Source organism: Cucurbita pepo, chromosome 18, assembly GCF_057944985.1.
Source record: "Cucurbita pepo subsp. pepo isolate OVF chromosome 18, ASM5794498v1, whole genome shotgun sequence".
NCBI lineage: Eukaryota > Viridiplantae > Streptophyta > Magnoliopsida > Cucurbitales > Cucurbitaceae > Cucurbita > Cucurbita pepo.
In genome coordinates this window covers 5,655,920-5,728,008 of record NC_141815.1, presented here as the reverse complement: position 1 = coordinate 5,728,008, position 72,089 = coordinate 5,655,920, and the positions used below count along the sequence as shown (strand labels likewise).

Genomic DNA, 72,089 nt, shown 5'->3' with positions numbered 1-72,089 from the left:
GATAAGTTAGGGAACGATATGACCATGAAGTGTTTACGATATGACATGTTTATGATACGATATATTGTAATGTGAGGGGTTATGTTTAGATTGTTTTGTGTGACCATGGAAGTAATTGTTGAATGAATTGCACGTTATGAAATGACATGTTAAAAGCATGGAGCGTTATGTTATGTTTTCTAAATTGTATGTATACAACATGTTATGAAGGACATGATATCATGATAAATGAAATGAAATGTAACCCCGTTAGGATTATATTATACGTAGAGTGAAAAATGAGAAATGAGATGTTAAGCGTGGAAGATAATAGCGGGGTTATATTCATTAATGACAAAAGAAGAAATGTTGGGGACCTCATGAATTATGTGTGCTCATGCATTTAGGGGGATACCCCTATTCAATCACGAGGGTACGGACGCATACATCCAATGGCAGGACAACGATCGTTATGTTTTGCATAAAGCTGCCATGACAGTTACTAGTTCTAACGGGTGTTCGGCTTAAGGAGCTCCTAGAGTATGCTCGCCCGACAAGGAAAGTGGCCCAATGGTGTGCGAACTGACTAGTGAGCCCATACTCACATGTATGGCTGTGTGTAGAGTATATGGCACACGTTCAAATTACTCGTTAGGTCAGTACCGTAGGAAAATAGATTGAAAGGATAGGTCCCGTCATTGCATTCGCATGTTCTTGCATTTAACCCCCAATAGTGGAGTCACTTGCTGAGTATTTCTTTAAATACTCAAGCCATGTGCTACTACATTTTTCAGGTTAAGGCAAGACATTCCTGTATGGCCGACGACGACATCGCAACTTGAGACCATGGCACATGCATAGGATAGTGGTATTTATTTTCTTAGACTTAGGCTAGAATAGGATGTTTTTAACTTAAACGCTTATTATTTTCTTTAGTCTTTTGTTGTGTCATTTTAAAGATGTTTTCGAAACAAGTAAGTCTATGGCTGTGTTTTAAGATAAAAGTTATGTTTTATTGAATTTAAATGAAGTCTTCCTCATTCAATGTTTATGGTACGTATACAGTAGCGACCTTAAATTAAATAGAAAATTTTGGATCGTTACATATATGGTTAGGATATGGGTAGAAAAGGATAGGTTTGTGATAGATCGATAGAATGATAGTGTTGAGATACGTTCCAGTGATGATATGACTAAGGTACGTTCACGTAACAATATAACTGTGATAGGTATAAGAACGTTAAGGCTATGATAAGTTAGGGAATGATATGACCACAAAGTGTTTACTATATGACATGTTTATGATATGATATATTGTGATGTGATATGTTATGTTTAGATGGTTTTGTGTGACCATTAAGGTAATTATTGTATGAATGGTACGTTATGAAAAGACATGTTAAAAGCATGGAGCATTAGTTATGTTTTCTAAATTGTATGTATACAACATGTTATGAATGACATATATCACGATAAATGAAATGAAATGTAACCCCGTTAGAATTATGTATGATACGTAGAATGAAAAATGAGAAATGACATGTTAAGCATGAAAGATGATAGCGGGGTTATATTCATTACTGATAAGAGTAGAAATGTTGGGGACCTCATGCATTATGTGTGCTCATGCATTTAGGGGATACCCCTATTCCATCACGAGGGTACAGTCGCGTACATCAAATGGCAAGACAATGATCATTATGTTTTGCATAGCGCTGTCGTGACGGTTACTAGTTCTAACAGGTGTCCGGCCTAAGGAGCTCCCAGAGTATACTCACCCAACAAGGAAAGTGGCCTAGCAGTGTGCGAACTGACTGGTGAGCCCATACTCGCACGTATGGGCTATGTGTAGAGTATATGGTACACATCCAAATTACCCGTTAGGACAGCACCGTAGGAAAATAGATTGAAAGGATAGGTCCCATCATCTCATTTGCATGTGATTGTTGCATTTAACCTCAATAGTGGGGTCACTTACTAAGTATTTCTTTAAATACTCAAGCCATGTGTACTACATTTTTCAGGTTAAGGCAAGACATTCATGTACGGCTGATGACGATATCACAACTTGAGACCATGGTAGATGCATCGGATAGTATTTATTTTCTTTAAGTTTAGTCTTTTGTTGTGTCATTTTAAAGATGTTTTCGAAACACGTAAGTCCATGGCTGTGTTTTAAGATAAAGGATGTGTTTTATAGAATTTAAATGAAGTCTTCCGCATTCAATGATTAGGATATGTGTACAATAGCGACTTTAAATTAAGTAGAAAATTTCGGGTCGTTACAAAAAGTCGTTTTATATAGAAAGAGAAGGGTTGAATATAGGAATATAAAGAGTCTTATAACATTTCCATTGAAGGTGTAATAACTTCCTTGTCGGAAATTGCGCACCTTTTCCGGCGAGAATAAATTCATAGCATAATATCTCTTCATTTTTTGCACCAAAAATAAAATCTCAACATAAAATCTAAAAAAAATAAAATTCCAATCCTTAAACATACACAAATGAATAGAAGCTCGAAATTTATGTATATAATACAATATGATATAAATATATAATAGTTTAGTTTTGTATCTCAGCGATCAACGATGACATGTTATGTAACGATCCTAAATTTTCTACTTAATTTAAGGTCGCTACTGTATACGTACCTAAACATTGAATGCGGAAGACTTCATTAAAATTCCATAAAACATACTTTATCTTAAAACACAGCCATGGACTTACGTGTTTTGAAAACATCTTTAAAACGACACAACAAAAGACCAAATAAAATAAATAAGCGTAAGTTAAAAACATCCTATTCTAGCCTAAGTCTAAGAAAATAAATAACTATCCGATGCATGTGTGTTTAGGGATTAACCTAGACTAAATAAAAGTAAATGGATCATATATACCCTCAATTCCTAATTAGAGGCGTGGATTAACCTAGTCTGATTACTAAGAATGAAAAAAAGAAAGAAAGAATAGGAGAAGAGAGATAAAAGAAGATGAGCGTTTAGGGATTATAAGAGAGAGATAAAACAAGAATTGTTTGGTGGTCTTGGAAGAACTATTCTTGTCTTTTTAATCACTCAATTTCGTCAAGAATCAAGGAAGAACGAAATGTATGATTTTTGGGTTCTTCATTTAAACTTTCCTTCAAATTCGAGAGCTTTCCTTGGAATTAAGTTTTGAATTTTTAGTATGGTTATATTGGAGGAATTTTGCATAAGTTTCATGAAGGAAGTTGGAGTTGATTCAGACCCGAAGGTGGCATTCTCATAAACATCTAGTGGCTGAAAATATTTGTCAATTTTTTGTTTTTGATGATGTTCGAACTCGATTATTTGTTGTTGTGATTGACAAAAAATTATACCTTTGTAACGATCAATTAAAAGTTTACGATTTTCGTGAAGAAACTAAGTTGATTTGAATTGTGGAGAGAAAGTTATAAAATTAAAGAAAATATATATAAAAAAAAAGAATAAAAAACTGGTTTGGAAGTTTAGGAATTTTGACGAAGGAGTTGAATGCATAGGTTATTGTATGTGAGAGAAAGATTCCAGGAATTTTGGAGCTCCTAACATGCGAAGAAGCTTGCTCGGGAAGACACACGTCATCCAAGTAAGTAACCACGAGAACTTTAGGCAAATAGTACTTGTAGGTATCGCTAGGACGTGTTAACACACAAACATTCCTTACCTTAGGTGGTTAGATAATGCATGTTAAAGACTAAAGGTTGTTTTTGGGTGAGTGTATACTTATGTATGTTAGAAAATTATCGTTATGCCCCTAGGTTGAGATTTGTGAGAACCATGCTATTTTATGTATTATGCAATGCTAGAAAGAAAATATGCATGACTAGAATATGAGTTGAGAAATATGGATGAGTGTGGTGGTATGCATGATGAAAAAAATTATAAAAATTTTCCTATGATAAGATTTGTGATGAGTGATGTTTTATATGTTTAATGTTATGTCAGAAAAGAGGATGGGTTAACGTTGTCTGTGTTTTAGGTAATTAATGAATGTTATCTCTCCGACGAGCTTGTTTTGCTTGTATGTGTGCATGATATAATATGTGTTAGCTTCAGGTGTTTGACTATTTGTTCTCCCAGTGGAGTGTGTTTATCTGCAAAGAAGCAGGGTGTTAAAGTTAGGTTGGCTAGACAATGACTTAGGTCAGGACACCTCTAGTAAACTGAGCACCTAAAGATCGTGAGTGACGGTCAGAGGGTCTAGACCCTGATTCTCCTAAACTAAGAAAGACTCGAAAACTAAAAATAAAAAAGCCTAAAGTCAAAAGTCCGCGTTAAGTCATCTAGCCGCCTTAGGAACCCAAAGAACCTCCTCAGCTCCTAGGTATGACCAAGATGAAGTTTAAATTATGGATTATGTGCTTAGGTAATTGATAGGTATATCTCCCTAGAAAAGGAAGCATGAAATAACTCAATTAAGATTAGGTTGCTACAACTAGTGCGGTTTACTCGTTGACTTAGGTCAAAACGTTTACAGTACACCCTGCACCCCAAGATCAAAGGATGAGATTTGAGTGCACAGAGACTTGGATTTGCCTTGTGGAGCTAATCTTGAGCACCCTGGAAATGAGAGATGAGATTTAAACTTCCTAGAAGTCCTTAAGAACGTAGCAGACCTCCACGATAACCAAGGACAACCAAAGTACTTCTCCAGGCTGATAACAGTGTAACGGTGTCTACAGATCCGCCACTACCCATTCGAATCTGGTGGCGAACTAAGCACATGCCAACTATGATAATGTGAGCTTCAGCTTTGTGGAATGGCCCGTGGTCTCCTGAACAGGGCCACTATGTTGTAAACCTCTTCCTGAGAGGGGAGTATAGGTCCACGTCGGATAACCTATTAGCTAACCAGGACACGGGGATCATATCCCTCAAGCTTAGGTGACTCTATGGTCTTGAGGGATGGGCTAGCCAACCTCCATCACCCTACTTGTCACTCTCGTTCTACAACAATGCAATTACCTGAAACTATTTTTAACACTGGGTGAGTATTAAAAATATTCAATAAGATTGTAACGACCCTAAAGTTCCACGTAAGTCGCCACTAACGTCTCATGCCCATCTATAATGCAAAAATATAACTCTTACATGAAGACCATTTGTAATGTAAACTTCATCCCATAATTTTTAGTCCTTTTCCTGATCTTAATGAGCTTCATCCCATAATTTTTTTCAGTTTACACGATTGTTTGATTAACCGTGTGACTAGGTTTGATTGGTTCTGGCGGGGCTCGAACCCGCGACTTTCGGCTCATAAGACCAACGCTCTAACCAACTGAACTACAGAACCTTGGATGCTTTTCTTAAATAAATGTTTGAATGAAAATAATATTCCTCGAACTCTTTTTTTTTCTCCAACTTTAATTGATAAGCTAATACATTGTAGAACTCAAAAGGGTTTTTCTACCCTCTTTTATAAAAGAATACCTATTCAAATAACCATCATGCATGACCTTCCTATCAAATTGCGAATGTCGGCCTAGCAATATGCCTCCAGCAAGTATGGGTAGCACATCACAAAGAACTTTATCTTTATGTTTCCCCAAAGTAAAAGATATTAAACTTGAGAAACTACCTTTATTGTTCCACTATCATTGAGACATTGAAGCTTGTAAGGTTTAGGATGGTGTTGAGTTGGAATTTGCAACCTTTTGATCAACATGGTACTTAATACATTGGTGCAACTTTCACTATCAATAACAAGACTACAAGGAGTCCCCTTGACTAAACACCTTGTGTGAAATAGGTTGTCTCTTTGATCATCAACATTATTCTCCGTAACTTGAGTTTTAAGAAGTCTTCTCAACAAGTGTCAAATGACTCCCATCTTCCAATTCTTCATCATTCTCTTGGTTTTCTTCTTCAACTAGCTCATCCTAGTCACTTTCCTCAGTATCTGTGACAGCTTGTCCATTCTTGATGGTCATGACTCTCTTGTTAGGATCATCACCACTAATATGACCAATTTCTTGACATTTCCAAGATTTTATGTCTCTATTTCTTTCTCGAACCTCCTTGTATTCCTCAACTTTCTCTTTACCCTTTGAGGTCTCAACTTTGTTCTTTTTGTCAAGCTCATACTTTCCTTTAACCTTAAAATCTATCTTTTCAATATTTGCATCCTTTTTCCAAGGGTTGAAAGTTGTAGACTTAGGAATAACATACCTCTTGGAGTTCTTCTCCCAAGCTAGTTGCCCTTCGATTTTGACAGCAAGGTGTAACAATTCTTGCATATCAAAGTATGCTTGCCTATCCACTTGATGAGCAAGTTGTGTGTTTAACCCACCAAGGAATCTGGCCATTATATCATCGTTGTCTTCATCAATGCATGCTCTCTTCATAAAGACCTCCATTTCTTTGTAATATTCTTCAACACTCTTGGATCCATATTGCATTGTATACAATTTTTCCTTGAGTACTCGAGAATAATGCTTAGGAATGTACATTTTTCTCATTAATAACTTCAATTCCTCCCACATTTCAATTGGTTCTTCATAATTTCTCCTCCACTCTGATATCAAAGATGTCCAACATAATTACGTAATCACAAAATTCAGTTATAGAAAGCTTCAACTTTATTTCTTCACTGAAATTGTTGCAATAAAAAACATACTCAATTTTGCTCTCATATTGCAAATACTCTTCTAGATCAGATCTCCCATAGAAAGTTGGAAGCTTTACTCCCTTGACTCCTCCTTCTTCTCCTCTCTTATATTGAAACTCTCTCTCTTCTTTTTTGTGCTAAAATTTCTCTACCCCTTGTTCTACCTCTTCCTCTCCCTCAACCGACATCTCCATCTTCCCCTAGGACTATGTCCCGCTAAAAGGGTGAAAGAACAATATCAACACAATGGTTCCAAATTTAGATGATTTAGAAAAAAATGTCAATTGGAGTTTATTTGATATTCAAATAAACATGCAAATTGTCTAATGACAAGGATTTATAACCACAATATTAAGAACAATATGATTGGATTTTTTTTTTTTTTTTTTAAGATCTAAATATGATCTACAGTAATAAAATGAGAATAAAGTGAGAAGATTACAAAGAAGGGTTGAACTCGCAGCAACAGAATAAATGGACAGATTTGAAGAAAAGAAAAACAATAGCATAAACGAAAAATAAAATGAATTCTAGAGTAGGCCACTAAGATGCAACCTAGGCTATGATATCAAATTGATAAGGCAACCCTAATCCCAACAATTCATGTTTTTGTGGGAGCAAAAACGGTTGAATCAATAAAATTAACACCTCCTTGTACAAAATTCGGATAAACCAAGATATAATGCTAGAATTAGATTACTTCTTAAGATCAAAGATCTAGAGCTCAGATGCAATCTACTACAAGAATTGCAGTAAACTTAGAAATGACAAAGATGATGCTCGAATTTCGAAAGGTGAAAGTCTCAATCTGAGATCTCAAATTCTTTCATTCACAATCTCTTTTTTATGTAATAATTTGTGCGTATTTATAGTTACCCACAAAAGAAATTTTCAATTTTTCAAATGTCCACTAAAGAAGTTAGCGACCAAAATTTAATCCCGATCCCTTAAATCTCCAAAAAAAAAAAAAGTCAATTTGACCAATGACTTCCACCCTTTTGCCCATACAATAATTATGAAATTAAAAGTAATAAATAAAGTTTTCTAACAACTTATCAATCAAGTGCAAGCAACTTCATCCCTTTCTTCAACCATGCAAATATTCACTTCTGAAGCTTCAAATGGTCCTTCCTCAATCAAATTAGTTTGTAACACATGAAATAATGGTTGAATCAAGCCTATCCAATTTTGTAGATGAAGAATGAATGCTTGTTGAATCATCTTGGCCTTAGATCGTGTAATAGGTCCAGTTGAAACATTTGGAACACCGTGATCCTTATCAAACTCATTGTATAGAATACCCCCACTTACATGTCTCTACATGAACGATTTGGATCAAATCATTTGTAATGATTATAAAGTGGGTCGTGTTAGTTTACTTAGTCAAAATAAAGTCTCAGTTTGTGTAGAACTCTGTACTTTATAATAGGACTTTTACTTTTAGAAGTCAGTTAGAGTAGACTCCTTATTTATCATTTCTTTTGTTTTGTTATATATGACTATTTAAAAGCCTTGTATTTTCCCATTCAATAATAGAGCATTTTTCCTTCCAAAACTTACTTTTCTCTGCTATTATTTCTTTAATTTCATCATTTGGTATTAGAGCCATAGTAAGGGATTTGATTAAAATTTGAAGTAGCAATCTTCAAGATGTCTACCGAAAGCTCTTTTGTGCAGCCAGTCATCCAAAGTTTAAGGGGCATTATGATCACTTGGCAATGCTCATGGAAAACTTTTCGCGATCAAAGGAGTATTGGGATTTAGTAGAAAATGAAATTTCTGCAGTAGCAGGAGGATCTACATATGCACAACAGAAGAGCATTGATGATCAGAAGCTGAAAGATTTGAAGGCCAAGTATTATCTTTTCCAAGCATTAGATCGTTCAATTATAGAAACGATTCTAAACAAGGATACAACGAAGGACATATGGGACTCTATGAAGAAAGAAATATCAAGGAACAACTAGGGTCAAGCTTGCACAACTGCAAACACTCAGAGTGGAATTTGAAATTCTTCAAATGAAGACAGGAGAATTTTTAAATGAATATTTTGCTCGAACACTTGCAATAACAAATAAAACGAAAGAAAATGGTGAAAGAAAGGGAGACGTGGCTGTTTGGGAAAAGATTTTGAGATCTATGACTTTCAAACTTGATTATGTGGTTTGTTCCATTGAGGAATCTAAAGATATAGATACTTTAACCATTGATGAATTGCAAAGCAGCCTACTTGTTCATGAACAACGCATGCGTTCTCACATCAATGAGGAACATGCCTTGAAAGTGACAAATGGAGATCAGTCAGGAGGAAGGGGTCGAGGTCGTGGAAGTTTCAGAGGAGGGGGATGTGGAAGAGGTAGGTAAAACTTCGAGAAAGCCATAGTAGAATGCTACAATTGTCCCAAATTTGGGCATTTTCAATGACAATGTGCAAGTAAGAATGAAGTGAAAAGACAAAAAAAGAGATTTTACTGATGGCTTGCACGGGTGCGAAAAAGGAGGAAGATGGCTAATAAGATTGTTGGTATAATATGGGTGGAGTAAAGCAATATTTTTAAGATTTAAATGAAAAATTCAAAGATTCAGTAAAACTCAGCAACAACACAAGCTTGGTTGTACTAGGAAAGGGCAACATAAGGCTGCAAGTGAATGGAACAACGCATATTATTACAGAAGTGTTCTATGTTATAGAATTGACAAACAACTTGTTGAGCATTGGACAATTGCAAAAACGGGGAGTCGCTGTTACATTTCAATATGGAAGGTGCAAGGCGTTCCATCATGAGAATGTTTTAATCATAAATACAAAGATGTCTGAGAATCGAATGTTCATGCTTCAAGCAACATTTCAACCTCTACCATCAATGTGCTTCAACTCAATCACGGAGGACAAAGTGCAGCTTTGGCATTGTAGATATAGGCACCTAATAACTCTCTAAAAGTAGAGTCATATCTAGTCTTTTTGTAGTTAATATTGCACTTTTATTCACCATTTTCTCATTTATTACCTCATTGATTCTACTTAGTGAGCATGAAATCGTTTATTGCGGTCCAACATGAAAAAAATATGATTTGACATAAATTGATCTTAATTGTACTTTTAATTGAGTTATGTGGTAAAATTTCAGACATTTATGCTGAATCATGAGGGAGTAGCAAATTTGGAAACAAACGGGGGATGACATGGAAATTTTAAATTCACATCCGCCGTCCAAGTGGGTCATTGACTACCCAATGAGGAACATCCTACGTGGACAACTTATTCATTTTCAGCCTAAAGGGGAACCCATGCTCAATATAAAAGGAAAAAGAAGACCAAGAGGAGGGTGACACACTTTGGGAGAAAAAAATCGGATTAGACAATAGTACCTCTGCTGCTGTGAACTGCTGTGAAACCAGAGAAGAAGAAGAAAAACCCTAATTCAGCAACGGTTGACAACAGAAGGAAGAGAAGACCAAGAAGGATAGATTAGGACAATGAGGTGGACGTGAGAGCTCAAGAGAAGGGAACTTCCATTGAAGAACGGCAACAAAGCTGGATAAGTCTCTATTTTCTTATTCTCTTTTCTTATTCTATCAATTTTATATGATTAAGATGTGGGTTCCTCTGTTTAATTCAGTTTGTATGGAGAGCTAAACTTTATAGGGGAGGCGAGAGAGTTTTATATAGTTTAAGTATGTTGATGGTATGATTTTAGTTTATTAAAGAGTTGTTGTTAATGATTTACATGTGTGTTTAATTAGCTACTTTACATACATAGTTGTTCTCTTATTCGGGAGAAGAGAGGGAGCAATGAAATCCTCTTTAATACTCTAGTTCCATAGCAATGAGACTTGAAGGGTAACAGAAGGGTTAAGAATAATACTTCTCTTAGAGCCTTGTTAGAAATCACAACGATTATGGAAATAATCACCATTCATGACCCTCGGAAGTGGGCTTGGAAATCTATTAAAAGGAACTAAAATGTACCACAAAACTCAACAACTTATCTATTTAACCTCTCTTAGCCGAACCTTCCTTCTTATAGTTGACTTTCTCATCATTTTCTGTTTTTCAATAGCAGTGGCACTCTGTTTTAGTTTTGTTTAAGTAGTTAAAATCACCAACACCCATTTGAATGTTACCTAAAAACTCACTTAATTTTCAATGATAAAATTAACCAAAAGGATAGGTTCCCTATGGAATCGATAATTTACTTATTACTTTCTACTTGTGATAGTGTATACTTGCACTTATTCGTGTGAATTTTACATCATTTTATTATATACATCCACAAGCGACCAGCACTTGACCTTTGATGGTTTGAAACCACTGAAAAAGAAAGAAGGTGAATGGATTACCTGAACTTAATTCTCCTTCAAGGCTTTGCAAGGACTGCTTAACAAGAAAACAACAAAGAGGATCTTTTCCCAAGCAAAGCACGTGGAGAGCTTCACAAGTGCTTCAACCAATACATGTTGATATATGTGGACCAATAAAACCCATCTCCAACGGTAAGAAAAGGTACTTTGTAACGCCCCTAATTTTCTTAACCTAATTAGTGACGTCATACGTACATGCATAAATCTTTAAACGAAAAATTCAACATAAATAGTCTTGGAAACAACATCAGTCTTACATAAAGGTTCAAAATCCGAACTAAAGATAACTCCGAAACGAAAACATTCAATAACTGAATTAGGAAATTTAAATAAAATGAACGTTCAATGATCTAACTTAAAAACCCAAATAAAAACATAAATGGGTAACTATACCCTCTCTTTAGTCTTCCATGGTAACCTCAGCTCCATCGTCAGCCATACATCGGCACCTTGCCTTTACCTGAAAAATGAAGGTAGCACGTGGCTTGAGTATTTTATGAAATACTCAATAAGTCACCCCACTATTCGGGTTAGAGATGCAAACACATGCAACATATGAGTGGGACCTAACTTTTGTAAACTTGCCTTGGGTGCTTTTCTATTCTGGGTAGGGTTGGATGTGTGATATTTCCCCACACGAGACCCATGTACACGCACAGAAAAGTCCCGCATGATATCATGGCGAACATAAATATCGACTTTCGTTCTTTCATGACATAAAGAGGAAGTATCCCAATGCAAATGACATACAAACATGCATGAGGTCTCATAACTTACCTTACATGGCATATTACTTAATATGAAAATACGTTCCAATTCCATAAGCATGTCATGACATAATTCAGTTATACTACGTGCATACAGTCAACAATCATCACTTTCATGGCATATAGTACTAACATATCAATCATAAATTTTCATAACATTACCGGTCAATATAATTCATGTGTCACATAGTCATATCACATATAATATGGTGCATGCAGGGGCCACAGAGCACGCATCATCATACAACACATAATAAACTAATTCCAATAGTAAAGTCACTTACCTCGATGGCCTTGGCCAAAGTCACTCACAACAAGCTAATTCCAACGGTTAATTACGTCCTATAAGAACCACATAACATATTTAGAAACCATTCATAACATATCCTAGCTAAACCTCATGTTAGTTATCAAGGTAAACACCTAACATAATTTAAGTTGACTATTAAGAGTCATACTAACCTTAGAATGCAAAAACAAGAGCAGAAACGTCTTTGGAAGGGCCGTAAGCCTAGAAATCGGTATATTGTGGGTATACCGAACTGACAAGCCAAGCTACCGTCAAGCCGAGGAAGTCTGATGGAGGAGTCGAGCCATGTATATACGTGCGAAGCCGAGAAAACGCGCTACAGGCGTGCGTCTATGTTGAGCCAAAATGAATGCAGATCCTGTTTGGGTCGAAAGCAACTACAGCTCGTGTCTTCATACGACCTGAGGGCTGGAAGCAGGAGTTGTGTCCGCGGGTATCCGACTCGATTCGGTGCTCCTCTTCCAAACCCGCAACACCCTAAAACCCTAATCGACGATGCGCAGACAACAACTTCTCGTTCCCATGTAGCCTCCTCCATTGGTTGGTTTCTCCACCATACCTTGACAAATGCAATGTCTTTTACCTTGCAAGCCAAAATTCCCAATGGTTTTTCCTCATAGCTTAAGTCTTCTACTACTTCTAGAGCCTCATAATCTATCACATGTGTTGGATTGGCCATATACTTACGAAGTACAGATACATGAAATATTTGTGTACAGTTGAGAGCGATGGTGGTAGGGCTAACATATACGCAACGGGTCCGATCCTCTCCAAAATTTCAAAAGTTTCTATAAATCGAGGACTCAGCTTTCCTTTGCGTCTAAACCTTAGGACTCCTTTCATCAGGGCCACTTTCAAGAATACCATGTCACCCACTTCAAACTCTAGATTCCTCCGTCTTGAGTTCGCATAGCTTTTCTGTCTACTCTGAGTAGTGCACATCCTTTCTTTGATCTTTTGCATCGCCTCATTCGTAACTTGGACCAATTTGGACCCACCAACTCACGTTCCCCTACCTCATCCCAACATAATGGTGTTCTGCATCGTTTTCCACATAATGCCTTGTATGGCACCATGCCAATTGTCGCCTGATAACAATTATTATAGGAAAATTCCATGAGATGCAGCTTCGAATCTCAACTACCAACGAATTCAAGCAGACAGGCACGTAACATATCCTCTAAACTTTGATTTAAACGTTCTGTTTGTCTGTCTGTTTGTCAATGAAACGTTGTACTGATATCCAAGCGAGTGCCCAACGATTTCTAGAGTCCTCGCCAAAAGCTGAAGTAAAACGTGGGTCACGATTTGATACAATTGATACTGTTCCATGCAATCTGACAATTTCATTCATGTACAACAGTGCGCAATTGTCTACTGTGTAGGTGGCCTGACCATGTAGCCCTTTAATGTTCTTGGTAATCCTACCATGAAATCCATGGGAATATTCTCCCATTTCCATGGTATACTGAGAGGCTACAATAATCATGTTGGTCTCTGTCTTGGTGTCTTGACCTGATGGCAAACCAAACATCTACTTACAAACTCTACGATATCCGTCTTCATTCCATGCCACCAAAAGTGTGGCTTTATATCTTGATACATCTTGGTACCTCCAGGATGCATGATGAATGGAGAATTATGCGCCTCCTTTAATATTCTATTCCTCTATTATTCTACCATTGGTACACACAACCGACCTTGATACAGTAGTCCTCCATCAGATGCCTTGGTGCATTCGTCAGCTGGTTTTGCCTCCATCCATCTTATTAAGTATCTTTTCCAACTAAGAGTCTCTTATCTGAGCATCAACAATTCTCTGATGGAGGGTGGGTTGTATAGTCAGTCAAGCTAGTTGTGCTTTAATACCTTCCACTGCCACCGTTATTCCAGCTTGCTCAAAAACTGCCTATACCCTGGGTTTTCTTGTAAATAATGCTGATGAATGAGCTGTCTTTCTACTTAGGGCGTCTATAACCACATTGCCCTTCCTGGGGTGATATATAATGTCAATGCCATAATCTTTGACCAACTCCAACCACCTCCGTTGTCTTATATTCAGCTCCTTCTGAGAAAAGAAATACTTCAAACTTTTGTGGTCAGTGTAAATTAGAGTCTTCTCCATAAAGGTAGTGTTGCCATATCTTTAATGAGAAAACCACCGCTGCTAGTTCCAGATCATGCGTTGGGTATTTCTTTGTATAGTCCTTCAACTGGCTGGATGCGTAGGCAATAACCTTCTCATGTTGCATCAACACACAACCCAAGCCTTTCTTGGAAGCATCACTGTAAATGACATAGTTCCTTGTGCCGTCGGGCATCGAAAGTACTGGCGTAGTCACCAGCCTATCCTTTAGATCTTGAAACTTGTTTCGTACTCTTCGAACCATAAAAGCAGTCTTTCGAGTTAATTGCGTAAAATGTGCAGCTATTTTGGAAAAATCCTTTATGAAGTGTTGGTAATAACCTGCTAAGCCTAGAAAGCTTCGTACCTCAGTAACAGTGGTTGGACAATTCCATTTAGTGACCGCTTCCACCTTGGCAGGATCTACTGGCACACCTTTCTCAGATATCACGTACCCTAGAAAAGCGACTTCACGTAACACAAAATTCACACTTCAAGAATTGACTCTCAGTATTGTCAGAGCCTTTCTTAGATGTAACTGATGTTCTTGATCTGTCTTTGAGTACACCAAGATATCGTCTATGAACACTATGACAAAAGTATCCAAACATTACTTGATCACGCGATTCATCAGTTCCATTAACACTGCAGGGGCATTAGTAAGTCCAAATGACATAACCACAAACTCATAATGTCATACCTTGTTCTGAAAGCTGTCTTCGATATATCCTCATTTTTAATCTTGATCTGGTGGTAACTGGACCGAAGGTTAATTTTTGAAAACACTGTTGCCTCCCTGAGCTGATCAAATAAGTCCTCAATGCACGGAAGGGGATACTTGTTCTTCACTATTCTCTTATTCAACTCCTTATAAGCAATGCACAAGCGCATAGACCCGTCCTTTTTCTTGCCAAATAGCACAGGCACACACCAAGGAGAAATGTTGGGTCTAATAAATCCCTTATCTAACAACTTTTGTAGTTGCGTCTTGAGTTCTTTCAGCTCAGCTGGTGCCATACGATACGGGGTCTTAGATATTGGACTGGTACCTGATTCCAGCTCTATTGCAAAATCAACATCTCATGTCGGAGGAATTCTTGGCAAGTCCTCTAGGAATACATTTGGGAATTCATTCACAACTGACAATGTTTCTAGGGAAACCTTCTCTTTCTTGGTATCCACAACGCTGGCTAGTATTGCCCACGCTCCGTCCTGGGCTAACTTATTTGCTTTCATCATTGATATCACCTTTGGCACAGTACCAAGACTCGTGACCTTGAATTTGAATTTGGTCTCGGACAGTGGTGTAAACACCACTTCTTTCTTGTAACAGTTTATACTAGCATAATGTTTTGCTAATCAATTCATTCCCAAAATTACATCATACAAGTCATATCAAATACTATTTAGTCTACCACTATTTAACTCCTGATATTAATACATGACTATCTTTTACTCTATAAGCAGCAATCATATTCACCCCTGCTGGGGTGCCTACTGAGAATCCATGCAATAAAGGTTCTAATACAAACTTTGCTTGACTAATAAAAACCATAGAAATAAAAGAATGTGTAGATCCTGAGTCAAAAATGTCAAAGCAAGGTGCCCAAGAACAAATAGTGTACTTGTCACCGCTACATCAGGGTTTCCAGTATCCTTGCTGGTAGAGGCATAAGTTCTTGTTGGAAGACGGTTCTGAGTGGGGTTATTCGCGATGCGTAATGGCCTTTGCTGAATTCTGGTATCAGTGTACGGCCTCCAAGACAGTCCTTAGACAAATGCCCTTCCTTTCCACATCGAATACAGGCTCCAGATCAAGCCAAACACTAACCCCAATGATTCTTACCGCACACCTTACACTTGGGCCTATTTTCTGACCTGTTCTCACAGCTTTGCTACTCACACCTAAAATCACGGTGCTGTCTATCGGATCGTTTCTGTGTATGTGAAAAAGACAATTCATTTCGGTCAGTCTGGTCGCGGCGTCGCTTCTATCCCACTGGTGATGAAGGGGGTTCACGCGAACTATCAGGTCCTTCCATAGACGTAGCACACTCCACCCTGTGGGCCTCAGGGTAGTTGGTCGACTCAAATACTGACTCAATGGACCTCAACCACATCTGTGCCACCGTTGGAATGTCAGATGCCCCCTTAAAAGTTCGAGGGTCACCCCTCTTGGAATCCCGCAGGTATCTAGCCTCCATGGTTGATGTAGAAGCATTTTCTTGTTGGTTGACATTCAAATTTTGTATTACAGTTTGCAATCATCTACTAGGGCAGTTGTAGGGTATGTGCGGCTTGAGGTGTCGTTGGTGGCAGAAGAGGCTACTCTACAAAATCCTCCCACCCCCAATTACGTCCCCTTTCTCTTCCTCAACCCCTAAGCGGGGGTCATCCCCTAAGACCTCCTCCTCGAGTTCTAGTTGACATCTAAACAGTGCACGTAACTACTAAGTCACATAGTTATCTAATAGATTCAATAAACGTTCGTAGTTATGCAAGTCACTCATGCATACAACTATACATTAACATAATCATCCGATAGTACATGACATATCATAAATCATGCAAGCATATAACACATGTACATCATATCATTCATTACAAAATACAGATTCACTACTGCATGCATCATTTAATTAAGAATTTTTAATTCTTAAAAAGGCATACCTGACGGTTGCTGGAGGATCATGAAAGTACGTTAGGCCTACATCGTACGCCAGTCTACAAAACCTATAACCTAGAGCTCTGATACCAACTGTAGCACCCCTAATTTTCTTAACCTAATTAGTAAAGTTTGTATGTTGATGATCTCATTTTTACTGGAAATGATAATGTTCTGGTTTCTAAATTTAAGAAGTCCATGAAGCATGAATTTGATATGACTGATCTTGGCAAAATGAGGTATTTTTTGGGTCTTGAATGTTTATTAATCAAAAGAAATATGCATGGGAGGTACTGCAAAGGTTTGAATGGAGAAAAGCAATCGGGCTCACAATCCAATTGTTCTAGGCTACAAACTAATGAATGATGAAGGAGGTGTTAAAGTAGACTCGACTCATTTTGAACAAATTGTTGGGAGTCTTATGTATCTCACAGCCACTCGACCAGATGTGATGTTTGTAGGAGGACATACAAGCAATAAATGGAAAATCCTACTTAGCTTCATCTACAAGCAACAAAAAGAGTGCTAAGATATTTAAAAGGCACTCTTGATTTTGGAATTTTCTACAAGGGAGGAAATAGTGATCTTATCTCTTACTGTCACGACCCGATTCTCGAGGCTTCGAAGCTCAGACCATGACCCAAAAGACAAAATCAAAAATAAACAAAAAGAGAACAAAATAGAAAGAATAGTAAAATAAAAAGATGAAAATCCAATAAAATTAAAATAGAAGAAAGCTGGGTGTAATTTTCAAATATTTCAAAAGATGATTTAAATTTACAAAAAGGAAATACAATACAAATATAAAAGAAATTTGCAAAAGACTCCAAAAGACCGAAAAGGGACTGACGCTCCGGAACGACCTCCTCTATGACCGCACACTCTCAAACGCTCCTCCACCTCGACCGGCACCTGAAAAAAGGGTAGAAAGGAATGAGTATAAAAATCATACTCAGTAAGCCACCTACTTGTAGGCTCTCTTCGCATTCTAACTTAATAGGTTCCCACGGTCTCTTAATTCGGTTCTAGTACATCTGGTTCTAATTTTAGTCCCTTGGAGCTTGCCCCTTGGGTTTCACCGGTTCATCGTCCTTTCATTAGACACCTAGAGGTTCCTTACGACAAGTTGATATGCTCGGTATCTCTCTATGAGGTGCTACCTCTACATGGATATCTGGGACTACATGGTATCTAGCCTAGGGGTGTGCTGAATACCCCTAAGCCCATATGTCCCCCTATGGGGGGCGCGACCCAACCCGTTCCCATGCAGCTAATGGGTTGTACAACGTGGGGACACATTTCCCATGCGAAATGGCTAAGAGTAGTAAGGACTGGTCAGGAACCCTTGGTCCTCCCACGAAGCTATAGATACCGTTCTCACACTAGCAATCTATAAACACTCCTGAGGTACCTTGTTGCCGTGGTAATCCGCTAAGTTCTTAGGGGAAGGTTAAGTCTGGCTAGAGCGACTTATCGCTCCTAACAGCAATTCCTTAGGCTTATCATAGAAATGGGCCCTAGCAAATAACAGAGTGTGCACGCAACTGTCTTCTAACATCATAATATATAATTCATGCAAATTAGGCACGCCACCTCAATGGGGCGATGGCCTCCATCAAGCACCCAGAACACGAAGTTCGCGCTCAATGGAGGCGAACTCATCCATCAAGCACCTGAAACGCGGAATACACAATTCCAACATAAATTAAATGCATGCATACGTACGACGAAAGCTTAAAGCATACAAACAACACTCAGACAATTCACCCAATACACTAATAACAATCAATCCGACTAATCTCATTCATGGAGAGCTAATTCTAAGGCAAAGGTACTAGCATGCATGCAATCCAAGCGAATCCTACAAGTATTTCTTCCTAAATACCGGGTGGTGACTTACTTGTTGACGCGTGCCCTAGCACTCCTGCACAAATAGCGTGTCCAAGAATACTGATTTTTCTCAATTAGGTCCTAAGTCAGATAAAAATATGATTAGAATCAAAATCGGGATGAAAATCAGGCAGAAAGAAGTCGGACGGGCTGGAACTAACCCTCATGTGCTCCCACACGCCGCCATACGTCCTCGCGCGCCGGGAGAAGGTCTACTCACGAGTACCACACCCGCGTGCTCTCTACATAGTCATAGTCCAGGCGCCCCAATTCGGGTTGGTGAGTCAGCAGGTGGGTTCGCTCCTGTGGGCTGCAGCTGGTTGGGGTTTGAAGGCGACACGTGTTGCCGTCTCACTGGAGCTGCGTAGCTCCGACCGACGCTCAGCACGTGTCCACTGCCTGCCCAATCGCGTTTCGCCGCTCGCCTTCGGGACATGGCTATCGGAATTTCTTCTCTCTCCGTTCCTGGATGATTCTCGGGTTTCTACCTTCGGATCAAGGTTTCAGCCAAACTTCTTCAAAGATCCTGTAGAGAGTTGTTCCTAGATGAATATATCAAGATTTCAGATCTTGATTCACAAAGAAAAATCGTAGATTTGAGAAAACGTTCAAGATCTTACCTTGCAGATTTTTCCAATTTTTTGATGGAAAATGGGACTCCGGTCACCCACATTCTCTTTTCCCTTCCAAGAAAGGCTCCTTGCATCATGATCTTGACCGGAATAGACTCCGACAGTAGTTTTTGGTGAGTCTTCCGGCGGTTCATTCTTCCTCTTCACTCTAGGTTCTCTCTAACCCCATTCTCTCACTATTTCTCTCTTGCAGGACTCTTCATAGGGTTTCATTTAGACCCCTTAGTGGTTGGAGGGGCAAACTTACCTATTTGCCCCTCTCTTGACTTTTCCTTTTTTTTTTTTTTTTTTTTTTCCTTTTCTTTTTCTATTTCTATTTCTCTTTCTTCGGGTATTACACTTACATAGATAGCGATTACACAGGAGACTTAGAATATCAGAAAACCACTTCAGGTTATCTTTTTTGATAAGTTCAGCAGATGTTTCTTGGCAATAAAAAAACAACCCGTTGTAATCTTGTCTACTGCTGAAGTTGAATTCATTGCTGTTGCTTCATGTGCATGCTAGGAAATATGGCTGAGAAGAGTGCCGGACAAACTTGGTCTAAATCAAGGTCAAACAACTGTCATTCAATGTGATATTAGTTCTGCAATTAAATTGTCAAATAATCTAGTTTTACAAGGTCAAAGCCGCTCTCATTTTATGAGAGAATTATCAAAAGGCGGGATTGTTGAGTAAGTATATTACAGCCCACAAGATCAAGTAGTTGATGTGATGACCAAACCTTGAAAGCTGAATGTCTCCTTGAAGCTAAGAGCTTTATTAGGGGTATGTTCTCAATCTGATATAAGCAGATGCAAACATTCAATTTAAGGGAGGAAATGTTAGTTTACTTAGTCTAAATAAAAATCCCACTTTGTAATTTTTCCTTCCAAAACATACTTTTCTATGCTATTATTCTTTAATTTTATCCGGCCGTATCAATAGTGTTACTATACTATAAACTCTTTAGGTTATTACTTGAACATGATTCTCTTGTATGTCAACCACAGACTGTTTAAGACTGCATTAATAACCTTGAATTTTCATACTATGGATAAAAATTAAATTACAAATAAAATAATAAAAATTATGGTTAAAAACTAAATAATAAATTGCGAAGCTTTAGGGCATAAATCACAACAGAGACCACGTCTCCCCTTGACAAGTAATTTAACTTGCCTTTTGACTATTGGACATCTTTGCAATGATTGATTGGCTTAAAATCGGAAGGAATGAGAGAAGTTTAACCTGCAAGTTTGAATAAACTTCCATTTGACTACTTATTTGTTTATTGACTTCTCGAGTGTGGTTCATGCTCCAAATTTTCTAAAAGTCTTTAATTGGGTCACAAATTGAGTCGAGTTATCAATAACAAGCAAAAAAATTGTTTCCAAAACTTTAAATTGAGAAAAAAAAAATCTAGTTCAATTGGACAAATGTCAATCAACTCGACCTATTTAGTCTAATCCAACTGGACCGGTGAGGTAAAGTACAAGTGAATTAGTTTGGGTCGATTCACTCGAAACATCTTCTTCCTCATAAAACCAACCACTCACCTACGGTGTGATTCGAAATGATTGTATAATGAGAAATTAATTATCTGATTTTTCTTTAAAGTTCAAATTTAAATTTTATTGAGAGTGCTAGAGACCAAATTTCAAGAGAAAATTGTTTAGAAAATACAAATAATAATAGAAAAAAATTAGGAAATTCGATTCAAGTAAACTCAAGGGGTAAAATAGTCCTTTTGTCCTCCATGCCTCATTTGAATGTTTCAATCTAGGAGTTGGATTATGACCATAGACCCTTAAAGTTACTCATAACAATGAGAAGACTCAATCTGAATATTTGGATAGTCTAAATTTACCAAGAATCGAGAATGATTGAATGGTAAGGATTTCGAGTTTTTTATTTTAGTTTTCCTTTAAATTTGAGATGATTTTTTTTTAATAAGCTTGTGAATTTTTTACATGTCGTTCTTGGAGAAATTTCATACAAGCTTCATGAAGAAAGTTAAAATTGATTCGAACCAAAAGTCAGAATTCCAGAGAACCACAAGAAACTGCAATAATATGGCTTTCTTCCAATTTTGATCAAAATTATTTCTTCCCGTGGTTTATTAGAAATAAATTATAAAAAAAACTAATCAATGCTCTACAACTTTGTAAAAAAGAATACTCTACGACTTTCATGAATAAATCATGTTGATTTAGATTAGGTAGGAAAATATACAAAAATCCAAAGAAATTAAAAAAGAACCTTATGAATCTTGAAAAACAATATGCATAAAAATGAGGAGGACAAACCACCGGAGGACACGTGTCAGGCGGAGGGGTAGTAAGCGCATTTGACTGAGGGTTGGATACATGTTGGATTTTGAGTGGTGCAACGTGTCTGTTTCCTAGGGGTGTTGTGCATGTTGAGAAGATCTGACTTGACTTGACCTGACCGCTTCATCCAACCCGCACATGACCCGTCCCCTACGCTAGATTCACTATAACGATTCAACCCAGTCTCTTCCGTGTTAGTAAAAATGAACAACGTGTTAAGAGCGCAGCGCAACTCCTTCTCTAGTGTCACATCTATACTCATGCATGGGCGACCTCCTGCGTGCGTGAACACCTCCGTGTTTGCCACATTTGATCTCAGTTTGTCATATTTTCATTCCGGTTTCTCGATACTAACCCTAGGTTTACTTGAATTAGGACCTACTACAAAAAAAAAAAAAAAAAAAAAAAATCCCTCTAAGATAAGAATTGATGATGCATGTCTATTTAATGTTTTTCTCTCTACAAGAAAGCAGGAAAGGAAACTTTGGGTTTGTGCTCCAAGAGATTTATGAATGTTATCTCCTTGTTGAGCAAGTTGTTTGCATGTAAATTACGTGTTAGTTTTAAGTTAATATTTGTAGGAAGATTATGGATTTTCTTGCTTTAGGTGATTGAGAGGAGTATCTCTCTAATAGACTTGCATGAAAATTTACATTATGTTTTTCTGTGTTCTAGGTGATCGATAGAATATTTCCATAGAAAAGCATGCACGAACTAGTGTAAGTTAGGGCATTAGAGCTAGAACACTTTTCATGTAGACTTAGGTCAAAACGTTTTTAGTAGATTGAGTACCTTAGGACTTGTAAACACGAATTGTATCTAAACTTCCTAGGCGCCCTTAAACCTTGTAAGCCTCCACGACACTCCAGAAAATTTAGGAAAACTTATGAAACTGTTAGAAGTGTGAATGATATCAATTTGTAGAGTCACTATTGTGTGTAGAATCAACCTGCATTGAGAGAGGACGATGGACGACTTAAATACTTAACTCAAAGTGTCATTACTATGTGCATGCCTGCCTTGAGAGGGGACAATGGTTTTCATCCTTTTGTCGTAATCTAACTTTCGAAGTCTTGAAAATTAGGTCATGATAGATTATCCAAGCGACCTTCATGAAGCCTTAAGATCTCTGCAATACGGATCTAATGAGACAACAATCGTGAAGTTTTGTTAGAATTCAAGGAGAATATTGAAAATCCACTCAACTTCGATGAACCTCATGCTCAATTTCTTCTTCTCATTGTTCGCCTAAATCGACTCCACAAGCTTGTTCCTCATACTCCATTGGTTATTCTTCTTCAATCATGCAATATGAATTTCAACAAAGATGTTAAAAAACTATTGTTGAAATTACAAAAGATAAAATCAAGTTTAAATTCATAGTACATTGAAAAAGAATCAAGCCCAATTATTTTCGGAGGGTTACAAATTTGCATAATGGCTAATTATGATAATAAAATATGAAAGTACAACTATTGATTTGCTCGAAAAATGTAGCACTCGATGTCAACTCCCTAACTTTTTACACTTACGTACACGACCACTTCGTATAGTTGCCCGAAATGGGCACTCGAAACCACCTATCTCACAAAAAATCACACCGCTAGAAGGAGGGCTTGAACCTCCGACCTTGTGGTTAACAGCCACACGCTCTAACCAACTGAGCTATTCCAGCCATACAATCACTTAACTTGATAGTTGAGTATTGATGAAGACGCAAGTCAGCTAACAGGTGAGGCACTACGCAACACGTGTCAGCATACGGTTTGCGAGCGCGGATCTGCTGGTGACCTGATCCAAGATCCGCAACCGACTGACCCAAACTGCCTCCATTTAACCTGTTACCTACCACCCTTCTGATTACGCCACAGGACACTACGACATAATTGGAAGGAAAACCATGTGCCTTTGGGTTCGAATGCACACCATTAGAGCTAAAAGAACCCATTGTTGATAGCTAAGGTACGTAACTAACCTATTGCATTTATATTATATTGTATTATATACATATATTTCTAGCTTCTAACGTTCTTTTTTTAGAATTTGAGATCATTATGTAAATGATGGGGATAGAATTTATATTATATTTTCCTAAAAAATATTTTTTTCTTTACCTTTTTTAATAGAAATTATAATAAAAATTTAAAAATTATTCATTAAAAGTACCTTTGAAATGATGTTGGTTGAAAAGTATTAGGATAAAATTTTTGCAAGGATGAAGATGAAAAAAGAGGGAGTGGGAACATAAATGATGAAAGCTTTCCCACCCTACCCTGTGGATATCTTTAATTGTAACGATCATAAATTTCTAAGTTGCTACTAACGTCTCATGCTTATTATCTATGTGGAAATATAACTCTTAAAAGAAAAATCATCTATAGCATACATGTCAACAATATTTAAAAAATCTTCTATCTCTGGAAAACACTGCTATGGTCTTACGTGTTTAAATACGAAATTGTGAAATTTAGAGGAAATAAAAACAAATACAAAATAATTTAAAACGATGAAATGCAAAACAACATATTCTAACCTAAGACTAGGAAATTAAATACGAGTCTACCCTATGGATGTGTTAAAGTCTCTTCTTGCGATGTCGCCGTCCTCTGTATATGTGCGTCCTGCCTTTACCTAAAAAATGATATGGCACATGGCCTAAGTATTTCGAAGAATACTCAGGAAGTGGCCCCACTATAGAGGTCATGCAAATGCAAACATATGCAATCATGCTCTTAGGACCTATCACTCTCTTTAGGGGTGACCTCCAATCTCAGACTACTATGGATGTGTAGTGTGAATCCTCAGGGGGCTCGCACAACCCCTAGACCCTCTCTGGTCAAGCTAATCTGTAGAGACGTCCGGAGGTCAGCGGAACCCCTTAGCGTCATTCTCCCCATGAACACTCTTATCATCATACTTTGTGCGTCCGCACTCATCGTATCTGGGGAAGTATCCCTATACTTATGAACATACAACATGCATGAGGTCCCTCTAATTTCCATCTTATCATCTCTTCTGACCCAAGTCTCTAGTCTCATCCTTTTGTTACGTTAAGTAACACATGCTCATTGGATATTTATATTAATATCATTTTCATGCTTTTAGGGTTGTGTCCTATGTCAGTCTATCGATAGAATGCAATATGGCAATCATCATCATATAACATGCTTAATATGGAAAACATCAACATATTAAGACAAACGTCATGCAATCATCATACTCATCATATTGTCATAAAGTGCATCAAGCATCTCAAGTATGTCATCAATCGAAATGTATATATTACGCACATCATCAAACATCATAACTTAAGCATCATAACTCATACATCATCATATACATATACATCATAATATACTCAGACATCATCATATACTAGTACTCGACATCATACGATACAACTCATACATCATCATAATTCATATATCATAAATTGTAACTCATACAATTTCTAGCCTATCCTATAGTAAGGTCACTTACTTAGCCGAAGTACTCCCTAATTAGCTAAACGTAAGCTCTGTTCCTTGAGAGATTCTCCAAAGGTTGTTAGGGTTTGCTTCCTATCGCTGCTTTTGTCACCTTTCGTTAGTATTTCATATTTTCATTAATAATCCAACTACAATGTGAAATACGACTCTAAAATGACATCAATTATCTTAATTGAGGCTGAAAATAGGTTCAGGAGGATTGAAACGGTGGTAACCGGGTCAAAAATTGAAAGCTGAGCCGAATACGCTGGGAGTTGCCGCCAGAAGCCGTCCGAACTGCCGTCGCGCTACCAAGCCGAGATGAGACGAAGGGCTGCTCGCACTGGTGGGTGCCACGTGGCGGGTCGAATGGCGCTCCAGGTCGGGGCGAGTGTCGAAGGCCGCAATTCGTGGGCGAGTGTCGAAGCCGTCCGAACTGCCGTCGCACTAGGCTTCTATTCGTGGGCTGAGCCGCAAGCGAGTTTGGCTGTGGGTTAGTAGGCTGCGCCATAGGCCTCATTTGTAGGATGGACTCGGTTTTGGTTTCTCGGTTTGCGGCTCTCTGGTGTGGGTTGTAGAGTAGGCGCGGATCGCAGACTTGGATTTTGGGTCGAGGGTTCTTGGGCTGCTACAGGTGGGCTACACTGATGCAGTTTGGGTTGCGAGTTATGGATCGGGCCCGACCCACATCCGATGGAGTCGTCTCCTTCACCCGGATTGCTGCGATTCTCCGACACGTTCTCTCTCCTTTCCGTGACATTTTCTGACATCGTTTCTCCCTCTTTTTCTATCTTTATCTCTCTGTAGACTCTCCTCTCCTCTCCCACGAAGTTTCGTAGCAGATGGACATCGGTGGAGGTGGATCGAAAATTCTCCAAAAATTGATTCTGAATTCCTTCTCTAATGTTGAGATATATTATTTATGGAATATATCTTAATATTCTTTCCTTTATGATTTGATTTAGAGTTTATTTTATTTTATTCTCAGTATTTAATTATTTTATATTTTCCTCATTTTTGAGTTTATACACCTTCCCAATTCTATTTCTATTTCTATTTCTCATTTTTAACATGGTATCAGAGCATTGATCTTGGTATTTCTAATATCAGAGCACCGATCTTAGTATTCCTAATACCTCCTTGGACTCAGAGTCCAAGGGAAGTATTAAACCTCAAAACCCTAACTGAATCAGTGAAGCCTTTACGTCGATCATCCAATATCAAGAATACGTTATAAGCATATTCAAATTTCTCACCAAGCTCAAAGGTGACATATTCAAGATGTTCGTATTTTCTTTCACAGCCTCTCAAGTGATCAAGAGCACCGATATTGGTGTTATTATCTAGTAAATCATTTATGCATGGACCAAGAAGTGATCAGGGAGGATATTTACTTGTTCCAAATCAAATTAAATGGGACAAGTTACTAATCCTCGAGTCAATCATTGCGGTCTATTTCTAAAGCATTTATGCATGGACCAAGAAGTGATCATGGAGGATATTCACTTGTTTCAAATCAAATTAAATGGGATAAGTTACCAATCCTCGAGTCAATGATTGCGGTCTATTTCTATGTTTTGCATCTTTCTTGAAAATTCAACAATTTCTTGAAAGTCTAAAAATGCAAACCAATCAAAGGCGGTCTATTTTTTGGTTTTGCATCTTTCCTGTAAATTCAATAATTCTTGAAAGTCTAAAAATGCAAACCAATATTGTTTTTGTAACGCCAAAAAAAAAAAAATTTGTTTATGTCAAGGAGATGGTACGCCTATACGGGTACCAGACCCTATCGGGTCAGACCAAGACGCGAAGTGTTGGTATGAAAGAGCGACCACCTTAGTAAAAGTCTCATGGGAGTAACCACCTTAATGAAGAGGCAACTCGAGAACGTAAAGAAGACGGGAGAGGGGCCTATCCCAAACTCTTCCAAGAGACGCCAACTTTTGGGGACGAACATCTGCCTTTAATGGAGTTTGCCTACAAAAATAGTTATCAAGCGACCATTCAGATGGCCCCCTTTGAGGCACTGTATGGGCGTAGGTGTCGAACACCAGTGTTTTGGGAAGAGGTAGGCACGCAGCAACTACTGGGACCAGAGTTGGTCCAGGTCACCAACGTAGCAGTGCAGAAAATCAAGTAGAGGATACTCACCGCACAGAGTCGACAGAAAAGCTATGCAGATGTGCGTAGAAGGAACCTTTAATTTGAGGTGGGTGACCACGTGTTCCTGAAGGTGGCCCCTATTAGGGGGGAGTTGAGGTTCGGAAAGAAAGGGAAATTGAGCCCAAGGTACATAGGCCCCTTCAAGATTCTAGACAGAGTTGGGGCCGTGGCTTACAAAATTGCCCTACCACCGAACCTTGCCACCATGCACAATGTGTTCCACGTATCCATGCTGCAAAAGTATACTCCCGACCCTACTCATGTAATCGAGCATGGGAGGCCTCCTCTTCAAGAATATCTGTCTTACGAGGGGAAGCCTAGCAGAATTTTGGCTCTCGACACTAGGCGGTTGCGTAACAAAGATATTCCCTTGGTAAAGGTCTCATGGGGTAACCGCCGTGAGGAAGAGGCAACCTGGGAACGAGAAGAGGACGTGAGGAAAGCTTATCCCGAACTCTTCCAAGAGATAGCTACTTTCGGGGACGAAAGTTCCTAAGGAGGGGAGAATTTGTAACGCCAAAAAAAAAAAAAAAAAAAGAAGGCGGGGGGCTAAGTCAACTGAGGGGCAAAAAGGTCATTTTGCCCCTCTAGCCCTAATAGGGGTCCAAGGAGAACCCCGTCAGATTCCCTGCAAAAGAAAGAAAAGTTAGAGAGAAATCAGAGAGGAGTCAGCCGCGAAGATTAATGGACCACCGCCGGAATCCATCTCCAGACGAGACTCATACAAGGATTGAGAGGCTAGCAAGGCCGACGCTCCGTCAAAACCTAAGAACATTTCGCGAGGTAAGGTTTCTGAACGACATTGCTCAGATCTGAGTTTTCCCCTACGTGAATTGATCCTAAAATGCTGAAATCTTCACCTAGGAACAACTCACGCATGGTCTGTGAAGAAGTTTGGCCGAGACCTCAACCCAAAGGCGGAGATCCGAGAGTCGTCCGAGAACGGTGAGCGAACTTCTGACGTTCTTAAATAATCCGATAGTCAAGAAAAAATTATAGAAAAAATACTAGGACGTAGCCTGTAACACGATCTAGAACTTTGTCGAAGGAATCATATCGATTCGATCTACGGATTGAAAGTTATGAAAATCGGAAAAAACAGACTGGGTTTTAGTTTTCAGAGGACAGAGAAGAAAGAAGAAAGAGAAAAAAAAAAACGGCCGGCGAGCGGCGGAGGGTGGCGACAGGCGCCGGACACGTGTTGACCATCGGCTGGAGCAACGCAGCTCCAGCGAGGTGTCGACACGTGTCGCCTGCAAGCCGGGCCGAACCGCGACGCGAGCCGAGCCGACCGGGTCGGGCTGGCCGACTGCGACTACGCGGAAGCGAGTGCGCGTGCAGCCTACGACTGGCACCTTCCCGCGCGCGAGACTACGCACTCCCAGTGCGCTGCTGGCACGTGAGCGTGCGTGGAACGGCCAATTTGGCCCGGTTGTTTTCTGTTTGCCTGATTTTTGTCCCGATTCCAGTTCTAATACTGTTTTTACGTGTATAGGGACCTAATTTAAAGAAATCAATATTTGTGGACACCCACGGGCAAAGAAACGCTAGCAAAAAGGGCACGCGTCAACCAGGTAAGTCACCACCCAGTATTTAGGAAGAAATACTTGTAGGATTCGCTCGGTTTGAATGCATGCTAGTAGTCCTGCTTCAGATTAGCTCTCCATGTAAACTATTAGTCAGATTAACTGTTGTGTTTATATTGGGTAAATTACATGATTGTTGATGTATGCTTTAAGCTTCCGCTGTATGTATGCATGCGTTAATTTATGTTAGAATTGTGTATGCCGAGTTTCGGGTGCTTGATGGACGAATTCGCCCCATTGAGCGCGAACTTCGTGCTCTGGGTGCTTGATGGAGGTCATCGCCTCGTTGAGCCGGTATGCCTAGTTTGCATGAATTACATACTATGATGTTAGAAGAAGATTGCATGCACCCTCTGTTAATTGCTAGGGCCCATTTCTATGATAAGGTTAGGGAATTTCTGTTAGGAGCGATATGCCGCTCTAGTCAGACTTAATTTTCTCCTAGAACTTTAGCGGTTTACCACGGCAAGAAGGTACTCCGGAGTGTTCATAGATTGCTAGCGTGTGAACGGTATCTATAGCTTCGTGGGAGGACCAAGGGGTCCCTGATCAGTTCTTACTGCTCTTAGCCATCGCATGGGAAATGTGTCCCCACGTCGTACAGCTCATTAGCTGCATGGGAACAGGTTGGGTCGCGCCCCCCATAGGGGGACTAAATGGGCGTAGGGGTACTCAGCACACCCCTAGGCTAGGTACCATGTAGTCCCAGATAGCCATGTAGAGGTAGCACCTTATAGAGAGATACCGACCATAATAGCTTGGCATAAAGAACCTCTAGGCCTTTAATGAAAGGACGACGAACCGGTGAAACCCAAGGGGCAAGCCCCAAGGGACTAAGACTAGAACCAGATGTCCTAGAACCGAGTTAGGAAACTGTGGGAATCTGTAAATTAAGATGCGAAGAGAGCCTACAAGTAGGTGGCTTACTGAGTATAATTTTTATACTCATTCCTTTCTACCTTCCTTTTTGTCAGGTGCCGGTCGAGGTGGAGGAGCGTTGGAGAGCTGTGCGGTCACAGAGGGGGTCGTTCCGGAGCGTCAGTCCCTTGTCGGTCTTTAGAGTCTTTTGTATTTTTTTCTTAATAATTGTATTTCCCGTTAGAAATATTTGGTTTTAATTTTGTATTCGTAATTTCTTTTTTTATTCATTTGAAACAAAACTTTTCTCTATTTTGTTTTAATTAAATGACATTTTTACCTTTTACTTTACTATTTATTCCTTTTTGTTTGTTTTCGATTTCATCTTTTTAGTCACGACTCAGCTTTTCGAAGCCTCGAAAAATTGGGTCGTGACAGTTTTGCATATTTCTTGTAAATTCAATAATTTCTTGAAAGTCTAAAAATGCAAACCAATCAAATGCGGTCTATTTATTTACTGATATTTCATTACTCGAAAAACAAAAGTGAAAGACAACTTGGGTGTTATTGACCTACCGTAAAGACAAGTTAAAGACAAGTTGGATGTGATTGACATACACTCTCCAACTCGAGGGGGAGTGTTGAGATATATTATTTATGTAATATATCTTAGATATTATATCTTAATATTCTTTCCTTTACGATTTCATTTAGAGTATATTTTATTTTATTCTCAGTATTTAATTATTTTATATTTTACTCATTTGTACCTCTTGTATCCTATTTAAAGGATATCAATATCAATGAGATTATACACCTTCCCAATTCTATTTCTATTTCTATTTCTCATTCTTAACATCTAACAGTGAAAACGGTGACTACACGGCGTCTATTTGTTCAAGGTGATTGTATTTAGGCCGGTGGACATTTTCACAGTGTTGGTAGGTCAGTTTAGGCGTTGAGGCTGAGGTTTCGAGGTCGTAGGTTTCGTTTCGGATTCTCACTAGAAAACTCAAGGTTTTCTTTCTCTCAGATTCCTTACTGATTTCCTTCATTGCAGGTACTCTGAGGCGTTGGCTAAGAGGAGTTCATTAGCTGAAGACTCGGTGTTCCTTGGGGAACGTGGCGCGTGTTTCTGCGACCCTGCGTTATTCCTAGCAGTCGGCGGAAAACTCACGGGTTTTCCAGCAACTAAAAAGAACTTTCATCCTCAAAAGTCTCAAACTCTTGTAACTCGGGATATTTTTCTCTTATTTCGTCCTCACGTTCCCACGTGGCCTCCTCAGTGTGGTGGTTCGCCATTAAACCTTAACGAACGCAGTGTCCCTATCTCAGGTTAAAATTCTTATTAGTTTTTCCTCATAACTCAAATCTTCTTTGAGTTGATTTGAGTTGGAGGGGCTCGTAGTTTATTATGTGGATAGGGTCCGTCATGTTTTTCCTCAGTATCGACATTGAACTACATCGTGCACTCCTAAGAGAGAGGGAGGTAGGACAAACTTATAAGCTAAGGGATCAATCCACGAGAGAATCTCGAAAGGCCCGATGAACCTGGAACTTAACTTGCCATTACGTCCGAACCTCAAGACACCTTACATGGATTCCACCTTTAGGAATACTAGTCCCATATCTCAAACTCCAAGATCCTATGCCTTACAACCGTGTAGATTTATTTATCTACTTTGAGCGGTATGCATCTTCGCTCGGATTTTCTGGACAGCCTCATTGGTGACTCGAACCAACTCAGGTCCTACCATTATAGGGGGCCATGCAAATGCAAACATATGCAATCATGCTCTTGGGACCTATCTCTATTCTCTACGGGTAACCTACAGTCTCGGACTACTATAGATGTGTAGTACTTCCTTATACATTACCCAGACATGCAAGTGTGAATCTCTGAGGGCTCGCACACCCCCTGGACCCTCCCTAGTCAAGCTAATCTGTAGCGACGTCGGGAGGTTAGCGGAACCCCTGGTGTCATGCTCCTAAAAATAACTTTCATCCTCGAAAGTGATTAAAACGTGAATCGATATTTCTCTCTCTCATCGTTTTGTCCTCACGTGGCTTCTTCAGTTTTTTTGTTTTTTTGTTTTCATAGTATGTTAATGGAGGTTATTGCTTGGTTACATAGGGCTTTCATTACATGGACTTAACCTTTCATTTGTATGTCACCGGTCTGATTGATCTAGAATATCAAAAGTCTCGTTGAAGCGTAGACTTAACTTGTCATTTCATCCAAACCTTAGTATGCCTTTAATCAATGCCACCTTCAAGCCTACCTTAATCAATTCCTTATATTTAATAAATCTCATCAAAGTTAATGTGCTCAATAGAAAATGTTAAAGGTGTCAATACTAATGCTAGAAAACCTCGAGTATTTACCTCCCATTTTAAAAGTTTAACATTCCATTTTAACAATAAAAATCTTGGAATGCCCCCATGGTCTAGCCATTTAACTAAAATAGAAAATTTTCCTCAAAATGAAAGTAAAAGATAAGTGGCATGGACTCGAGTATTTATGTATATCAAAATACTGTTTAATTTTATAGTTCAAACATTTCTTATTTTTTGAATGACATATTTTTAAGGTTTTACATAATTTTTTAATATTTTTCTTGAGTTTCTTGCAATTTTCTAAGCATTATTTTCGTCTACCACGTCTTTCAACCTCTAAAGATTTAGGGTCTAAGGGTCTCAATAAACTTTCAAATTGAAATTTTAAGAAAAAAATTTAGAAAATTAATTCTCACCTGGACTTGAGTTTTATAATAAGGTATCATAAATGAAAAGATGATTAAAAAAATTGACGTTAGTGGATAACTACTCATATATACCATTTGTAACCTTTACCTGGTTGGCCGGCCCTTAATCTCAAATTAATTAATTTTAATTAATTAATTAATGTTTTGTTGATGACAGACCTACCTTCAATTATTAAGAATTTTCAATATTTTGTTTGTCCACAATATAAGGTTGGGAATAACTATTTTAAAGTCTTTTTTGGTTCACTCAAATTAGAGCTAAAACGAAGAAGTTTCAGTCAAAACAAGATACCCGACGTGATGATGTGGTGACAAAATTGACATCATGAACCGGCGACAAAATTGACATCATGGACCAATCGAATTCAAAACAAGATATCCGATGTGGTGATGTGGTGACAAAATTGACATCATGGACCATCGACAAAATTAACACTATGGACCAATCGAAATATTACATTTATAACTTTCGTAGAGTAACAAACGGTAGAGTTTTCGATTACATTTATAAAAGTTTTTCACTACTTTATGAATTATAAAATTAGTTCTAATTACATTTATAACAGTCGTCAATAACTTAAAAAGAAAATTATTTGAATTATAAAATTATTTGAATTACATTTATAATTATTTTCATTAGTTTTACTTTTAAATTTTAAATGTTACTCACGTTATTTTCATTAACATTTTTCTATTATATTATTACATTTATATATATATAATAAAAATGAATTTAAAATATTTTTAATATTTATTTAAAATAATATATCTATCTATCTATATATATATATATATATATAATTAAATAAATGAAATATGTGGTCTCTAGTTTTTCACGATAAATTTAAATAAATAAATATTATTTTACTTGGTCCACGTTTTAGTGGTCCGTATCAATTTTTATTTTTACAACTTCATCACTATTTTAACCCATCACCTCTTCATATTTTTCAGAACACAGAACATAGAACACAAATACATAGTTTGGTCGATCTAAATCTTTTTGCCTCCATTATTGCTCTCTCCAAAGCTTCCAATTTTATTTGTTGTTTATCTTATTGTGAGAAAATTGTAAATCTACTACTTCGGAGAGTTGTGGTGTGTTTCTATAAAATTTCAGACAATTGTACCGGTTTGATCCTGAGCCGTGGAAAGGATTGAGTTTGCTCCTAAACTCGTAAAAAGAGCTGTGTACTGGTTTGAACCTGAGGCATGGAAACCTGAGTCGTGGAAAGGATTGAGTTTTCTCTTGAACTCGTAAAAAGAGCGGTGTAGCGGTTGGGCTCTGATCGGAGGAAAGAGTCAAGAAAGGTTTATTCAAATTCCCGGCGCTTGGGGAGTGGAGTAGGTCGACTATAAAACTACGGTGTTATATTTTCTAACCCTTTCCTATTTAAATTCTCAATTATTATTAAGTTTTATTGCATGCTATTAAGTTTTATTGTTATTACAAAAATTTAATCATTATATTGTTGAAACCCTATTCATACCTTTAGGGTTGCCATATCGATCCAACAATTGGTATCAGGTTGCTCCTATTGTTTTTTTTTTTAAACTTTATTTTATGAGCTTATGGCAAATCAACTTATTAAAAACGGTTTTTGTGAAGGACAATCAACTTGTAGACCTCCTTACTTGCATTTGCTTCTTACAAAAATTTTATATATATCATATGGATGTGAAAACTGCATTCTTAAATGGTTATATTATGGAGGAAGTTTATGTAAAACAACCTCCTGGATTTGAAAATTTTAATTTCCCACATCATGCCTATAAGTTGTAAAAGGCTCTTTATGGCTTAAAACAAGCTTCGAGAGCTCGGTACGATAGACTTATTAATTTTCTTATTGAGAATGATTTCAAAATGGGTAAGCTCGACACTACTCTCTTTATTAAAATTAAAGAAAAAATATATGTTATTAGTGTAAATATATGTGGATGATATTATATTTGGTTCTACTAATCCTTCTTATGTGAAGAATTTTCTAAATGTATGCATAATGAGTTTGAGATGAGTATGATGGAAGAGCCCACTTTCTTCTTGGACTTCAAATCAAACAACTGAAAGATGTTGACACGTGCTTATGGTTCTGCACGTGTCATATATACTGATATGTGTGAATTATCTGTGAATCGGTATGCTTATATTATGTTTATGTTATGTTATAATATGTGAATTGTATGATAATAATTATGGTACGATGTGTTCAAGGATATGTTCTCGATAGGATACGAGAAGGATGCACAAGACGAAATGTAACGATAGGAGTAAGATACGTTCATGAAGCGTTAAGGTTAGGTTACATATCGTAATGCTATGGATAGGGGAGATTAATGAAAGAATATGGTTAGGATATGGGTAGAAAGGGATAGGTTTGTGATAGATTGATAGAACGACAGCGTTAGGATACGTTCCTGTGATGATATGACTAAGGTACATTCACGTAATGATATGACTGTGATAGGTATAAGAACGTTAAGGCTATGATAAGTTAGGGAACGATATGACCATGAAGTGTTTACGATATGACATGTTTATGATACGATATATTGTAATGTGAGGGGTTATGTTTAGATTTTTTTGTGTGACCATGGAGGTAATTGTTGAATGAATTGCACGTTATGAAATGACATGTTAAAAGCATGGAGCGTTATGTTATGTTTTCTAAATTGTATGTATACAACATGTTATGAAGGACATGATATCATGATAAATGAAATGAAATGTAACCCCGTTAGGATTATATTATACGTAGAGTGAAAAATGAGAAATGAGATGTTAAGCGTGGAAGATAATAGCGGGGTTATATTCATTAATGACAAAAGAAGAAATGTTGGGGACCTCATGAATTATGTGTGCTCATGTATTTAGGGGGATACCCCTATTCAATCACGAGGGTACGGACGCATACATCCAATGGCAGGACAACGATCGTTATGTTTTGCATAGCGCTGCCATGACAGTTACTAGTTCTAACGGGTGTTCGGCTTAAGGAGCTCCTAGAGTATGCTCGCCCGACAAGGAAAGTGGCCCAATGGTGTGCGAACTGACTAGTGAGCCCATACTCACATGTATGGGCTGTGTGTAGAGTATATGGCACACGTTCAAATTACTCGTTAGGACAGTACCGTAGGAAAATAGATTGAAAGGATAGGTCCCGTCATTGCATTCGCATGTTCTTGCATTTAACCTCCAATAGTGGAGTCACTTACTGAGTATTTCTTTAAATACTCAAGCCATGTGCTACTACATTTTTCAGGTTAAGGCAAGACATTCCTGTATGGCCGACGACGACATCGCAACTTGAGACCATGGCACATGCATAGGATAGTGGTATTTATTTTCTTAGACTTAGGCTAGAATAGGATGTTTTTAACTTAAACGCTTATTATTTTATTTAATCTTTTGTTGTGTCATTTTAAAGATGTTTTCGAAACAAGTAAGTCTATGGCTGTGTTGTAAGATAAAAGTTATGTTTTATGGAATTTAAATAAAGTCTTCCTCATTCAATGTTTATGGTACGTATACAGTAGCGACCTTAAATTAAATAGAAAATTTTGGATCGTTACATATATGGTTAGGATATGGGTAGAAAAGGATAGGTTTGTGATAGATCGATAGAATGATAGTGTTGAGATACGTTCCAGTGATGATATGACTAAGGTACGTTCACGTAACGATATAACTGTGATAGGTATAAGAACGTTAAGGCTATGATAAGTTAGGGAATGATATGACCACAAAGTGTTTACTATATGACATGTTTATGATATGATATATTGTGATGTGATATGTTATGTTTAGATGGTTTTGTGTGACCATTAAGGTAATTATTGTATGAATGGTACGTTATGAAAAGACATGTTAAAAGCATGGAGCATTAGTTATGTTTTCTAAATTGTATGTATACAGCATGTTATGAATGACATATATCACGATAAATGAAATGAAATGTAACCCCGTTAGAATTATGTATGATACGTAGAATGAAAAATGAGAAATGACATGTTAAGCATGAAAGATGATAGCGGGGTTATATTCATTACTGATAAGAGTAGAAATGTTGGGGACCTCATGCATTATGTGTGCTCATGCATTTAGGGGATACCCCTATTCCATCACGGGGGTACAGTCGCGTACATCAAATGGCAAGACAACGATCATTATGTTTTGCATAGCGCTGTCGTGACGGTTACTAGTTCTAACAGGTGTCCGGCCTAAAGAGCTCCCAGAGTATACTCGCCCAACAAGGAAAGTGGCCTAGCAGAGTGCGAACTGACTGGTGAGCCCATACTCGCACGTATGGGCTATGTGTAGAGTATATGGTACGCATCCAAATTACCCGTTAGGACAGCACCGTAGGAAAATAGATTGAAAGGATAGGTCCCATCATCTCATTTGCATGTGATTGTTGCATTTAACCTCAATAGTGGGGTCACTTACTAAGTATTTCTTTAAATACTCAAGCCATGTGTACTACATTTTTCAGGTTAAGGCAAGACATTCATGTACGGCTGATGACGATATCACAACTTGAGACCATGGTAGATGCATCGGATAGTATTTATTTTCTTTGAGTTTAGTCTTTTGTTGTGTCATTTTAAAGATGTTTTCGAAACACGTAAGTCCATGGCTGTGTTTTAAGATAAAGGATGTGTTTTATAGAATTTAAATGAAGTCTTCCGCATTCAATGATTAGGATATGTGTACAATAGCGACTTTAAATTAAGTAGAAAATTTCGGGTCGTTACAAAAAGTCGTTTTATATAGAAAGAGAAGGGTTGAATATAGGAATATAAAGAGTCTTATAACATTTCCATTGAAGGTGTAATAACTTCCTTGTCGGAAATTGCGCACCTTTTCCGGCGAGAATAAATTCATAGCATAATATCTCTTCATTTTTGGCACCAAAAATAAAATCTCAACATAAAATCTAAAAAAAATAAAATTCCAATCCTTAAACATACACAAACGAATAGAAGCTCGAAATTTATGTATATAATACAATATGATATAAATATATAATAGTTTAGTTTTGTATCTCAGCGATCAACGATGACATGTTATGTAACGATCCGAAATTTTCTACTTAATTTAAGGTCGCTACTGTATATGTACCCTAAACATTGAATGCGGAAGACTTCATTAAAATTCCATAAAACATACTTTATCTTAAAACACAGCCATGGACTTACGTGTTTTGAAAACATCTTTAAAACGACACAACAAAAGACTAAATAAAATAAATAAGCGTAAGTTAAAATAAATACCACTATCCGATGCATGTGTGTTTAGGGATTAACCTAGACTAAATAAAAGTAAATTGATCATATATACCCTCAATTCCTAATTAGAGGCGTGGATTAACCTAGTCTGATTACTACGAATGAAAAAAAAGAAAGAAAGAATAGGAGAAGAGAGATAAAAGAAGATGATCGTTTAGGGATTATAAGAGAGAGAGATAAAACAAGAATTGTTTGGTGGTCTTGGAAGAACTATTCTTGTCTTTTTAATCACTCAATTCCGTCAAGAATCAAGGAAGAACGAAATGTATGATTTTTGGGTTCTTCATTTAAACTTTCCTTCAAATTCGAGAGCTTTCCTTGGAATTAAGTTTTGAATTTTTAGTATGGTTATATTGGAGGAATTTTGCATAAGTTTCATGAAGGAAGTTGGAGTTGATTCAAACCCGAAGGTGGCATTCTCATAAACATCTAGTGGCTGAAAATATTTGTCAATTTTTTGTTTTTGATGATGTTCGAACTCGATTATTTGTTGTTGTGATTGACAAAAAATTATACCTTTGTAACGATCAATTAAAAGTTTACGATTTTCGTGAAGAAACTAAGTTGATTTGAATTGTGGAGAGAAAGTTATAAAATTAAAGAAAATATATATATAAAAAAAGAATAAAAAACTAGTTTGGAAGTTTAGGAATTTTGACGAAGGAGTTGAATGCATAGGTTATTGTATGTGAGAGAAAGATTCCAGGAATTTTGGAGCTCCTAACATGCGAAGAAGCTTGCTCGGGAAGACACACGTCATCCAAGTAAGTAACCACACGAACTTTAGGCAAATAGTACTTGTAGGTATCGCTAGGACGTGTTAACACACAAACATTCCTTACCTTAGGTGGTTAGATAATGCATGTTAAAGACTAAAGGTTGTTTTTGGGTGAGTGTATACTTATGTATGTTAGAAAATTATCGTTATGCCCCTAGGTTGAGATTTGTGAGAACCATGCTATTTTATGTATTATGCAATGCTAGAAAGAAAATATGCATGACTAGAATATGAGTTGAGAAATATGGATGAGTGTGGTGGTATGCATGATGAAAAAAATTATAAAAATTTTCCTATGATAAGATTTGTGATGAGTGATGTTTTATATGTTTAATGTTATGTCAGAAAAGAGGATGGGTTAACGTTGTCTGTGTTTTAGGTAATTAATGAATGTTATCTCTCCGACGAGCTTGTTTTGCTTGTATGTGTGCACGATATAATATGTGTTAGCTTCAGGTGTTTGACTATTTGTTCTCCCAGTGGAGTGTGTTTATATGCAAAGAAGCAGGGTGTTAAAGTTAGGTTGGCTAGACAATGACTTAGGTTAGGACACCTCTAGTAGACTGAGCACCTAAAGATCGTGAGTGACGGTCAGAGGGTCTAGACCCTGATTCTCCTAAACTAAGAAAGACTCGAAAACTAAAAATAAAAAAGCCTAAAGTCAAAAGTCCGCGTTAAGTCATCTAGCCGCCTTAGGAACCCAAAGAACCTCCTCAGCTCCCAGGTATGACCAAGATGAAGTTTAAATTATGGATTATGTGCTTAGGTAATTGATAGGTATATCTCCCTAGAAAAGGAAGCATGAAATAACTCAATTAAGATTAGGTTGCTACAACTAGTGCGGTTTACTCGTTGACTTAGGTCAAAACGTTTACAGTACACCCTGCACCCCAAGATCAAAGGATGAGATTTGAGTGCACCTAGAGACTTGGATTTGCCTTGTGGAGCTAATCTTGAGCACCCTGGAAATGAGAGGTGAGATTTAAACTTCCTAGAAGTCCTTAAGAACGTAGCAGACCTCCACGATAACCAAGGACAACCAAAGTACTTCTCCAGTCTGATAACAGTGTAACGGTGTCTACAGATCCGCCACTACCCATTCGAATCTGGTGGCGAACTAAGCACATGCCAACTATGATAATGTGAGCTTCAGCTTTGTGGAATGGCCCGTGGTCTCCTGAACAGGGCCACTATGTTGTAAACCTCTTCCTGAGAGGGGAGTATAGGTCCACGTCGGATAACCTATTAGCTAACCAGGACACGGGGATCATATCCCTCAAGCTTAGGTGACTCTATGGTCTTGAGGGATGGGCTAGCCAACCTCCATCACCCTACTCGTCACAATCGTTCTACAACAATGCAATTACCTGAAACTATTTTTAACACTGGGTGAGTATTAAAAATATTCAATAAGATTGTAACGACCCTAAAGTTCCACGTAAGTCGCCACTAACGTGGCATGCTCATCTATAATGCAGAAATATAACTCTTACATGAATACCATTTGTAATGTAAACTTCGAAAAATGCTTAATTAAAACTCCTTAAGGTAGTCCTTTTCCTGATCTTAATGAGCTTCATCCCATAATTTTTTCAATTCTGGCGGGGCTCGAACCCGCGACCTTCGGCTCATAAGACCAATGCTCTAACCAACTAAGCTACAGAACCTTGGATGCTTTTCTTAAATAAATGTTTGAATGAAAATAATATTCCTCGAACTCTTTTTTTTTCTCCAACTTTAATTGATAAGCAAATACATTGTAGAACTCAAAAGGGTTTTTCTACCATCTTTTATAAAAGAATACCTATTCAAATAACCATCATGCATGGCCTTCCTATCAAATTGCGAATGTCGGCCTAGCAATATGCCTCCAGCAAGTATGGGTAGCACATCACAAAGAACTTTATCTTTATGTTTCCCCAAAGTAAAAGATATTAAACTTGAGAAACTACCTTTATTGTTCCACTATCATTGAGACATTGAAGCTTGTAAGGTTTAGGATGGTGTTGAGTTGGAATTTGCAACCTTTTGATCAACATGGTACTTAATACATTGGTGCAACTTTCACTATCAATAACAAGACTACAAGGAGTCCCCTTGACTAAACACCTTGTGTGAAATAGGTTGTCTCTTTGATCATCAACATTATTCTCCGTAACTTGAGTTTTAAGAAGTCTTCTCAACAAGTGTCAAATGACTCCCATCTTCCAATTCTTCATCATTCTCTTGGTTTTCTTCTTCAACTAGCTCATCCTAGTCACTTTCCTCAGTATCTGTGACAGCTTGTCCATTCTTGATGGTCATGACTCTCTTGTTAGGATCATCACCACTAATATGACCAATTTCTTGACATTTCCAAGATTTGATGTCTCTATTTCTTTCTCGAACCTCCTTGTATTCCTCAACTTTCTCTTTACCCTTTGAGGTCTCAACTTTGTTCTTTTTGTCAAGCTCATACTTTCCTTTAACCTTAAAATCTATCTTTTCAATATTTGCATCCTTTTTCCAAGTGTTGAAAGTTGTAGACTTAGGAATAACATACCTCTTGGAGTTCTTCTCCCAAGCTTGTTGCCCTTCGATTTTGACAGCAAGGTGTAACAATTCTTGCATATCAAAGTACGCTTGCCTATCCACTTGATGAGCAAGTTGTGTGTTTAACCCACCAAGGAATCTGGCCATTATATCATCGTTGTCTTCATCAATGCATGCTCTCTTCATAAAGACCTCCATTTCTTTGTAATATTCTTCAACACTCTTGGATCCATATTGCATTGTATACAGTTTTTCCTTGAGTACTCGAGAATAATGCTTAGGAATGTACATTTTTCTCATTAATAACTTCAATTCCTCCCACATTTCAATTGGTTCTTCATAATTTCTCCACCACTCTGATATCAAAGATGTCCAACATAATTACGTAATCACAAAATTCAGTTATAGAAAGCTTCAACTTTATTTCTTCACTGAAATTGTTGCAATAAAAAACATACTCAATTTTGCTCTCATATTGCAAATACTCTTCTAGATCAGATCTCCCATAGAAAGTTGGAAGCTTTACTCCCTTGACTCCTTCTTCTCCTCTGTTATATTGAAACTCTCTCTCACTTCTTTTTTGTGCTAAAATTTCTCTACCCCTTGTTCTACCTCTTCCTCTCCCTCAACCGACATCTCCTCCTTCCCCTACCACTATGTCCCGCTAAAAGGGTGAAAGAACAATATCAACACAATGGTTCCAAATTTAGATGATTTAGAAAAAAATGTCAATTGGAGTTTATTTGATATTCAAATAAACATGCAAATTGTCTAATGACAAGGATTTATAACCACAATAATAAGAACAATATGATTGGATTTTTTTTTTTTTTTTTTTTTTTAAGATCTAAATATGATCTACAGTAATAAAATGAGAATAAAGTGAGAAGATTACAAAGAAGGGTTGAACTCGCAGCAACAGAATAAATGGACAGATTTGAAGAAAAGAAAAACAATAGCATAAACGAAAAATAAAATGAATTCTAGAGTAGGCCACTAAGATGCAACCTAGGCTATGATATCAAATTGATAAGGCAACCCTAATCCCAACAATTCATGTTTTTGTGGGAGCAAAAACGGTTGAATCAATAAAATTAACACCTCCTTGTACACAATTCGGATAAACCAAGATATAATGCTAGAATTAGATTACTTCTTAAGATCAAAGATCTAGAGCTCAGATGCAATCTACTACAAGAATTGCAGTAAACTTAGAAATGACAAAGATGATGCTCGAATTTCGAAAGGTGAAAGTCTCAATCTGAGATCTCAAATTCATTCATTCACAATCTGTTTTTTATGTAACAATTTGTGCGTATTTATAGTTACCCACAAAAGAAATTTTCAATTTTTCAAATGTCCACTAAAGAAGTTAGCGACCAAAATTTAATCCCGATCCCTTAAATCTCCAAAAAAAAAAAAAAGTCAATTTGACCAATGACTTCCACCCTTTTGCCCATACAATAATTATGAAATTAAAAGTAATAAATAAAGTTTTCTAACAACTTATCAATCAAGTGCAAGCAACTTCATCCCTTTCTTCAACCATGCAAATATTCACTTCTGAAGCTTCAAATGGTCCTTCCTCAATCAAATTAGTTTGTGTTTGTAACACATGAAATAATGGTTGAATCAAGCCTATCCAATTTTGTAGATGAAGAATGAATGCTTGTTGAATCATCTTGGCCTTAATAGTGTAATAGGTCCAGTTGAAACATTTGGAACACCGTGATCCTTATCAAACTCATTGTATAGAATACCCCCACTTACATGTCTCTACATGAACGATTTGGATCAAATCATTTGTAATGATTATAAAGTGGGTCGTGTTAGTTTACTTAGTCAAAATAAAGTCTCAGTTTGTGTAGAACTCTGTACTTTATAATAGGACTTTTACTTTTAGAAGTCAGTTAGAGTAGACTCCTTATTTATCATTTCTTTTGTTTTGTTATATATGACTATTTAAAAGCCTTGTATTTTCCCATTCAATAATAGAGCATTTTTCCTTCCAAAACTTACTTTTCTCTGCTATTATTTCTTTAATTTCATCATTTGGTATTAGAGCCATAGTAAGGGATTTGATTAAAATTTGAAGTAGCAATCTTCAAGATGTCTACCGAAAGCTCTTTTGTGCAGCCAGTCATCCAAAGTTTAAGGGGCATTATGATCACTTGGCAATGCTCATGGAAAACTTTTCGCGATCAAAGGAGTATTGGGATTTAGTAGAAAATGAAATTTCTGCAGTAGCAGGAGGATCTACATATGCACAACAGAAGAGCATTGATGATCAGAAGCTGAAAGATTTGAAGGCCAAGTATTATCTTTTCCAAGCATTAGATCGTTCAATTATAGAAACGATTCTAAACAAGGATACAACGAAGGACATATGGGACTCTATGAAGAAAGAAATATCAAGGAACAACTAGGGTCAAGCTTGCACAACTGCAAACACTCAGAGTGGAATTTGAAATTCTTCAAATGAAGACAGGAGAATTTTTAAATGAATATTTTGCTCGAACACTTGCAATAACAAATAAAACGAAAGAAAATGGTGAAAGAAAGGGAGACGTGGCTGTTTGGGAAAAGATTTTGAGATCTATGACTTTCAAACTTGATTATGTGGTTTGTTCCATTGAGGAATCTAAAGATATAGATACTTTAACCATTGATGAATTGCAAAGCAGCCTACTTGTTCATGAACAACGCATGCGTTCTCACATCAATGAGGAACATGCCTTGAAAGTGACAAATGGAGATCAGTCAGGAGGAAGGGGTCGAGGTCGTGGAAGTTTCAGAGGAAGGGGATGTGGAAGAGGTAGGTAAAACTTCGAGAAAGCCATAGTAGAATGCTACAATTGTCCCAAATTTTGGCATTTTCAATGACAATGTGCAAGTAAGAATGAAGTGAAAAGACAAAAAAAAGAGATTTTACTGATGGCTTGCACGGGTGCGAAAAAGGAGGAAGATGGTTAATAAGATTGTTGGTATAATATGGGTGGAGTAAAGCAATATTTTTAAGATTTAAATGAAAAATTCAAAGATTCAGTAAAACTCAGCAACAACACAAGCTTGGTTGTACTAGGAAAGGGCAACATAAGGCTGCAAGTGAATGGAACAACGCATATTATTACAGAAGTGTTCTATGTTATAGAATTGACAAACAACTTGTTGAGCATTGGACAATTGCAAAAACGGGGAGTTGCTGTTACATTTCAATATGGAAGGTGCAAGGCGTTCCATCATGAGAAGGTTTTAATCATAAATACAAAGATGTCTGAGAATCGAATGTTCATGCTTCAAGCAACATTTCAACCTCTACCATCAATGTGCTTCAACTCAATCACGGAGGACAAAGTGCAGCTTTGGCATTGTAGATATAGGCACCTAATAACTCTCTAAAAGTAGAGTCATATCTAGTCTTTTTGTAGTTAATATTGCACTTTTATTCACCATTTTCTCATTTATTACCTCATTGATTCTACTTAGTGAGCATGAAATCGTTTATTGCGGTCCAACATGAAAAAAATATGATTTGACATAAATTGATCTTAATTGTACTTTTAATTGAGTTATGTGGTAAAATTTCAGACATTTATGCCGAATCATGAGGGAGTAGCAAATTTGGAAACAAACGGGGGATGACATGGAAATTTTAAATTCACATCCGCCATCCAAGTGGGTCATTGACTACCCAATGAGGAACATCCTACGTGGACAACTTATTCATTTTCAACCTAAAGGGGAACCCATGCTCAATATAAAAGGAAAAAGAAGACCAAGAGGAGGGTGGCACACTTTGGGAGAAAAAAATCGGATTAGACAATAGTACCTCTGCTGCTGTGAAACTAGAGAAGAAGAAGAAAAACCCTAATCCAGCAACGGTTGACAACAGAATGAAGAGAAGACCAAGAAGGATAGATTAGGACAATGAGGTGGACGTGAGAGCTCAAGAGAAGGGAACTTCCATTGAAGAACGGCAACAAAGCTGGATAAGTCTCTATTTTCTTATTCTCTTTTCTTATTCTATCAATTTTATATGATTAAGATGTGGGTTCCTCTGTTTAATTCAGTTTGTATGGAGAGCTAAACTTTATAGGGGAGGCGAGAGAGTTTTATATAGTTTAAGTATGTTGATGGTATGATTTTAGTTTATTAAAGAGTTGTTGTTAATGATTTACATGTGTGTTTAATTAGCTACTTTACATACATAGTTGTTCTCTTATTCGGGAGAAGAGAGGGAGCAATGAAATCCTCTTTAATATTCTAGTTCCATAGCAATGAGACTTGAAGGGTAACAGAAGGGTTAAGAATAATACTTCTCCTAGAGCCTTGTTAGAAATCACAACGATTATGGAAATAATCACCATTCATGACCCTCGGAAGTGGGCTTGGAAATCTATTAAAAGGAACTAAAATGTACCACAAAACTCAACAACTTATCTATTTAACCTCTCTTAGCCGAACCTTCCTTCTTATAGTTGACTTTCTCATCATTTTCTATTTTTCAATAGCAGTGGCACTCTGTTTTAGTTTTGTTTAAGTAGTTAAAATCACCAACACCCATTTGAATGTTACCTAAAAACTCACTTAATTTTCAATGATAAAATTAACCAAAAGGATAGGTTCCCTGTGGAATCGATAATTTACTTATTACTTTCTACTTGTGATAGTGTATACTTGCACTTATTCTTGTGAATTTTACATCATTTTATTATATACATCCACAAGCGACCAGCACTTGACCTTTGATGGTTTGAAACCACTGAAAAAGAAAGAAGGTGAATGGATTACCTGAACTTAATTCTCCTTCAAGGCTTTGCAAGGACTGCTTAACAAGAAAACAACAAAGAGGATCTTTTCCCAAAGAAAGCACGTGGAGAGCTTCACAAGTGCTTCAACCAATACATGTTGATATATGTGGACCAATAAAACCCATCTCCAACAGTAAGAAAAGGTACTTTGTAACGCCCCTAATTTTCTTAACCTAATTAGATCCGTACATGCATAAATCTTTAAACGGAAAATTCAACATAAATAGTCTTGGAAACAACATCAATCTTACATAAAGGTTCAAAATCCGAACTAAAGATAACTCCGAAACGAAAACATTCAATAACTGAATTAGGAAATTTAAATAAAATGAACGTTCAATGATCTAACTTAAAAACCCAAATAAAAACATAAATGGGTAACTATACCCTCTCTTTAGTCTTCCATGGTAACCTCAGCTCCATCGTCAGCCATACATCGGCACCTTGCCTTTACCTGAAAAATGAAGGTAGCACGTGGCTTGAGTATTTTATGAAATACTCAATAAGTCACCCCACTATTCGGGTTAGAGATGCAAACACATGCAACATATGAGTGGGACCTAACTTTTGTAAACTTGCCTTGGGTGCTTTTCAATTCTGGGTAGGGTTGGATGTGTGATATTTCTCCACACGAGACCCATGTACACGCACAGAAAAGTCCCGCATGATATCATGGCGAACATAAATATCGACTTTCGTTCTTTCATGACATAAAGAGGAAGTATCCCAATGCAAATGACATACAAACATGCATGAGGTCTCATAACTTACCTTACATGGCATATTACTTAATATGAAAATACGTTCCAATTCCATAAGCATGTCATGACATAATTCAGTTATACTACGTGCATACAGTCAACAATCATCACTTTCATGGCATATAGTACTAACATATCAATCATAAATTTTCATAACATTACCGGTCAATATAATTCATGTGTCACATAGTCATATCACATATAATATGGTGCATGCAGGGGCCACAGAGCACGCATCATCATACAACACATAATAAACTAATTCCAATAGTAAAGTCACTTACCTCGATGGCCTTGGCCAAAGTCACTCACAACAAGCTAATTCCAACGGTTAATTACGTCCTATAAGAACCACATAACATATTTAGAAACCATTCATAACATATCCTAGCTAAACCTCATGTTAGTTATCAAGGTAAACACCTAACATAATTTAAGTTGACTATTAAGAGTCATACTAACCTTAGAATGCAAAAACAAGAGCAGAAACGTCTTTGGAAGGGCCGTAAGCCTAGAAATCGGTATATTGTGGGTATACCGAACTGACAAGCCAAGCTACCGTCAAGCCGAGGAAGTCTGATGGAGGAGTCGAGCCATGTATATACGTGCGAAGCCGAGAAAACGCGCTACAGGCATGCGTCTATGTTGAGCCAAAATGAATGCAGATCCTGTTTGGGTCGAAAGCAACTACAGCTCGTGTCTTCATACGACCTGAGGGCTGGAAGCAGGAGTTGTGTCCGCGGGTATCCGACTCGATTCGGTGCTCGTCTTCCAAACCCGCAACACCCTAAAACCCTAATCGACGATGCGCAGACAACAACTTCTCGTTCCCATGTAGCCTCCTCCATTGGTTGGTTTCTCCACCATACCTTGACAAATGCAATGTCTTTTACCTTGCAAGCCAAAATTCCCAATGGTTTTTCCTCATAGCTTAAGTCTTCTACTACTTCTAGAGCCTCATAATCTATCACATGTGTTGGATTGGCCATATACTTACGAAGTACAGATACATGAAATATTTGTGTACAGTTGAGAGCGATGGTGGTAGGGCTAACATATACGCAACGGGTCCGATCCTCTCCAAAATTTCAAAAGTTTCTATAAATCGAGGACTCAGCTTTCCTTTGCGTCTAAACCTTAGGACTTCTTTCATCAGGGCCACTTTCAAGAATACCATGTCACCCACTTCAAACTCTAGATTCCTCCGTCTTGAGTTCGCATAGCTTTTCTGTCTACTCTGAGTAGTGCACATCCTTTCTTTGATCTTTTGCATCGCCTCATTCGTAACTTGGACCAATTTGGACCCACCAACTCACGTTCCCCTACCTCATCCCAACATAATGGTGTTCTGCATCGTTTTCCACATAATGCCTCGTATGGCGCCATGCCAATTGTCGCCTGAAAACAATTATTATAGGAAAATTCCATGAGATGCAGCTTCAAATCTCAACTACCAACGAATTCAAGCAGACAGGCACGTAACATATCCTCTAAACTTTGATTTAAACGTTCTGTTTGTCTGTCTGTTTGTCAATGAAACGTTGTACTGATATCCAAGCGAGTGCCCAACGATTTCTAGAGTCCTCGCCAAAAGCTGAAGTAAAACGTGGGTCACGATTTGATACAATTGATACTGTTCCATGCAATCTGACAATTTCATTCATGTACAACAGTGCACAATTGTCTACTATGTAGGTGGCCTGACCATGTAGCCCTTTAATGTTCTTGGTAATCCTACCATGAAATCCATGGGAATATTCTCCCATTTTCCATGGTACACTGAGAGGCTACAATAATCATGTTGGTCTCTGTCTTGGTGTCTTGACCTGATGGCAAACCAAACATCTACTTACAAACTCTACGATATCCGTCTTCATTCCATGCCACCAAAAGTGTGGCTTTATATCTTGATACATCTTGGTACCTCCAGGATGCATGATGAATGGAGAATTATGCGCCTCCTTTAATATTCTATTCCTCTATTATTCTACCATTGGTACACACAACCGACCTTGATACAGTAGTCCTCCATCAGATGCCTTGGTGTATTCGTCAGCTGGTTTTGCCTCCATCCATCTTATTAAGTATCTTTTCCAACTAAGAGTCTCTTATCTGAGCATCAACAATTCTCTAATGGAGGGTGGGTTGTATAGTCAGTCAAGCTAGTTGTGCTTTAATACCTTCCACTGCCACCGTTATTCCAGCTTGCTCAAAAACTGCCTATACCCTGGGTTTTCTTGTAAATAATGCTGATGAATGAGCTGTCTTTCTACTTAGGGCGTCTATAACCACATTGCCCTTCCTGGAGTGATATTGAATGTCAATGCCATAATCTTTGACCAACTCCAACCACCTCCGTTGTCTTATATTCAGCTCCTTCTGAGAAAAGAAATACTTCAAACTTTTGTGGTCAGTGTAAATTAGAGTCTTCTCCATAAAGGTAGTGTTGCCATATCTTTAATGAGAAAACCACCGCTGCTAGTTCCAGATCATGCGTTGGGTATTTCTTTGTATAGTCCTTCAACTGGCTGGGTGCGTAGGCAATAACCTTCTCATGTTGCATCAACACACAACCCAAGCCTTTCTTGGAAGCATCACTGTAAATGACATAGTTCCTTGTGCCGTCGGGCATCGAAAGTACTGGCGTAGTCACCAGCCTATCCTTTAGATCTTGAAACTTGTTTCGTACTCTTCGAACCATAAAAGCAGTCTTTCGAGTTAATTGCGTAAAATGTGCAGCTATTTTGGAAAAATCCTTTATGAAGTGTTGGTAATAACCTGCTAAGCCTAGCAAGCTTCGTACCTCAGTAACAGTGGTTGGACAATTCCATTTAGTGACTGCTTCCACCTTGGCAGGATCTACTGGCACACCTTTCTCAGATATCACGTACCCTAGAAAAGCGACTTCACGTAACACAAAATTCACACTTCAAGAATTGACTCTCAGTATTGTCAGAGCCTTTCTTAGATGTAACTGATGTTCTTGATCTGTCTTTGAGTACACCAAGATATCGTCTATGAACACTATGACAAAAGTATCCAAACATTACTTGATCACGCGATTCATCAGTTCCATTAACACTGCAGGGGCATTAGTAAGTCCAAATGACATAACCACAAACTCATAATGTCATACCTTGTTCTGAAAGCTGTCTTCGATATATCCTCATTTTTAATCTTGATCTGGTGGTAACTGGACCGAAGGTTAATTTTTGAAAACACTGTTGCCTCCCTGAGCTGATCAAATAAGTCCTCAATGCACGGAAGGGGATACTTGTTCTTCACTATTCTCTTATTCAACTCCTTATAAGCAATGCACAAGCGCATAGACCCGTCCTTTTTCTTGCCAAATAGCACAGGCACACACCAAGGAGAAATGTTGGGTCTAATAAATCCCTTATCTAACAACTTTTGTAGTTGCGTCTTGAGTTCTTTCAGCTCAGCTGGTGCCATACGATACGGGGTCTTAGATATTGGACTGGTACCTGATTCCAGCTCTATTGCAAAATCAACATCTCATGTCGGAGGAATTCTTGGCAAGTCCTCTAGGAATACATTTAGGAACTCATTCACAACTGACAATGTTTCTAGGGAAACCTTCTCTTTCTTGGTATCCACAACGCTGGCTAGTATTGCCCACGCTCCGTCCTGGGCTAACTTATTTGCTTTCATCATTGATATCACCTTTGGCACAGTACCAAGACTCGTGACCTTGAATTTGAATTTGGTCTCGGACAGTGGTGTAAACACCACTTCTTTCTTGTAACAGTTTATACTAGCATAATGTTTTGCTAATCAATTCATTCCCAAAATTACATCATACAAGTCATATCAAATACTATTTAGTCTACCACTATTTAACTCCTGATATTAATACATGACTATCTTTTACTCTATAAGCAGCAATCATATTCACCCCTGCTGGGGTGCCTACTGAGAATCCATGCAATAAAGGTTCTAATACAAACTTTGCTTGACTAATAAAAACCATAGAAATAAAAGAATGTGTAGATCCTGAGTCAAAAATGTCAAAGCAAGGTGCCCAAGAACAAATAGTGTACTTGTCACCGCTACATCAGGGTTTCCAGTATCCTTGCTGGTAGAGGCATAAGTTCTTGTTGGAAGACGGTTCTGAGTGGGGTTATTCGCGATGCGTAATGGCCTTTGCTGAATTCTGGTATCAGTGTACGGCCTCCAAGACAGTCCTTAGACAAATGCCCTTCCTTTCCACATCGAATACAGGCTCCAGATCAAGCCAAACACTAACCCCAATGATTCTTACCGCACACCTTACACTTGGGCCTATTTTCTGACCTGTTCTCACAGCTTTGCTACTCACACCTAAAATCACGGTGCTGTCTATCGGATCGTTTCTGTGTATGTGAAAAAGACAATTCATTTCGGTCAGTCTGGTCGCGGCGTCGCTTCTATCCCACTGGTGATGAAGGGGGTTCACGCGAACTATCAGGTCCTTCCATAGACGTAGCACACTCCACCCTGTGGGCCTCAGGGTAGTTGGTCGACTCAAATACTGACTCAATGGACCTCAACCACATCTGTGCCACCGTTGGAATGTCAGACGCCCCCTTAAAAGTTCGAGGGTCACCCCTCTTGGAATCCCGCAGGTATCTAGCCTCCATGGTTGATGTAGAAGCATTTTCTTGTTGGTTGACATTCAAATTTTGTATTACAGTTTGCAATCATCTACTAGGGCAGTTGTAGGGTATGTGCGGCTTGAGGTGTCGTTGGTGGCAGAAGAGGCTACTCTACAAAATCCTCCCACCCCCAATTACGTCCCTTTTCTCTTCCTCAACCCCTAAGCGGGGGTCATCCCCTAAGACCTCCTCCTCGAGTTCTAGTTGACATCTAAACAGTGCACGTAACTACTAAGTCACATAGTTATCTAATAGATTCAATAAACGTTCGTAGTTATGCAAGTCACTCATGCATACAACTATACATTAACATAATCATCCGATAGTACATGACATATCATAAATCATGCAAGCATATAACACATGTACATCATATCATTCATTACAAAATACAGATTCACTACTGCATGCATCATTTAATTAAGAATTTTTAATTCTTAAAAAGGCATACCTGACGGTTGCTGGAGGATCATGAAAGTACGTTAGGCCTACATCGTACGCCAGTCTACAAAACCTATAACCTAGAGCTCTGATACCAACTGTAGCACCCCTAATTTTCTTAACCTAATTAGTAAAGTTTGTATGTTGATGATCTCATTTTTACTGGAAATGATAATGTTCTGGTTTCTAAATTTAATAAGTCCATGAAGCATGAATTTGATATGACTGATCTTGGCAAAATGAGGTATTTTTTGGGTCTTGAATGTTTATTAATCAAAAGAAATATGCATGGGAGGTACTGCAAAGGTTTGAATGGAGAAAAGCAATCGGGCTCACAATCCAATTGTTCTAGGCTACAAACTAATGAATGATGAAGGAGGTGTTAAAGTAGACTCGACTCATTTTGAACAAATTGTTGGGAGTCTTATGTATCTCACAGCCACTCGACCAGATGTGATGTTTGTAGGAGGACATACAAGCAATAAATGGAAAATCCTACTTAGCTTCATCTACAAGCAACAAAAAGAGTGCTAAGATATTTAAAAGGCACTCTTGATTTTGGAATTTTCTACAAGGGAGGAAATAGTGATCTTATCTCTTACTGTCACGACTCGATTCTCGAGGCTTCGAAGCTCAGACCATGACCCAAAAGACAAAATCGAAAATAAACAAAAAGAGAACAAAATAGAAAGAATAGTAAAATAAAAAGATGAAAATCCAATAAAATTAAAATAGAAGAAAGCTGGGTGTAATTTTCAAATATTTCAAAAGATGATTTAAATTTACAAAAAGGAAATACAATACAAATATAAAAGAAATTTGCAAAAGACTCCAAAAGACCGAAAAGGGACTGACGCTCCGGAACGACCTCCTCTATGACCGCACACTCTCAAACGCTCCTCCACCTCGACCGGCACCTGAAAAAAGGGTAGAAAGGAATGAGTATAAAAATCATACTCAGTAAGCCACCTACTTGTAGGCTCTCTTCGCATTCTAACTTAATAGGTTCCCACGGTCTCTTAATTCGGTTCTAGTACATCTGGTTCTAATTTTAGTCCCTTGGAGCTTGCCCCTTGGGTTTCACCGGTTCATCGTCCTTTCATTAGACACCTAGAGGTTCCTTACGACAAGTTGATATGCTCGGTATCTCTCTATGAGGTGCTACCTCTACATGGATATCTGGGACTACATGGTATCTAGCCTAGGGGTGTGCTGAATACCCCTAAGCCCATATGTCCCCCTATGGGGGGCGCGACCCAACCCGTTCCCATGCAGCTAATGGGTTGTACAACGTGGGGACACATTTCCCATGCGAAATGGCTAAGAGTAGTAAGGACTGGTCAGGAACCCTTGGTCCTCCCACGAAGCTATAGATACCGTTCTCACACTAGCAATCTATAAACACTCCTGAGGTACCTTGTTGCCGTGGTAATCCGCTAAGTTCTTAGGGGAAGGTTAAGTCTGGCTAGAGCGACTTATCGCTCCTAACAGCAATTCCTTAGGCTTATCATAGAAATGGGCCCTAGCAAATAACAGAGTGTGCACGCAACTGTCTTCTAACATCATAATATATAAGTCATGCAAATTAGGCACGCCACCTCAATGGGGCGATGGCCTCCATCAAGCACCCAGAACACGAAGTTCGCGCTCAATGGAGGCGAACTCATCCATCAAGCACCTGAAACGCGGAATACACAATTCCAACATAAATTAAATGCATGCATACGTACGACGAAAGCTTAAAGCATACAAACAACACTCAGACAATTCACCCAATACACTAATAACAATCAATCCGACTAATCTCATTCATGGAGAGCTAATTCTAAGGCAAAGGTACTAGCATGCATGCAATCCAAGCGAATCCTACAAGTATTTCTTCCTAAATACCGGGTGGTGACTTACTTGTTGACGCGTGCCCTAGCACTCCTGCACAAATAGCGTGTCCAAGAATACTGATTTTTCTCAATTAGGTCCTAAGTCAGATAAAAATATGATTAGAATCAAAATCGGGATGAAAATCAGGCAGAAAGAAGTCGGACGGGCTGGAACTAACCCTCATGTGCTCCCACACGCCGCCATACGTCCTCGCGCGCCGGGAGAAGGTCTACTCACGAGTACCACACCCGCGTGCTCTCTGCATAGTCATAGTCCAGGCGCCCCAATTCGGGTTGGTGAGTCAGCAGGTGGGTTCGCTCCTGTGGGCTGCAGCTGGTTGGGGTTTGAAGGCGACACGTGTTGCCGTCTCACTGGAGCTGCGTAGCTCCGACCGACGCTCAGCACGTGTCCACTGCCTGCCCAATCGCGTTTCGCCGCTCGCCTTCGGGACATGGCTATCGGAATTTCTTCTCTCTCCGTTCCTGGATGATTCTCGGGTTTCTACCTTCGGATCAAGGTTTCAGCCAAACTTCTTCAAAGATCCTGTAGAGAGTTGTTCCTAGATGAATATATCAAGATTTCAGATCTTGATTCACAAAGAAAAATCGTAGATTTGAGAAAACGTTCAAGATCTTACCTTGCAGATTTTTCCAATTTTTTGATGGAAAATGGGACTCCGGTCACCCACATTCTCTTTTCCCTTCCAAGAAAGGCTCCTTGCATCATGATCTTGACCGGAATAGACTCCGACAGTAGTTTTTGGTGAGTCTTCCGGCGGTTCATTCTTGCTCTTCACTCTAGGTTCTCTCTAACCCCATTCTCTCACTATTTCTCTCTTGCAGGACTCTTCATAGGGTTTCATTTGGACCCCTTAGTGGTTGGAGGGGCAAACTTACCTATTTGCCCCTCTCTTGACTTTTCCTTTTTTTTTTTTTTTTTTCCTTTTCTTTTTCTATTTCTATTTCTCTTTCTTCTGGTATTACACTTACACAGATAGTGATTACACAGGAGACTTAGAATATCAAAAAACCACTTCAGGTTATCTTTTTTGATAAGTTCAACAGATGTTTCTTGGCAATAAAAAAACAACCAGTTGTAAGCTTGTCTACTGCTGAAGTTGAATTCATTGTTGTTGCTTCATGTGCATGCTAGGAAATATGGCTGAGAAGAGTGCCGGACAAACTTGGTCTAAATCAAGGTCAAACAACTGTCATTCAATGTGATATTAGTTCTGCAATTAAATTGTCAAATAATCTAGTTTTACAAGGTCAAAGCCGCTCTCATTTTATGAGAGAATTATCAAAAGGCGGGATTGTTGAGTAAGTATATTGCAGCCCACAAGATCAAGTAGTTGATGTGATGACCAAACCTTCAAAGCTGAATGTCTCCTTGAAGCTAAGAGCTTTATTAGGGGTATGTTCTCAATCTGATATAAGCAGATGCAAACATTCAATTTAAGGGAGGAAATGTTAGTTTACTTTGTCTAAATAAAAATCCCACTTTGTAATTTTTCCTTCCAAAACTTACTTTTCTATGCTATTATTCTTTAATTTTATCCGGCCGTATCAATAGTGTTACTATACTATAAACTCTTTAGGTTATTACTTGAACACGATTCTCTTGTATGTCAACCACAGACTGTTTAAGACTGCATTAATAACCTTGAACTTTCATACTATGGATAAAAATTAAATTACAAATAAAATAATAAAAATTATGGTTAAAAACTAAATAATTAATTGCGAAGCTTTAGGGCATAAATCACAACAGAGACCACGTCTCCCCTTGACAAGTAATTTAACTTGCCTTTTGACTATTGGACATCTTTGCAATGATTGATTGGCTTAAAATCGGAAGGAATGAGAGAAGTTTAACCTGCAAGTTTGAATAAACTTCCATTTGACTACTTATTTGTTTATTGACTTCTCGAGTGTGGTTCATGCTCCAACTTTTCTAAAAGTCTTTAATTGGGTCACAAATTGAGTCGAGTTATCAATAACAAGCAAAAAAATTGTTTCCAAAACTTTAAATTGAGAAAAAAAAAATCTAGTTCACTTGGACAAATGTCAATCAACTCGACCTATTTAGTCTAATCCAACTGGACCGGTGAGGTAAAGTACAAGTGAATTAGTTTGGGTCGATTCACTCGAAACATCTTCTTCCTCATAAAACCAACCACTCACCTACGGTGTGATTCGAAATGATTGTATAATGAGAAATTAATTATCTGATTTTTCTTTAAAGTTCAAATTTAAATTTTATTGAGAGTGCTAGAGACCAAATTTCAAGAGAAAATTGTTTAGAAAATACAAATAATAATAGAAAAAAATTAGGAAATTCGATTCAAGTAAACTCAAGGGGTAAAATAGTCCTTTTGTCCTCCATGCCTCATTTGAATGTTTCAATCTAGGAGTTGGATTATGACCATAGACCCTTAAAGTTACTCATAACAATGAGAAGACTCAATCTGAATATTTGGATAGTCTAAATTTACCAAGAATCGAGAATGATTGAATGGTAAGGATTTCGAGTTTTTTATTTTAGTTTTCCTTTAAATTTGAGATGATTTTTTTTTAATAAGCTTGTGAATTTTTTATATGTCGTTCTTGGAGAAATTTCATACAAGCTTCATGAAGAAAGTTAAAATTGATTCGAACCAAAAGTCAGAATTCCAGAGAACCACAAGAAACTGCAATAATATGGCTTTCTTCCAATTTTGATCAAAATTATTTCTTCCCGTGTTGATTAGAAATAAATTCTAAAAAAAACTAATCAATGCTCTACAACTTTGTAAGAAAGAATACTCTATGACTTTCATGAATAAATCATGTTGATTTAGATTAGGTAGGAAAATATACAAAAATCCAAAGAAATTAAAAAAGAACCTTATGAATCTTGAAAAACAATATGCATAAAAATGAGGAGGACAAACCACCGGAGGACACGTGTCAGGCGGAGGGGTAGTAAGCGCATTTGACTGAGGGTTGGATACATGTTGGATTTTGAGTGGTGCAACGTGTCTGTTTCCTAGGGGTGTTGTGCATGTTGAGAAGATCTGACTTGACCTGACCACTTCATCCAACCCGCACATGACCCGTCCCCTACGCTAGATTCACTATAACGATTCAACCCAGTCTCTTCCGTGTTAGTAAAAATGAACAACGTGTTAAGAGCGCAGCGCAACTCCTTCTCTAGTGTCACATCTATACTCATGCATGGGCGACCTCCTGCGTGCGTGAACACCTCCGTGTTTGCCACATTTGATCTCAGTTTGTCATATTTTCATTCCGGTTTCTCGATACTAACCCTAGGTTTACTTGAATTAGGACCTACAAAAAAAAAAAAAAAAATTCCCTCTAAGATAAGAATTGATGATGCATGTCTATTTAATGCTTTTCTCTCTACTAGAAAGCAGGAAAGGAAACTTTGGGTTTGTGCTCCAAGAGATTTATGAATGTTATCTCCTTGTTGAGCAAGTTGTTTGCACGTAAATTACGTGTTAGTTTTAAGTTAATATTTGTAGGAAGATTATGTATCTCTCTTATAGACTTGCATGAAACTTTACATTATGTTTTTCTGTGTTCTAGGTGATCGATAGAATATTTCCATAGAAAAGCATGCACGAACTAGTGTAAGTTAGGGGATTAGAGCTAGAACACTTTTCATGTAGACTTAGGTCAAAACGTTTTTAGTAGATTGAGTACCTTAGGACTTGTAAACACAAATTGTATCTAAACTTCCTAGGCGCCCTTAAACCTTGTAAGCCTCCACGACACTCCAGAAAATTTAGGAAAACTTATGAAACTGTTAGAAGTGTGAATGATATCAATTTGTAGAGTCACTATTGTGTGTAGAACCAACCTGCATTGAGAGAGGACGATGGACGACTTAAATACTTAACTCAAAGTGTCATTACTATGTGCATGCCTGCCTTGAGAGGGGACAATGGTTTTCATCCTTTTGTCGTAATCTAACTTTCGAAGTCTTGAAAATTAGGTCATGATAGATTATCCAAGCGACCTTCATGAAGCCTTAAGATCTCTGCAATGCGGATCTAATGAGACAACAATCGTGAAGTTTTGTTAGAATTCAAGGAGAATATTGAAAATCCACTCAACTTCGATGAACCTCATGCTCAATTTCTTCTTCTCATTGTTCGCCTAAATCGACTCCACAAGCTTGTTCCTCATACTCCATTGGTTATTCTTCTTCAATCATGCAATATGAATTTCAACAAAGATGTTAAAAAACTATTGTTTAAATTACAAAAGATAAAATCAAGTTTAAATTCATAGTACATTGAAAAAGAATCAAGCCCAATTATTTTCGGAGGGTTACAAATTTGCATAATGGCTAATTATGATAATAAAATATGAAAGTACAACTATTGATTTGCTCGAAAAATGTAGCACTCAATGTCAACTCCCTAACTTTTCAAGTGTTGTTCTTCGTACAACTCCCTAACTTTTTACACTTACGTAAACGACCACTTCGTATAGTTGCCCGAAATGGGCACTCGAAACGACCTATCTCACAAAAAATCACACCGCTAGAAGGAGGGCTTGAACCTCCGACCTTGTGGTTAACAGCCACACGCTCTAACCAACTGAGCTATTCCAGCCATACAATCACTTAACTTGATAGTTGAGTATTGATGAAGACGCAAGTCAGCTAACAGGTGAGGCACTACGCAACACATGTCAGCATACGGTTTGCGAGCGCGGATCTGCTGGTGACCTGATCCAAGATCAGCAACCGACCGACCCGAACTTCCTCCATTTAACCTGTGACCTACCACCCTTCCGATTACGCCACAGGACACTACGACATAATTGGAAGGAAAACCATGTGCCTTTGGGTTCGAATGCACACCATTAGAGCTAAAAGAGCCCATTGTTGATCGCTAAGGTACGTAACTAACCTATTGCATTTATATTATATTGTATTATATACATATATTTCTAGCTTCTAACGTTTTTTTTTAGAATTTGAGATCATTATGTAAATGATGGGGATAGAATTTATATTATATTTTCCTAAAAAATATTTTTTTCTTTACATTTTTTAATAGAAATTATAATAAAAATTAAAAATTATTCATTAAAAGTACCTTTGAAATGAGGTTGGTTGAAAAGTATTAGGATAAAATTTTTGCAGGGATGAAGATGAAAAAAGAGGGGGTGGGAACATAAATGATGAAAGCTTTCCCACCCTACCCTGTGGATATCTTTAATTGTAACGATCCTAAATTTCTAAGTTGCTACTAACGTCTCATGCTTATTATCTATGTGGAAATATAACTTTTAAAAGAAAAATCATCTATAGCATACATGTCAACAATATTTAAAACATCTTCTATCTCTGGAAAACACTGCTATGGTCTTAGTGTTTAAATACGAAATTGTGAAATTTAGAGGAAATAAAAACAAATACAAAATAATTTAAAACGATGAAATGCAAAACAACAAATTCTAACCTAAGACTAGGAAATAAAATACGAGTCTACCCTATGGATGTGTTAAAGTCTCTGCTTGCGATGTCGTCGTCCTCTGTATATATGCGTCCTGCCTTTACCTAAAAAATGATATGGCACATGGCCTAAGTATTTCGAAGAATACAAAGGAAGTGGCCCCACTATAGAGGTCATGCAAATGCAAACATATGCAATCATGCTCTTAGGACCTATCACTCCCTTTAGGGCTGACCTCCAATCTCAGACTACTATGGATGTGTAGTACTTTCCTACACATGACCCACACGTGCGGAGTGTGAATCCTCAGGGGGCTCGCACAACCCCTAGACCCTCTCTGGTCAAGCTAATCTGTAGAGACGTCCGGAGGTCAGCGGAACCCCTTAGCGTCATTCTCCCCATGAACACCCTTATCATCATACTTTGTGCGTCCGCACTCATCGTATCTGGGGAAGTATCCCTATACTTATGAACATACAACATGCATGAGGTCCCTCTAATTTCCATCTTATCATCTCTTCTGACACAAGTCTCTAGTCTCATCCTTTTGTTACGTTAAGTAAGACATGCTAGTTGGATATTTATATTAATATCATTTTCATGCTTTTAGGGTATTTATATTAATATTATTTTAATTTATTCTCAGTATTTAATTATTTTATATTTTCCTCATTTGTGAGTTTATACACCTTCCCAATTCTATTTCTATTTCTATTTCTCATTTTTAACATGGTATCAGAGCATTGATCTTGGTATTTCTAATATCAGAGCATCGATCTTAGTATTCCTAATACAGAGTCCAAGGGGAGTATTAAACCTCCAAACCTGAACTGAATCAGTGAAGCCTTTACGCCGATCATCCAATATCAAGAATACGTTATAAGCATCTTCAAATTTCTCACCAAGCTCAAAGGTGACATATTCAAGATGTTCGTATTTTCTTTCACAGCCTCTCAAGTGATCAAGAGCACCGATATTTGTGTTATTATCCAGTAAATCATTTATGCATGGACCAAGAAGTGATTAGGGAGGATATTTACTTGTTCCAAATCAAATTAAATTGGACAAGTTACTAATCCTCGAGTCAATCATTGCGGTCTATTTCTAAAACATTTATGCATGGACCAAGAAGTGATCATGGAGGATATTCACTTGTTCCAAATCAAATTAAATGGGACAAGTTACCAATCCTCGAGTCAATCATTGCGGTCTATTTCTAAGTTTTGCATCTTTCTTGAAAATTCAATAATTTCTTGAAAGTCTAAAAATGCAAACCAATCAAAGGAGGTCTATTTTTTGGTTTTGGATCTTCCTGTAAATTCAATAATTCTTGAAAGTCTAAAAATGAAAACAAATTTTGTTTTTGTAACGCCAAAAAAAAAAAAAAAAAAAAAAAATTGGTTTATGTCAAAGAGATGGTACGCCTATACGGGTACCAGACCCTATCGGGTCAGACCAAGACGCGAAGTGCTGGTATGAAAGAGCGACCACCTTAGTAAAAGTCTCGTGGGAGTAACCACCTTAATGAAGAGGCAACTCGAGAACGTAAAGAAGACGGGAGAGGGGCCTATCCCAAACTCTTCCAAGAGACGCCAACTTTCGGGGACGAACATCTGCCTTTAATGGAGTTTGCCTACAACAATAGTTATCAAGCAACCATTCAGATGGCCCCCTTTGAGGCACTGTATGGGCGTAGGTGTCGAACACCAGTGTTTTGGGAAGAGGTAGGCACGCAGCAACTACTGGGACCAGAGTTGGTCCAGGTCACCAACGCAGCAGTGCAGAAAATCAAGTAGAGGATACTCACCGCAACTCACCGCACAGAGTCGACAGAAAAGCTATGCAGATGTGCGTAGAAGGGACCTCGAATTTGAGGTGGGTGACCACGTGTTCCAGAAGGTGGCCCCTATTAGGGGGGTGTTGAGTTTCAGAAAGAAAGGGAAATTGAGCCCAAGGTACATAGGCCCCTTCGAGATTCTAGATAGAGTTGGGGCTGTGGCTTACAGAATTTCCCTACCACCGAACCTTGCCACTGTGCACAGTGTGTTCCACGTATCCATGCTGCGAAAGTATACTCCCGACCCTACTTATGTAATCGAGCATGGGAGGCTTCCTCTTCAAGAAGATCTGTCTTACGAGGGGAAGCCTAGCAGAATTTTGGCTCGAGACACTAGGCGGTTGTGTAACAAAGATATTCCCTTGGTAAAGGTCTCATGGGATAACCGCCGTGAGGAAGAGGCAACCTGGGAACGAGAAGAGGACGTGAGGAAAGCTTATCCCGAACTCTTCCAAGAGATAGCTACTTTCGGGGACGAAAGTTCCTAAGGAGGGGAGAATTTGTAATGCCAAAAAAAAAAAAAATAGAAGGCGGGGGGCTAAGTCAACTGAGGGGCAAAAAGGTCATTTTGCCCCTCCAGCCCTAATAGGGGTCCAAGGAGAACCCCGTCAGATTCCCTGCAAAAGAAAGAAGAAGTTAGAGAGAAATCAGAGAGGTGTCAGCCGCGAAGATTAACGGACCACCGCCGAAATCCATCTCCAGACGAGACTCGTACAAGGATTGAGAGGCTAGCAAGGTCGACGCTCCATCAAAACCTAAGAACATTTCGCAAGGTAAGGTTTCTGAACGACATTGCTCAGATCTGAGTTTTCCCCTACGTGAATCGATCCTTAAATGCTGAAATCTTAACCTAGGAACAACTCACGCACGGTCTGTGAAGAAGTTTGGCCGAGACCTCAACCCAAAGGCGGAGATCCATGAGTCGTCCGAGAACAGTGAGCGAACTTCCGACGTTTTTAAATCATCCGATAGTCAAGAAAAAATTACAAAAAAAAAATACTAGGACGTAGCCTGTAACACGATCTAGAACTTTGCCGAAGGAATCATATCGATCCGATCTACGGATTGAAAGTTATGAAAATCGGAAAAACCAGACTGGGTTTCGATTTTCAGAGGACAGAGAAGAAAGAAGAAAGAGAAAAAAAAACGGCCGGCGAGCGGCGGAGGCGGCGACAGGCGCCGGACACGCGTCGACCATCGGTTGGAGCAACGCAGCTCCAGCGAGGTGTCGACACGTGTTGCCTGCAAGCCAGGCCGAACCGCGACGCGAGCCGAGCCGACCGGGCCGGGCCGGGCCGGGCCGGCCGACCGCGACTATGCGGAAGCGAGTGCGCATGTAGCCTGCGACTGGCGCCTTCCTGCGCGCATGACTACGCACTCCCAGCGCACGTGGAACGGCCAATTTGGCCCGGTTGTTTTCTGTTTGCCTGATTTTTGTCCCGATTCCAGTTCTAATACTGTTTTTACGTGAATAGGGACCTAATTTAAAGAAATCAATATTTGTGGACACCTCACGGGCAAAGAAACGCTAGCAAAAAGGGCACGCGTCAACCAGGTAAGTCACCACCCGGTATTTAGGAAGAAATACTTGTAGGATTCGCTCAGATTGCATGCATGCTAGTAGTCTTGCTTCAGATTAGCTCTCCATGTAAACTATTAGTCAGATTAACTGTTGTATTTATATTGGGTAAATTACATGAGTGTTGCTGTATGCTTTAAGCTTCCGCTGTATGTATGTCTGTGTTAATTTATGTTAGAATTGTATATGCCGGGTTTCGGGTTCTTGATGGACGAATTCACCCCATTGAGCGCGAACTTCGTGCTCTGGGTGCTTGATGGAGGTCATCGCCCCGTTGAGCCGTATGCCTAGTTTGTATGAATTACATACTATGATGTTAGAAGAAGATTGCATGCACACTCTGTTAATTGCTAGGGCCCATTTCTATGATAAGATTAGGGAATTTCTGTTAGGAGCGATATGCCGCTCTAGTCAGACTTAATTTTCCCCTAGAACTTTAGCGGTTTACCACGGCAAGAAGGTACTCCGGAGTGTTCATAGATTGCTAGCGTGTGAACGGTATCTATAGCTTCGTGGGAGGACCAAGGGGTCTCTGATCAGTCCTTACTGCTCGTAGCCATTTCGCATGGAAAATATGTCCTCACGTTGTACAGCCGATTAGCTGCATGGGAATGGGTTGGGTCGCGCCCCCCATAGGGGGACTAAATGGGCGTAGGGGTACTCAGCACACCCCTAGGCTAGGTACCATGTAGTCCCAGATAGTCATGTAGAGGTAGCACCTCATAGAGAGATACCGACCATAATAGCTTGGCATAAAGAACCTCTAGGCCTTTAATGAAAGGATGACGAACCGATGAAACCCAAGGGGCAAGCCCCAAGGGACCAAGACTAGAACCAGATGTCCTAGAATCGAGTTAGGAAACCGTGGGAATCTGTAAATTAAGATGCGAAGAGAGCCTACAAGTAGGTGGCTTACTGAGTATAATTTTTATACTCTTTCCTTTCTACCTTCCTTTTTGTCAGGTGTCGGTCGAGGTGGAGGAGCATTGGAGAGCTGTGCGGTCACAGAGGGGGGTCGTTCCGGAGCGTCAGTCCCTTGTCGGTCTTTAGAGTCTTTTGTATTTTTTTCTTAATAATTGTATTTCCCGTTGGAAATATTTGGTTTTAATTTTGTATTCGTAATTTCTTTTTTTATTCATTTGAAACAAAACTTTTCTCTATTTTGTTTTAATTAAATGACATTTTTACCTTTTACTTTACTATTTATTCCTTTTTGTTTGTTTTCGATTTCATCTTTTTAGTCACGACTCGACTTTTCGAAGCCTCGAAAAATCGGGTCATGACAGATTGGTATCCAAGCAGTCAGGTTTTAGATTCTGTAGACTTTTTCTAGGATAGAGAGTCGTACACCTCTGTGACTCAGCTCAACGACACGCCTCGCCGCGACCAGGTATGCATTTTAACCCTGTTTAGTAGGATATGAGTGGTTGCAAGGCTGTAAAAATTTGATGTTTGTCTTGGAAAAGTGGTAACTATGATTACACTTTAGAGTGTTTAATAGTGAAGGTTCACTCTATTACTGTCGATGCTAGATTTGAGTTATTGTGAGGAGGCCGAGAGGGTTCACTTTATAATTTACTGGCCTTAGGAAGACAAAGGGGTGACTTCGCAAAGTGCGTGACGTCCAACCCATAGAAATGTATATCAGACCTTATAAGGTCTAGTAAGAGATGGTATACCTATGGCTCAGCCTCCCACGACCATAATTCTAGATGTCAAGCATGCCTCAGTGGAGACCACGTAGTAGGCCTAGACATTATAGGGCTGTCTTGGTGCACAAACCACATAGTGGACCCAAACAATATCGTTCTTACAAGTAAGGGCGACCACTATAGGAATTAAGCACCCCTCAAGCAAACCATTTTCACGGGTGAGTTTGGTTAAGTTGGAAGTCGAGAAATAAGATTCACCAACAGAGAGAGTGAAGCTGTGGAGGCCCTGGCTTCCAGGTTGGTTGGAGTCTTCATGATACAAGTTCAGGTTCATGGACTTCCATAAGTGAGATGTACGCTTTATGCCACTAATGAGTCATTGGGGTGTAGGATATTCCTACTAAAGAATCACCTAATGGATGACGAGTCGCTTTGGACCTTGGTGGAGAGGACCAAGTTCAAAAGCAATACGTGGTTATCAGGACCATGAAACTGCGTTCTAACCTATCCTTTGGTCAGGGCATGTATGCTCACAAGGTGAGGGATGTGGAACTGTCTAGGTAGTCCAGCGAACCTCAGGGTTGAGAACAACAAGAAAAGAGGTCAAGCTATGGTCATGCCTTCGCCGTTTGAAGGAAGAAAGTCTAGATGGGCGTTAATAAGAACCAACCCTTGTATAAGTGATCTGGACTACAAAGAGTAGAACTCCAGTTTCACACATGAGTGTAACAAAATACTTGTGAAGCATGCTCAGACAGAGGTAGAGATGCTAGATAACTTGAGTTTGGAAACTACCTGAAGAGTAGTGAGATAGTGATAGTGCACTAGTAAGGGGAGCATAAGACATAATGTGTCTTGGGGAAAACCTTGGACATAGATAAAAGTATCCTCAGAGCTTGAGGAAGACTAGTTACCAAACAATAGTTTTTAGAGAGTTCCATAGGCTCCTTTACAAGAACTTGATGGATGCACACACACGAGCCAATATAAGATATCAATACGAAAGGAAATGTGACTTGATCAATCATAAGACACTACATGAGTTGGCCTAGGTGAATGCAGAGGACTTATACAAGGAACCTTTATTTTCAAAAGAGCCTTCATTTAGCTCAGATGAGTATTAGTACTTAGGCAAGTTACATGACAAGTTATCTCGTTATAAGGAAAGACCTATGTTGGCCAATTGGGAGGTAGCTACGAGACCATTCTTGGTGAAGTAGTAAGGATTGTAAGGGTCTCGACAAGTTTAGGATACCTCTTATGTGGATAAAGGAGAGTGATATATCGAAGGCAACTATTAGGAGCAATCACGAGGAAGGAAAGTTTATCGATAAGCCTTTCGACCTGATCAATGTCTTGTTAAGGTTTAGGTTTAGACTAATCGAATGTTTAAGAGATTTTCTTGTTATCGTCAAAGACGACTTCAATGACAATGTGTCGTTGTACACCAAGATGGAATTAGTTGACAAGGAACACTCGGGGAAAAGTTATGATGATGTTAAGGACACACTAATTGTACGCTAAGTTCCCCAAAGCAAGTTCTGGCTGTCTGAGATGACATCCGAAGTTATGTGGTGTCAAGCGGAGAATTCATCATAGACACCGCTAAGATTGAAGTAGCTATGAGGTGGCCAAAACTGACCACAGTCACTAAGGTACGAAGTTCTAGAAATCTTTCGAAAGACTCGTACGTGATATTTCCAAGATCTCTGCAGCGCCTGCACAGTTAACCAAGGAGGGAAAAACCTTCGATTGAATACCAGTAGGCGGAGAGAGTTTCCAGGAACTTAAGCAAAGGTTGGTGACTACAGCAGTTCAAGATGGGCTAGACAACCTTGTAACGTACAGAGATGCCTCATGTAAGGGCTTAGGGTGCGTGCTTATGCAGAATGGTAAGGCAGTAGCTTACCCTTCAAGAAGGCGGAAAGAGCACGAATAGAATTACCCTACTCATGATCTTGAACTAGCAGCAGCTGTGTGACACAATTGCGCTTTCGAAGGCAGCGGACTAGCGATTAAGCGGCACTCACTTTCCAGCGACAAGTGAGCTTAAGCCAATTTGTTCTCGCGTCGCCTACGACCAAGCGACGTACGATCGAGCCTCTAACCTCGGTTTTAAAAGAAGGTTTTAGAAAACGAGGAGAGAGAGAGATTTTAGAAAGAGAGATTTTGGAAAGAGACGTTATATAAGCAAGCAAGAGAAAGATAACAACGGCTTAGCATATATAACCTTGGGTAGGGAGAAGTTGACAACTAGTCATATCCCCCCATAGTACATTCTGAGCCATTTTAAGTCTGGCAGGCCTAGACATGATATTTTTGAGGCGTCATACGCCCTAGAATTACAAAAGGAAAAACACCAGAATGAAAAGACATGACAAGGGTTGGCTTGTCATGGGCATGCGGCCATGGGCAACATGCCCTGGACGAGCATGAACGTGACATCCTCCCCCACCTAATTGGTTGACGACCCCGTCAACCGACTACTTTCAAACCTGGCGATGTGGGTGGCGGCGGAGTTCAGATCTTCGGCGCGTTCCCAGCTTGTTTCCTCTGTAGGGAGATTCTTCCATTTGACAAGGAATTCACGAATCGTCCGTACAGGTCTTCCTATCTTCCTAACCCTGTCGGCTAGGATCTCTTCTACTTCTTTTGTTTCTTTCTGCTTCAGATCGATGCTCGGTCTTGTGGTTGCATTCCGTTGGTCGTCGTCTGGGTCAGGGTGATAGGGCTTCAAGTTGCTCACATGAATTACTGGGTGGATTTTCATCCATGCGGGTAGTACAACTCGGTAAGAGGTAGCCCCAATCTTTTTGAGGACTTCAACCGGGCCTTCATATTTTCGAACTAGTCTCTGGTCCTTTCGGCTGCAAAATCTGATCTGTTCTGGTCTCAGCTTGATAAGAACTTGATCCCCTGCTCGGAATTGAAGGGGGCGACATTTCTTGTCCGCCCATTTTTTCATATGCTTGGAAGCCTTCTCTAAATATACCCGGGCTATATCTATCGTCTGCTTCCATTCTCTTGTAAAGTTGTGAGCTTGAGGATTTTTCCCTGCATAAGGATGATCAATAATATGGGGTAAGGCCGGTTGTCGTCCACTTACAATTTCGAAGGGACTCTTCCCTGTAGACGAGCTTGTTTGGCAATTGAAGCAAAATTGGGCGACATCTAACAGTTGTATCCAGTTCTTCTGGCGAGCGTCGACGAAGTGACGTAAGTATTCTTCGAGCAAGCAATTGAACCGTTCTGTCTGTCCATCGGTTTGAGGGTGATAACTCGAGGAGATGTTTAAGGTTGTTCCCAAGAAGACGAATAACTCAGTCCAGAATGTCTCAATGAATCTGCCATCTCTATCACTGATGATGCTTGACGGAATACCCCATAGCTTTACAACGTGTTTGAAAATAGTTTGGCTATGAGTTCTGCCGAGCATAATTTTGGAGTGGGGATGAATGTCGCATATTTTGAGAATCGGTCTACAATAACCAAGATGGCATCATATTCCCCGACTTTTGGGAGGTGTGTTATGAAGTCTAGAGATACACTTTCCCAAGGTCTTGTCGGCACGGGTAGGGGTTTCAAGAGTCCAGAGACTTTGGCTTTCTCGACTTTGTCTTGTTGACAGATGAGGCACGTCTTGGTGTATTGCATGATGTCGTCTCGCATGTTTGGCCAGAAATACCCCTTCTTTATTAGGGCGTACGTTCTTTGCCACCTAGGGTGTCCGGCCCATAAGGTATCATGACATTCCTGAATGAGCTTCTTCCTCAGTTCCCCCGTTCTTGGGACATACAATTTGTTTCCTTTGGTCAACAGGAGGTCTCCCTCAACCCAAAACTGTCGTGTTTTTCCAGCTTTAGCTAGTTCGACGACGGCTTTGGCCGATGGGTCTTTGAGTAAATGTTCCTTGATGATGTCGCACATCAATCCATCGATCTTACTTGAATGAATATGGGCTAACATGCACAGGGCTGCATGTTCGCCCTTCCGACTCAGTGCGTCGGCTGCTTGATTACTCTTTCCTGCTTTGTGTTCGAACTTGAAGTCGAATTCGGCCAAAGACTCCTGCCACCGGGCTTGTTTTGCTGTTAATTTTGGTTGATCAAAAAAGTGGCAAGTGGCGCTGTTATCCGTCTTCACTACGAACTGTGATCCCAAGAGATATTGTCTCCAGACTCGAAGGCAATGGACTATAGCCAGCATTTCTTTCTCGGAGACAGTGTATCTTCGTTCGGCATCGTTGAGCTTTTGACTTTTGTAAGCGATGGGGTGGCCTTCTTGAATAAGGACCCCACCTAGAGCAAAGTCGGAAGCATCGGTTTCTATTTCAAATGGCTTTGTGACATCTACCAACCCGAGGACAGGACCCCTCGTCATGGTTGATTTCAGATTTTCAAAGGCCATTTGACAATCATTCGACCATGACCAAGAGTGGTCTTTCCTCAACAGCTCTGTGAATGGGGCGGCTCGTCGTGAAAACCCTTCGACGAACCGCCTATAGTAGTTGGCTAATCCTAAGAAGGACCGCAACTCAAATACGGAAGTAGGAACCTTCCAGTCTTGGATAACTTTTATCTTGTAGCTATCCATACTAATTTGTCCACATCTGACGACATGTCCAAGGAAGTTGATGCATGTTTGTGCCAAGGCACATTTCTCTTTCTTCACATACAGTTGGTTCTGCCGTAGCTTGTCAAACACCAGCTTCAAGTGCACTTTGTGTTCCTCGAGGGTTGTGCTGTAAACAACGATGTCGTCGAGGTATACTATGATGAACTGATCCAGGTATTCGTAGAAAACCTGGTTCATCAACGTGCAAAAAGTAGCTGGGGCGTTCGTCAAGCCAAAGGGCATTACCAGGAATTCAAAGACCCCATATCTTGTCACGCACGTCGTCTTGGGCTCATCCCCTTCGGCAATACGTACTTGATAATACCCTGATCGCAAGTCCAACTTCGTGAAGTACTTGGCCCCGTGAAGTTGGTCGAACAAGTCGGATATTATTGGCAGAGGATATTTGTTGCGTACAGTCACCTTGTTTAAGGCTCTATAGTCTATGCACAGATGCAACATCCCATCCTTCTTCTTCTGGAACAGTACGGGGGCTCCATAAGGTGCCTTTGCTGGGCGAATGAATCCCGCCTTCAGCAACTCATCCAGTTGTTTCCTCAATTCGGCTAGCTTGGGCGGAGCCATCCGGTATGCGTTCTTTGCTGGCGGTTTAACCCCGGGGAGAAGTTCGATTTCATGGTCAATGCCTCGACGAGGTGGTAGTGTTTGGGGTAGACTCTCTGGCATTATGTCGGTATAGCTGTTTAGTACTTCCTTGATTTCCTCTGGGACAGTCTCTTCGGTGGTTGCTTCTTCCATCAGTGGTATGGCCATGAATGTAGGTTCCTCTCGCGCGAGTCCCCTTTTCAGCGGTATGGCCGAGATCATTCAAAGATTACCCGGTTGCTTGATGCTTGCAGGTATTACTGTGGGGTTGTGGTCGGTGATCACCAAGCATTTGGCCAGTGGCATTGGGATGACCTTGTGTTCTAGAAGGAACTCCATCCCAAGTACCACGTCGAAGTCGTCCATGCGAACCACGACAAGGTCTAGCTCTCCAGTCCAATCCCCTATTTTGAAGAGGAGTCCTTTGGAAACTCCCACAATAGGCAAGGCCTCGGAGTTGACAGCTTTCATCTTCCCCGGGTCCTTTCCTATGGTGAGTCCCAATCTTCGGGCTTCTTGATCGGCAATGAAGTTGTGGGTTGCTCCAATGTCTATCAAAGTGCTCTTGCTCGGTCGAGAATTTATGGTTGCTTCTATGAACATGAGCCCTTTCTCTATTATCTCCTTTGGTTCGACTTTCCATTGGAGGGCTGACAAGAATTTGAGTGCGCCCATTCGGGGGTTGTCGTGATCTTCTTTCTTGTCTAGCATAGTCTCGACCCTTGCCTCATTGCTCTCTTGAATGGACACTTGGAGCGCAGTGAGAGAGGCCCGATGAGGACAGTAGGATACCTTGTGGGGGCCTTTACACAGTATGCATTGCAAAGGCGTCGTCGGGTGGTTCTTTTGATGGTAAGGCCCTCCGCTTGGTTGTTCTGAGGAGGTCTATTCGTCCATCCGCTCGGTCTGTTGGGGCTTCCATTTCGATGACCTGGTGGCCTGTATGTTTTGCCCCCATTGTTTGGGGTCGGTGTCATTCTTCTTTGGGATCCTGCTTCATTCCCACAGTCTACGAGTCTCTCGGCGCAGGCCATTGCGGCAGCTAGGGTTTGGACCCTGTTCTCATGTATCTTTGTCTTGGCCCATGGTTGTAGCCCATTTATAAAGAAGAACACCTTGTCCTTCAGTGCTGTGCCCCTGATATCTAGCATCAAGGTTGAGAACTGTCTGACATAGTCCCGTATGTTTCCAGTGTGTTTCAGGGCTACTATTTTCTCCATTGCTATATGTCCTGCGTTTTCGGGGAGGAATTGTTCCCTCAACTCTCTCTTGAGGTCCTCCCATGAGTCGATGGTGCACAATCCATCCTCGATGTCTTGCACCTTCGTACGCCACCACAGTTTGACATCGTCTATGAGATACATCGCGGCTACGGTCACCTTCTTGTCGTTGGTACAAGCTGTCGTGGCCTTGAAGTACTGTTCGACATCAAAGATGAAGTTTTCCAACTCTTTGGCGTCCCGATTTCCTTTGAAGGCTCTAGGGTCTGGGAACCTTAGTTTGTTGGATCCTGCATTAGTTTGCCCAGCCGTGACGCCCTCCACGACTTTCATGGTCACTTCAATTCGAGCTCATGGCGGCCATCCTGTCTTGGAGGTCGTCGATTGTTGTTCTGAATTCATCAGCTAATCCATTGAACAAACTCATCATTGTATTTTGTAGTACGTCGAACTCTTCGCCACGTCCCTCTTTGTGTGCGACAGAGCTATCTGGACTACCAGACAGTTTTGGGCTGCTCGTAGGAGCAACTCTTTCTACGAGCGAGGTCACTCGAAACATCAGTTCTGCGATTGGCAACTCATCCAGGCGGTTGCCCATTGCATCGACTTCTACGACTTTCTCGCTCAGTTCGGTCACCCGCTTTTCTAGGAACCGGAGCGTGTCAGGGACTTCTTTGAGGAACAGCATTTCCTCCTCTATTAGCGTAAGCCGGTCGGCTTGTGCTTTGGGTGTCGATTTTGACGTCGACCTGATCTCGGTCTTTATGACGTTATGGAGCTAACAAAGCTCTGATACCACTTGACACAATCGCGCTTTCGAAGGCAGCGGACCAGCGATTGTGCGGCACTCACTTTCCAGCGACAAGTGAGCTTAAGCCAATTTGTTCTCGCGTCGCCTACGGCCAAGCGACGTACGATCGAGCCTCTAGCCTCGGTTTTAAAAGAAGGTTTTAGAAAACGAGGAGAGAGAGAGATTTTAGAAAGAGAGATTTTGGAAAGAGACGTTATATAAGCAAGCAAGAGAAAGATAACAACGGCTTAGCATATATAACCTTGGGTAGGGAGAAGTTGACAACTAGTCATATCCCCCTATAGTACATTCTGAGCCATTTTAAGTCTGGCAGGCCTAGACATGATATTTTTAAGGCGTCATACGCCCTAGAATTACAAAAGGAAAAACACTAGAATGAAAAGACATGACAAGGGTTGGCTTGTCATGGGCATGCGGCCATGGGCAACATGCCCTGGACAAGCATGACCGTGACACCGTGCTTGCCATGGAGACATGGCAACATTACGAGCATGGAGAACAGTGCAAGCATACACTGACTAAAGAGCCTCGAGTACTTGGTCGTGCAGATGGAATGACACAGACCGTTCATACATCTGCAATGTTCACCAAGCAAGGGAAGTTACCAGATGAAATGAAGAACGCTAAAAACTGGGGTTGTAGTTAATG

General features: G+C 39.3%; 2 protein-coding genes and 4 non-coding genes across 6 annotated transcripts; 2 read left to right on the top strand and 4 right to left on the bottom strand.

The window, feature by feature from the left end:
• Positions 1-5,220: 5,220 nt before the first annotated feature.
• Positions 5,221-5,294, bottom strand: TRNAI-UAU (transfer RNA isoleucine (anticodon UAU)). The gene has a single exon. It is a non-coding gene; the product is annotated as a tRNA-Ile (tRNA).
• A 17,978-nt stretch (positions 5,295-23,272) lies between these two features.
• TRNAN-GUU (transfer RNA asparagine (anticodon GUU)) lies at positions 23,273-23,346 on the bottom strand. The gene has a single exon. It is a non-coding gene; the product is annotated as a tRNA-Asn (tRNA).
• A 3,758-nt stretch (positions 23,347-27,104) lies between these two features.
• LOC147787283 (uncharacterized) lies at positions 27,105-27,797 on the top strand. Its single transcript, XM_087119492.1, has 2 exons — positions 27,105-27,245; positions 27,372-27,797. Exons 1-2 carry the CDS (start codon positions 27,105-27,107, stop codon positions 27,795-27,797), a joined length of 567 nt encoding a protein of 188 aa, XP_086975618.1.
• A 12,370-nt stretch (positions 27,798-40,167) lies between these two features.
• Positions 40,168-40,241, bottom strand: TRNAI-UAU (transfer RNA isoleucine (anticodon UAU)). Its single transcript has one exon. It is a non-coding gene; the product is annotated as a tRNA-Ile (tRNA).
• Positions 40,242-58,199: 17,958 nt separating this feature from the next.
• Positions 58,200-58,273, bottom strand: TRNAN-GUU (transfer RNA asparagine (anticodon GUU)). The gene has a single exon. It is a non-coding gene; the product is annotated as a tRNA-Asn (tRNA).
• Positions 58,274-60,744: 2,471 nt separating this feature from the next.
• LOC147787281 (uncharacterized) lies at positions 60,745-61,447 on the top strand. The gene is made up of 2 exons (XM_087119491.1): positions 60,745-60,914; positions 61,054-61,447. The coding sequence occupies exons 1-2, from the start codon at positions 60,745-60,747 to the stop codon at positions 61,445-61,447; spliced, it is 564 nt and encodes a 187-aa protein (XP_086975617.1).
• Positions 61,448-72,089: the final 10,642 nt, after the last annotated feature.

Excerpts from the sequence above, each read along its gene's own strand:
- LOC147787283 (XM_087119492.1), top strand. The coding sequence starts at position 27,105 with ATGGAGTTTGCCTACAAAAATAGTTATCAAGCGACCATTCAGATGGCC. Across the intron at positions 27,246-27,371 it reads TGGGACCAGAGTTGGTCCAG|GTGGCCCCTATTAGGGGGGA; the intron begins GTCACCAACGTA and ends GTGTTCCTGAAG.
- LOC147787281 (XM_087119491.1), top strand. The coding sequence starts at position 60,745 with ATGGAGTTTGCCTACAACAATAGTTATCAAGCAACCATTCAGATGGCC. Across the intron at positions 60,915-61,053 it reads GCAGCAGTGCAGAAAATCAA|AAAGAAAGGGAAATTGAGCC; the intron begins GTAGAGGATACT and ends GTTGAGTTTCAG.